General features: G+C 38.8%; 5 protein-coding genes across 11 annotated transcripts in view; 1 reads left to right on the top strand and 4 right to left on the bottom strand.

The window, feature by feature from the left end:
• Positions 1-1,309, bottom strand: part of LOC109236087 (PERQ amino acid-rich with GYF domain-containing protein 2-like) — a 5,053-nt gene extending 3,744 nt beyond the window's left edge. The window contains exons 1-3 of the mRNA XM_019402310.1: positions 944-1,309; positions 716-889; positions 316-616 (exon numbers count right to left, since the gene is read on the bottom strand). Coding sequence (XP_019257855.1) covers positions 316-616; positions 716-889; positions 944-1,309 — 841 coding nt within the window. The remainder of the gene's footprint in view (positions 1-315; positions 617-715; positions 890-943) is intronic.
• Positions 38,983-45,109, top strand: LOC109235646 (tropomyosin). Of its 4 annotated transcripts, XM_019401830.1 has the most exons (10): positions 38,983-39,108; positions 40,029-40,110; positions 41,178-41,237; positions 42,255-42,357; positions 42,857-43,433; positions 43,774-43,909; positions 44,007-44,174; positions 44,263-44,404; positions 44,489-44,537; positions 44,621-45,109. In XM_019401830.1, exons 2-8 carry the CDS (start codon positions 40,030-40,032, stop codon positions 44,344-44,346), a joined length of 1,209 nt encoding a protein of 402 aa, XP_019257375.1. In that variant the 5' UTR covers positions 38,983-39,108; position 40,029; the 3' UTR covers positions 44,347-44,404; positions 44,489-44,537; positions 44,621-45,109. The 4 variants fall into 4 exon arrangements, with proteins under 4 accessions (XP_019257375.1, XP_019257376.1, XP_019257374.1 ...); XM_019401831.1 differs by lacking the exon at positions 44,489-44,537; XM_019401829.1 differs by having other exon boundaries at positions 44,489-45,109.
• On the bottom strand, positions 54,271-59,592 carry LOC109235645 (pentatricopeptide repeat-containing protein At2g03880, mitochondrial). 3 transcript variants are annotated; one of them, XM_019401827.1, is made up of 6 exons: positions 59,355-59,591; positions 56,553-58,567; positions 56,272-56,437; positions 56,072-56,162; positions 54,875-54,942; positions 54,271-54,749 (listed from the first exon to the last, which is right to left on the bottom strand). In XM_019401827.1, exon 2 carries the CDS (start codon positions 58,546-58,548, stop codon positions 56,569-56,571), a length of 1,980 nt encoding a protein of 659 aa, XP_019257372.1. In that variant the 5' UTR covers positions 58,549-58,567; positions 59,355-59,591; the 3' UTR covers positions 54,271-54,749; positions 54,875-54,942; positions 56,072-56,162; positions 56,272-56,437; positions 56,553-56,568. The 3 variants fall into 3 exon arrangements, with proteins under 3 accessions (XP_019257372.1, XP_019257371.1, XP_019257370.1); XM_019401826.1 differs by having other exon boundaries at positions 54,271-54,942; positions 56,548-58,567; positions 59,355-59,592; XM_019401825.1 differs by having other exon boundaries at positions 54,272-54,942.
• Positions 60,459-63,724, bottom strand: LOC109235643 (cytosolic Fe-S cluster assembly factor NBP35). Of its 2 annotated transcripts, XM_019401824.1 has the most exons (4): positions 63,551-63,724; positions 63,402-63,486; positions 63,202-63,303; positions 60,459-61,597 (listed from the first exon to the last, which is right to left on the bottom strand). In XM_019401824.1, the coding sequence occupies exons 2-4, from the start codon at positions 63,448-63,450 to the stop codon at positions 60,675-60,677; spliced, it is 1,074 nt and encodes a 357-aa protein (XP_019257369.1). In that variant the 5' UTR covers positions 63,451-63,486; positions 63,551-63,724; the 3' UTR covers positions 60,459-60,674. The 2 variants fall into 2 exon arrangements, with proteins under 2 accessions (XP_019257369.1, XP_019257368.1); XM_019401823.1 differs by having other exon boundaries at positions 63,402-63,724.
• On the bottom strand, positions 65,324-65,785 carry LOC109236086 (uncharacterized mitochondrial protein AtMg00810-like). Its single transcript, XM_019402309.1, has one exon. The coding sequence runs from the start codon at positions 65,783-65,785 to the stop codon at positions 65,324-65,326; it is 462 nt and encodes a 153-aa protein (XP_019257854.1).

The following is a 71,773-nucleotide window of genomic DNA, read 5'->3' as shown; positions in this document are numbered from 1 at the left end:
ATGGGATGAATATGTACAATGTAACATAACTTTATATACAGACCCAAAGTAATATAAAAGTACGAGAAGTGTGACGAAATATTAAAATTATATACAAACCAAAGATGAAAAATCAAGAAAACATAAAAACTGTCAAATATATACAATCATCCAAATCCACAAAAAAGTAGGGCCTACCCCCTCAAATGAAAGTTGGCATTGTCCCCAATGCCAACTAAACCAAATAAGCACCAAAAAGAAAAAGGGAAAAGGATATAGAGACTCCCTATGGCCCGTCTGTCTGCATGGGCTCCTGAGTGGCCCCTAGGTCCTCACTGTGCTCGGGAACCTCAAACTGGTTCCCTATGGCATGCTGCTCTACTGCTGGGACCTCAAACTGGTTCCCTATGGCATGCTGCTCTACTGCTGGGACCTGGGCCTGGACCTGGACAAGCTCTTGAGATGCATCCTGCGGCTGACTGGAGGAGGCCTCCGGTGGGTCTGCCAACTTGATGACTGCATCGTCCGCTCGGGGAATCATCCTCTTCCTCTTGGGAGGCCTCTGAGACTGCTCCGGCTGGGGATAAGCTTCTGGTGCAGGGTCATGAAGCAATAAATCCAAAGGTAGCTTGTCTGCCTTCAACCTGTCAACATCAACCCTCAGCTCCTTCACGGACTCCTTGGAGGCCCGTGTCTTCCTCAACTTCTTGTGCTCCTTAGCAAGCTCCTTGAGAGCCTTGCTATGTGAATCAACAGCATCAGCGAGCACTTTCTGGTTGTCAATGATTTTCTTCTGGTTGACCAAAATCTCTTTGAGAGCATCCTCTATGGACTGTGGGACCTGCGGAGGTGGAGGAGCCAACTGAGCTTCCACTGTAGTAGTGAGGATAGACAACTTGGATGAAGTTGTCTGCATCCAATTGTTGATGCTGAGAAGAGCCTGGCTCAGTCGGTGAACAATAACTGGGTAAGCTCGGGAGGAGGGAATTTCCGGGTCTGCTGAGGTGGATGGGCCAGGAGGGATGTCTGTGGAAGTGGAGGCAGGCTGAGCAGGAGCCACTACGACAACTAGCTCTTCAGACTGGCCAGTTGAAGCAGTAGTTGTTCCCTTAAAGTTCTTGCTCTTTGGGTTGTCATCCCCGTGCATGCTGTACCAAAAGAATGGGGCCTTCGCTTTGACCGTTATGTCGAATGGCCTCTTTTCAAATTTTAGGTCCCTGAAGTACATAGTCAGAAAGTTGGGGAAAGGGTAGTTTCTATCATGCTCACTGCCCACAATTGTGATTATCCTAGACATTACATTTCCCACATTGATCGGGTACCCCGCCATGATCGAAGCCACCAACACTGCCCGGTGAAGAGGGAGGGAGTTGTCATGAGTGGTCGGGTCCTGTCTATTGCACACAAAAGTTTCCCACCCCTTTGCCTCGAAGTTCAAACTACGTCTCAGAATCTTGACGCCCGCATTCAACCAATCGGGGGTGGTACCTGGGATTGCCAGATACTGTGCCAACCAGGGACGGACCTCCTCGCCCAATTCCATCTTTGCCATATAAAGTGTCTCATCCTCCTCATCAAAGCCTAGGTAATCATTTATTGTCTTCCCATCAAACAACACTTTCAGGTTTCGCACCTTGGTCACCTTGGTGCCCTTTTTGATGTGGGCAACATTGGCGTAGAATTCCCTGACCAACTGCTCATTGGCATCTACACACTCACTCAAAAAGTACTCCCAGCCAATTCTCTCCCTAAACTGCCTCCTCACATTGCGGTTGTGAGGTAACAAATATCTATCAACAAAACTCCTCTCCGGGATTAACTTCCTCACCGGCCACCATTCCCTAAATTTGTGATAAGCTACCTCACTGACAAATCGGTCCTGCCACACCTTCGGGTTTCTTGTTCTAGCAATCCCGCCAACCTGAGGTTCACCCCCTTCTCCTACTTCTCCTTCTCCTCCTACTTCCTCAGTGTCTCCTACTGCACCCTCTCCAGATAATGAAGCTGTGGGAGAGGTGGAGTATTTCCCACTACCTTCAGCTGAGCCTTCAAACAACCCAGAAGATACATTCACTGACGCTTGGGCACTGGGGGAGGTGGAGGAGTGTCTGTTAGCCTGAACCTCTCCGGCCAGTCTTTAATGTACTCTGGCACGGAGTCTGAAGAAATCTCCCGGGAGGGCTCATACTCACTCCCCGAGGACTGGGAAGCAGCTCTATCAACGGCTTGAATCGCTTTCCTTGTTGCCTTAATTGCCTCTCGAACTTTGGGGATTAATTTTATCTTTCCACGTCCCCTCCCCCAGGAGGACTCTCCTCTGCCTGGTTGTTTAGCACCCTGGCCTTTTGATCTCACCATTGTCTACAAACAAATTCAGTCATGCTTTGTTAGTATCAGTAGAAGTTGTTAAGTCACAGTTGCAGGATAGAAAAAAAAGTTGCAGACAATTGCAGGTTTTACACAGTGCAGACTGCACAAAATAGAGTGCGGCCGCACAGAGGTCAATGCGGACCGCACAAAATGGCAATGTGGTCCGCACAGAGGTGGGGTTCAGACTACCCACTCTCTGTATCCATGCAATGCGGACCGCACAAAATGTAGTGCGGCCGCATTGGGACCAATGCGGACCGCACAAAATGTAGTGCGGTCGCAGTCCCCAAACTTCAGAAAACCAACACTCAGCAGTGCGGTTCGCACAAAATGCCATTGCGAACCGCACTAAAGCACCGCGGACCGCACAGAATCAACCGCGGTCCGCACTGAGTGCCCAGAATCAACGCTAACTTAGGGTTCCGTGTAATTTGATTTTAAGTTCAATTTTACACCTAAGAAAGGTTCCTATGTGTTTATCCAGTGTTTTTAACTACCTAATGCTACTTTAATCAAGAAATTAACTAACCTAATTCTACCAAATTGAAAGAAATACGAGAAGAACAGGATGAGAAACAAGGAAAACAAAAAGTAAAAGAAAAATAACAAAATTAAAACAATTAAAAAGAATGTGATGTTACCAGATGTAAGAAGCAATGAAGATGATCAAGTCCAAACAGTTAATTGCAAGTAAAAGAAATGATGAACAGTGTTTTTAGAGGTTCTGGGAGTCAAGGGTTCGAAAAGTGTAACGGGAGGGCCTCAGGCCCTATTTATAGAAAAGGACCTGGGACCCATCTTACCAACCCAGTGCGGACCGCACAAAATCGACTGTGGTTCGCACCACTCAGCATGTTTCAAAGCTTGAGAAGGAAACCACTGCGGTCCGCACAAAATGGAATGCGGCCACAGTGGTCTACCGCGGACCGCACAAATGGACTGCGGCCGTGGTGGCAAACTTCAGAGAGTTGTTATTTTTACCCTTTCTTCAGTGCGGTCCGTACTAAATGTAGTGCTGCTGCATTGAAAACTTCAGAGACCTGAATATTTTGTCCACTATGTCCTGCACTGCATCACACAAGCCTGTAACATCTCACAACTAGTTAGTCCAAAATAAAACCTATCCTACAATGAAAAACAACAAAAAACAAGAAGAAAAACACATGGGTTGCCTCCCAAGAAGCGCCTGATTTAACGTCGGCACGACGCATGTTACCATCTAATCATTTGAAATGAACAAGTACCACCACATGGCTATCATCAAACTTTCCCAAGTAGTGCTTGACCCTATGACCATTAACCCGGAAAATCTCCCCATTTTTGTTCTTCAAATCAAGGGCACCAAACGGGGTCACAAACACTACCTCAAAAGGTCCGCTCTACTTTGACTTTAGCTTTCCCGGAAACAACCGTAATCGAGAGTTGAACAAGAGCACCAAATCACCTACTCTAAACTCCTTTCCACGAGCATATTTGTCATGAAGGTACTTCGTTTTGTCCTTGTACAAGGAAGAACTGGAGTAGGCATGGAAACGCAATTCATCAAGTTCATTAAGTTGCTCAACCCGGAGATTTGCAGCCACATCCCAATCAAGGTTCAACTTTCTCAAGGCCCACATGGCCTTATGCTCTAACTCAACCGGTAAATGGCAAGCTTTCCCGAACACCAACCGATACGGAGACATACCAATCGGAGCTTTGTAAGCAGTCCTATACGCCCATAGAGCATCATCCAACTTCTTAGACCAATCAGTCCTATTTGCATTGACCGTTTTAGACAGAATATTCTTGATTTCCCTGTTTGAGACTTCAACTTGGCCACTCGCCTAAGGATGATAAGGAGTAGACACTTTGTGGTTGACACCATACTTGGCAAGCAAGGTGTCAAAAGCTCTATTGCAAAAATGCGATCCTCCATCACTTATAATTGCACGAGGAGTGCCACACCTTGTAAAAATGCTCTTCTTTAGAAATGCAACCACACTCCTAGCTTCATTGTTGGGCAAAGCCACGGCCTCGACCCATTTTGAGACATAATCAACCGCTACAAGAATGTAGGTGTTTCCGCACGAGCTTACAAATGGGCCCATGAAATCAATACCCCATACATCAAAGATATCCACTTCTAGAATGGTGTTTAGAGTCATCTCATCTTTCTTCGAAATACCACCGCTCTTTGTCATTGGTCACACCTTCTCACTAAATCACTTGCATCTTTGTACAAAGTTGGCCAATAAAATCCACAACTTAGAACTTTCGAAGCTGTCCTCGCCCCTCCATGATGGCCACCATAGGGGGAGGAATGACAAGCCTCTAGAATGCTAGATTGCTCCTCCTCAGGTACACACCTCCGGATCACTCCGTCGGTGCAAATCTTGAACAGGTATGGCTTATCCCAATAGAAGTCCAGACTGTCCCGTTTGAGCTTCTTCCTTTGGTTAGAAGAGAGCTCACACGGGATGATGCCAGTTACAAGGAAATTAGCAACATCCTTAAACCATGGCATATCACTCATCGACACAGAAAGTAGTTGCTCATCGGGAAATGTATCATTGATCTCTAGGCCATCACACGGCTTTCCTTCCTCCTCCAAGCGGGACAAATGATCCGCCACTTGGTTTTCACTACCTTTCCGGTCCACAATTTCCAAATCAAACTCTTGAAGTAATAAGACCCATCGCATCAGTCTAGCTTTGGAATCTTTCTTTGTCATCAAGTATCTAAGAGCTGCATGATCGGTGTGCACTATTACTTTGGCTCCCATAAGATATGGCCGAAACTTTTCCATTGCGAACACAATAGCCAACAACTCTTTCTCAGTTACCGTGTAGTTCCTTTGAGCCTCATTCATTGTCTTGCTAGCATAGTACACCGAATGAAACATTTATTTCACTCTTTGACCCAAAACTGCCCCAACCGCAACATCACTCGCGTCGCACATGAGCTCGAAAGGCAAGCTCCAATTGGGTACGGTAATGATCGGGGTGGTGGTAAACTTATTCTTAAGGAGTTCAAAGGCCTTCATACATCCCTCATCAAACACGAACTTGGCATCCTTTTCTAGCAGCTTGCACAAAGGATTTACTACCTTCGAAAAGTCCTTGATAAACCACTGGTAGAACACCGCATGCCCAAGAAAACTTCTAACCCCCTTGACAGAAGTAGGGGGAGGAAGTCTTGAAATCACCTCAATTTTAGCTTTATCAACCTCAATACCATTCTTTGAAATTTTATGACCCAAAACTATGCCCTCCACCACCATGAAGTGGCATTTTTCCCAATTTAGCACAAGGTTGGTGTCTTCACACCGGGCCAACACTCTATCCAGATTTTTCAGACACTCATCAAATGAATCACCCATAACATTGAAGTCGTCCATGAACACCTCCAAAATATCTTCCACCATGTCGGTGAAAATAGCCATCATACACCGTTGGAATGTTGCCGGTGCATTGCACAACCCAAAGGGCATCCGAGAAAAAGCAAAGGTGCCATATGGACAAGTAAAGGTTGTCTTCTCCTGATCCTCTGGAGCTATCAAAATTTGATTGTACCCTGAATAACCATCCAAGAAACAATAGAAGGCACGCCCAGCAAGATGATCAAGCATCTGGTCATGGAAAGGCAATGGGAAATGATCCTTGCAGGTCACCTTGTTCAGCTTGCGGTAGTCCATGCCCACCCTCCATCCGGTCATTGTCCGGGTTGGGATAAGTTCATTATTAGCATTGGTCACCACGGTCATACCACCCTTTTTCGGCACACACTACACCATTGAAGTCCACGAGCTGTCAGAGATAGGATACACCACTCCGGCATCTAACCACTTGATCACCTCCTTTTTCACAACTTCTTGCATTGCCTCGTTCAGCCTCCTTTGATGTTCCAAGGAGGGTTTTGCATCATCTTCCAGAATAATCTTGTGCATACAGAATGCGGGGCTTATTGCCCGAATATCAGCTAAAGTCCATCCAATTGCCTTTTTCTGCTTTTTGAACACCGCCAATGTGGCATCTACCTGCATGTTAGTAAGACAAGAGGAAAGAATAACTGGTAAAGTTGAATTAGGGCCTAAGAATTCATACCTGAGGTGTGGAGGCAATGGCTTCAACTCCAACACCGGATGTTCCTCAATTGAAGGCTTTGTTGGAGGGGTCTTTCTATTTTCAAGATCAAAAGAGAGTTTTCTAGGCTCATAAGAATAAGAGCCCATTCCATGTAAAGCATTCACGCACTCTACTCGGCCCTCATCATCATTGACATCAAGATTCAAATCCTCCACATTGATCATTGCACTAGTATCATCAATTATCACAGCCGTGACAAGATCCACAAATGAACAAACTTCTGTACAATTGGGTTGCTTCATTGACTTGCACACAAGAAAAACGACCTTTTCATCACCCACCCTGAAAGTGAGTTCCCCTGCTTCCACATCCACTAGAGCCTTCCCCGTAGCAAGGAAAGGTCTCCCCAATATGATTGGGACCTCATAATCTACCTCACAATCCAAGATCACAAAATTAGCTGGCAAGATAAATTTGTCCACCCGGACGAGCACATCATCAACAATACCCAATGGTCGCTTCATTGATCTATCTTCCATTTGTAATCTCATAGAAGTTGGCCTTGGTGGCCCAATACCCAAAGTCTTGAAAACTGAGTAGGGCATCAAGTTGATGATTGCCCCTAGATCACATAAAGCTTTAGCAAAGTCTGCACTCCTTATAGTGCAAGGGATAGTGAAAGCACCGGGATCCTCTAACTTCGGAGCCATTGAATGTACTATAGCACTAACTTGGTGGGTCATCTTGATAGTTTCACAGTCCATGGATCTTTTCCTTGTCACCAAATCTTTCATGAATTTAGCATAGCCAGGCATCTGCTCTAAAGCCTCCACCAAAGGCACATTAATGGATAAGCTCTTCATCATGTCAATGAACTTTTTGAATTGATTCTCATTTTTCTGCTTGGCAAGCCTCTGAGGATAAGGGGGAGGTGGCCTAGGAAAGGCTGCCTTGGCTTTTGGCACAACCGGCTCCGGCATGTCTATGACGTGTTCCCTAGACGGGTTCACATCATTTTTTGTTTCCACCTCAGCATCTTGAATATCAATCCTAACTTCTTGATTCACATTCTCATCAACCACGTTTTCAACCATCAAAGGAACTTCATCTTCTTGCAACTCAACTTCATCACCCAGAACTTGCTTTTGTTTGGAGGGATTCACATCACCGCCTCTTACACTCCGTGTAGTTACTGCCATAACATGATTGTTCCCACCCTTCGGGTTCACTACTGTATCACTTGGTAGAGCCCCCTTAGGGCGAGTATTCAAAGACTGTGAGATTTGGCCTAGCTGGACCTCCAAATTCCTAATTGAAGTGTTGTGAGAAGCCAATTGCGCATCGGAGTCAGCATTCTTTTTCATCATCTGTTCAAACATCATTTCAATTCTACCCATTTCGTTGTTGGAAGAACTAGGACCCTGGGATGGAAAAGGTGGTGGGTTGCTCGGTTGTTGGTACATTGGGGGCCTTTGAAAGCCTTGCCCCTGATTTCCTTGGTTATTGTTCCACCTGCCTTGGTCCATCCACCCTGGTTGTTGTTGTTTCCACCCCAATTGTTGTTGTTGCCCCAGTTTCCCTGATTGTTCCGATTGTTATTTTGATTTCCCCAATTGTTGTTCCCTTGTTGTTGATTGTTCCAATTATTGTTGCCTTGTTGTTGGTTACCCCAATTGCCCTGGGATCTCCACTGTTGTTGTTGGTTAGAAGAATTGCCTCTTTGGACTTGGTAATTATTCACATATTGCACCTCTTCGTTCTGCCCATCATAACAATCATCTTGGAATCCACCACAATCATTGTCAAATTGATCCGAATTCCCTTGGTTCTGTTGACCTCTCTGTCTTCTATTGTTCACAAGCATGTTAACACCCTCCATGGCATTTACTTGGCAAGGATTCTGAACTTGTTGCAACTGTGCCTTTGCTAATTGGTTCATTGTTGTTGTAAGTTCTGCTATAGCCTGTCCATGGTCATGTAGTTCTTTGTGCAAATGAGTGACCGTGGGGTCACCCTGTGGCACATTGGCTCTACTTTGCCAAGCGGAGGATGTGTCAGCCATTTCATCAAGAATAGCACAAGCTTCATCATAAGGCAGCTTCATGAAATTTCCCCCAGCCAATTGATTCACTATGCACTGATTCGTTGTATTGATGCCCCGATAGTGTGTTGTATCATAGCCTCGGTCATATCATTGTTGGGGCATTCCTTTACCATAGTTCTATATCGCTCCCAAATCTCGTGCAATGGTTCGGTGGGCTCCTGCTTGAAGGCTAAGATCTCATCCCGTAGTGCTGCCATGTGCCCCGGTGAGAAAAATTTGGCAATGAACTTATCCGCCAACTCATCCCAAGTTGTGATGGAATGGTTGGGAAGTCGCTCAACCCAATCCAATGCCTTCCCTCTAAGTGAGAATGGGAAAAGCCTCAATCGAAGTGCATCCTCGGACACATTGGTTTGCTTGCTCCCCCAACAGGTATCCACGAACCCCTTGAGATGTTTGTAAGCATTTTGAGTGGCAGCGCCCGTGAAGTACCCACGCTGCTCCAACAATGTCAGCATCACGTTGGTTATTTGAAAATTGCCCGCCCGGATCCGGGGCGGAACAATTGCACTTGCATAGCCTTGGCTGGGAAGAACTCTAGGAGCCACTCTTGGAGGTGGCAGAGGAGGGTCTGGGACGTTCTCATTTGCATTGGCCTGGCGGCCTCTACGTTGTCCTTGAGGTACAAGAGGCACCTCTTCATCTCCATTGTCATCAACCTCCTCCCCCGCATTCACGTTTTCAAGAGGGTCATTAGCATTTAATGCCATTTTGTACCTGAAGTATTGACACAAACAAATTAGTAACAAAGAAGGAAAGAAGAACAAAACACAAAACTACCTAGATAGATAGCCAAAATCGTTAGCTCCTCGGCAACGGCGCCAAAAAGTTGATCGCGGCCAACCCTGCACTACTATTAAGTAGTGAGAGAGGTCGAAGCAGCTTTTACCCGATTTAGGGTCGGGATCGAATTCCATAGAGAGCTAGATATTGGAGTTGGGTGTCTATCTAAAGTGGAGTTGTGTATTTGCTCCAAATTGCACTTCTACACATTTTGGGTTTTAATTATGATTCTAATTCTGTAAACTACAATGCTCAATTAAACTACTATAAGCTAGGATAAAACTATTGCAAGTTTTCAAATGATTAAAGGGCACTAGGGTAGTGACTTTCGCCAAGGTGGTCAATTGACGGATTCTTGAGTCTAACGCTAGATTGACACATTTTGGGAGTATGATATAACCATTGCTCGATTCTACTCACTCTATACCTCTCGGTAGTTCGAGTGATTTTGCCCGAATTGACTTTCTCAAGTCTAATTGGGTATGCAAATTTGCACAAGCAATTGAGGATCAAGTCGGGTATTACGATCTCTCGGTTTAACCCTTTAATTGGGGCTATCAATTCTGTTGAGTACGCCCCAATTCCTTGTTGAACTAATTCTAGAGACTTAGGCTCTCTTTCTCAAGAAGAGCAAAAGTCAACTAAACACAAACTAGTGTTTGCAACCACTAATTTAGCAATTAAACATGGAACTAGCCCAAATATCAAACACCCATAGTCAATCAAGCTCTAAAATACAAAACCCATCAATTACCCACACTAGGGTTGAGCCACAACCCTAGCTGATGAGTCTAGCTACTCATAATTAGAGAAAGAAACAAAGAAATAGATGAAGAAGACCTCATATTAATTAATTGCTAAATTAAACTTGAAGATTCAATGTTGAAATGAAGCTAAAATTACTCAAAACAACTAAAATATTCGAAACCACGAGCGCAGCCTTCAGTACTTACTATCTGCTTGACCTAAAAATGGAAAAGAAGCTATTTATACTAAGCTGAAATGTCCGGACAAAAAAACCCCTGCGGGATTAGTGCGGACCGCACAAAATGGTGTGCGGCCGCACTAGGGCTCTGAACATAAAATTCCAGCTCTTTGAACTCAAGCAATGCGGACAGCAAAGAATGGACTGCGGCCGCGAAGGCTTCTAGTGCGGTCCGCATGAAATGGAGCGCGGACCGCATTGGCTTCAATCTCCAAAAATAGCAACTCTCTAATTCTTGGTTGTGCGGACCGCACTAAATTGAGTGCGGCCGTAGTAACTTCAGTGCGGACCGCATTAACTCCCATGTGGCCGCATTGCCTGATTTGCCTGAGTTGCATACTCTCTGAACCTCACGTGTGCGGACCGCACAGAATGGTGTACGGCCGCACTTGCCTTGTTTTGCCTGAGCTTTGTCTTGCTTTGATACTTGTGCGAGTTGCACCCCTTTTTGTGCTGATCTTTGACATCTTGTCACCTTGTTGATCAAACCTGCAATCAAGCACAACTTGTGAGCCTTTTTGGGACTATTTTGTACAAATTTCTAATCAAAACATAAGCAAGGAGGAGTATAAAATGTATCAAAATCCCTAGTTATCACATCTCCCGACATCTGTTGCGATATCGACGATACTTCTCGGCCATTTTCAGAAAGATCTCGGCCTGTATCTCGACCCTACCAGCACTCTCAACCTCCAGCATGTAAGTCTAAAAAAGAAGCAAGAAAGAGTCAGTGTAAAATCAAAAAGGTCACAAAACTAAGAAAATAATGGGGAACTCACCCTTAGGCCCATCGCGGCCACACCACGTGATAGTTCGGAGTCGCTGACATCCTGAAGAGCTTCGCTTTCAGTGGAGGAACACAGAAGATCGAACTGCGGCACCAGATCCACCATGTCTTGCAGCAGATTGAGATTCGACGGAATTTCGAGTATTCGGGAAGGGCCTTCTGCTCTTACCACAGTTCGGGTAAAACCCTCCTCAAATATCATCATGTCCTCAGGGTCAATGTAGGATTCGGACTCATAATCCTCAACCATGACACCATTCCCCCTCTCATTGGCTGAAGAAGGGGCGCAGTTCTGCCGAGATGTCGAAGGGCCATCCGAAATAGCAACGGTAGCCTCGGAATCCGCCTCTCCGTCGCACCAACCCCTTGAACGCTCACAATGGGCGTTACCTCCGCGGCTGGGTTGGTACCACCGCCAGTTTCGGGCGTCGCCGAGGCAAGGTCGCCCCTCAAAGATATTTCGACTGGAGAAGCCTCTTCCAACACTACCCATCGTCTCTTCGACGGGGCCTCTTCACTACCAGCGCGGGAAGATTCGCCCGTTGAACGGACTGCGGGAATCGGAGTCTCCGCCTGAGGAGTAACCTCCACACGCATGGCTTCGGCCGCGGGCGCAGGCCGGGTAGTAGCTCTTGGTGCAGCCCGGGCAGCAGCCCTCGACGTAGGCTGGGTAGGGTGCGCAGGTTGACGGAATGCAAGTGGAGGAGCCCTCGTCCTTTGCACTCTCCGACCTATCAACAAGGCGGGATTAGATCATACAACGACAAGGTTAAACTATGAAGCAAAGAATAAAGCGAAACTACAACAGGTCGACTCACCAGTAAGAGGCTTGCGCCCAAACTTCTCATGAAAGGACGCCCACTCACGAATCCTCACCGTGTGGGAGAGAATTGCGCTCACCCACTCGCGGATATCGCCAACTAGCGGGGGAGGTAGTCTCTTGGCTACAAAAGCAAAAACAAGTCCTCTACAATGTCGCCTAAAGGGAGACGATCGGCGACCGTCTTATGAAAAATCATAGAGTAAACAAAGAAAAACTCACGAGCAAAGTTCCACGTCTATGGAAACCCTGTCGGGTTCGCCACGAGGTGCTCTGTCGGCACATAGAAGTAGCTTTCTATGAAATGGTGCCTTATTGTCCATCTTCACCACCAAACTCTTGGTTCCTCGATGGCGCATATGGATCATCGTACCCCGAAGAAAATGAGGGGCAAAGATGTGAAGCATGTGCCCCAGGGAAATTCCTCGGCCGGCCAGTTCCACGTACTTGATGAGCATAAGAAAGAGTTTGTACACATACAGAGAGAGTTGAGTCGGGCACACTTCATAGAAGCGGAAGAAGTCCACCACCAGAGAAGGAAGGGGAAACGTGTCCCAACAATAAAGGGATACGCGTAGAACGTAGAGTATCCCGGGCGGTGCAAATGCACAATATTCTTCCCCGCTGGCACCATGTCGATATGAGCAGGGATTCCCCACTTAGCTTTGAGTATCATGATCGTCGCCTCATCCATAGTAGAAGGAACGGGCTTCAGTTCATCCCCAGCAGGGCTGTTAAAATCGGTCCTCATCTTCCCCGGACGAGGAACTACCTCATCCACCGTCGAAAATCCTTCGTCTTCCACCACCTCCGCTCTCTCATACGTCACTTTTCGGCACTGGAGCACCGACAACTCTATCAAATTGAGAAGGAGTACTAGCCATTTGTCTTTTTTGATCGAAATAAACGAGAACGGTGAAGGAAAAAAGGTAATGGTCACAGCGAACTCTAGCGAAAGCAGAAGTATGGACGATTAGAGAAGAAGGAGGAAGTTTGCAGAATTTCTTTCTTAGACAAATTGAAAAGTGCAACAGTCTAATAAGAGGCTCCCCTATTTATAGAAACATAAATGTTCTGAGCGGGAAATCTGAGACCTGCCAATCAGGATACGGAAAGGGGACGGGAAACGATACGGCGCACATACATACAATCATGAGGAGTTATTGTCTATTGTTTCCATATTTATTTTGCACATACATAGGAATCAATTCTGAAATACTAAATTCTGTCTAACCAGCGAACCCATGATTGAACTCTGCACTGTTTGTGGGAGAGTGGGGTGGGGTTCATTAATGTATTTACTATAACTATAAGGCAAGCATATCTTCCACTAGCTTATAATATTCACAATTTCCCTTATCTAAACCATCTAGGACCAATATTTGTATCTTTCCTTCTCCATTCTTATTTCACCATTTAGAACTTCAGTTCAGCTCTCATTTCTTCTTTGTCTATTCTTTGTAGAAACATATGCCAAGCCTGCAGCTTTGTAACATGACTACTATGGAGTGTAACTAAATCCAAAACTGCAATCCCCTATTTCAAATGGATGTTGTTATTAAGTGTAGTTCCACTAGACGTAGTAATTGAAGTGTATAGAGAAAGTACAATCAGTTTGTGGCAATCCAGTTTGTGGTTTTGGGGGTTAAATTGGGGTAGCTTACCCTTTTAGGATTTCTACTAGTTGGGTTTCTTCTTCCACTAATATATAAAAAAAAGTTAATTTATTTTTATTAATTAGATATTATTACTCTCGTATCATATCCCTCAAGTCTAAGCAAGATATACCGAGCACTTAGCAGCACAAGTGAAATTGCAGCTTTAACTGCTCCACTGTGTTTGCATATGACTCTCTTATAGAGGTAAATTCAGATTCTAAAGTCAGTCGATTTAAAATAAGTAAACTTATTATGAATAAATTGTTCGAGTCAAAAGCAATGTTTTCTTTAATCGGTACAATCCTCTTTACTGCTCCACTGACTTTTTAGTTGATAGGATTCCCATGATCGAAGATTTTGTAATATAAGAAACGAATCACTAATAGTAATTATGTAAAGCTTCAACTGATGCCATAAACGACTATTTTTCTTATATAGTCAGACATCTCTATAACAACATCCCTATATAACAACACTTCACTATAAAAGTCAAATTTTTTCAGGAACTAATTTTCATGTTGTGAGCACGTGATTTTTGCCCGACCCAAAATACTCCTACAGAATCTCACAATAGATTTTTGTAAGTCATTTTAATTTTATAGAATTTCTAGGAATATTTGTTCAAGTGTTTGCATTTTTATTTGCATTTTTTGCATGCATTAAAGCATAGAAAATACCCCAAAAATATCAAAATTCCATGCATTGCATATTAGGTTGTGTGTTCGCATTTTAGAATTAACTTGGTTAATTAATTGTTATTAAAATAAAAATCGCAAAAAATATCATTCATTTTTACATTTTAGCCTTTAATGTTAAATTAGTAGTTGTTTTTCCTCTTTAATCTAGAATTAGCTAATTTTGTAAATATTATAATTAGATAATTAGTTTAATTTTGCAAAATAGATTAATTTAGGATTTAATTTAGAATTTTTATTAATTAAAGAAAAAAAAAGAAAAGAGAAAACAAAGAGAAAAGAAGTTGGAAAAAGGTTTAAATTGGTCTTGAAATTTGGCAAAATGTGTACCCAAATACCGTCCAAACCCAAGCCCAAAACCCGGTCCAGTGCCCCAGCTCCAAAACGATCCCGTTTCGCGCCCTTTCATCACAGCCGTTGGATTCATTTGATCCAACGGCTCGGAACTGATTACCCCTCCCCTTAAAACTGTCCTAACCAGACCCCCAAACCCTAGAGACGGACGTCACTTCCCCCCCTATCTTTCATCTCTATCATCTCTCAAGACCCCACCGTCAGCCGCCGACCGGAAATCGTCTCACGGCAGCGGGGATTCTCCAAACCACCCCAAACTTATACCAGATGATCTTTAGCCTCCCCTCTACACTATCCCACTACTAATTTCCCCAAAATCACCACCCAAATACGCCAATTTCATATTTGAAATCTGAACCTAAAAACCCTAAATCACCCAAACGTCCCCAAACTCACACCACAGGACCCTCGACCTTCCTTCACCACTGTCCTACTTTTGATTTCTCGAAAATCCCCGCCGAATACTTCGAATCTTAAATCTAAGATCCACAAAACCGTAACCTCTCCCCTTTTTGATTTTTCCGGTCAGCTTCTGGTGTGTTTGAACCCAAAACATCCATTAGTCGACTGTTCTTGTTGATAACAGTCAATTAATGGTAGTTCAAGATCATTTTACCTCGTTGAAGCTTGGTCAAATTCATAGCTGGTCCAGTGTTAAAACGAGCTTAGGTATCTCTTTCATTTTTCTGTTATTTTATCTTTTGTTGTTCTTCTTCATTGTTTCTTCTAGCCGCATGCTTTAGGTATTCTTTGCTTTTGTTTAAGTTGTTTCTGTTAATAAAAGCATGTTGGAATTTCATTATTTGAAGTTATTTCAATTGCATGAATTTAGTTAATTAGGGCTCACTTTTAGGTTTGAAAACATAAACAATTCTTTTCGTGTTTCTATCTTATGCCTATGATTCAGTGCTTATTTTTGGTTAATTACAATAGCTTTGCTCGAGATGTTTAGTTTGTTTTGGTTAGCTGTCAAAAATTGGTTGTTTAAGTGTTTAATTTGCAAACTGAGTAAGTTAATTTCTATGTTGTCTCTGCAGTTTCATTATTATTCTGTTTTGATTTGCTTAGGGTTAATCAGATAAACACTTTTAGGTCAATCTTAGAGCGTAAATTGCATCGTTTCAATTTTATTTGTCATTGGATTTGGACTCTGACTCCTTTTTGGGTCTGGTCTCTGTTTGCCAAAGTTTGTTAAGTAATTAAGAAATTGTAAGGGTTAAATGAACAAAAGAAAACTTAAGGGGTCATGTGAAGGGTGGGTAAGTATGAAATAGGATAAAACCATGTGGGAAGGTTCTAGAATAGGGGCAGCTGGCCTCATTTGGTTAGCACAAAATGCTTAAACCAATGAGGGACAGCCAGCTGTCTAAGTTTGTTAAAAGATGCTTTTGTGGCTGAAGGGAATAATTCCCTGATTTCTGTTTCAGCACATGGCATTTTAGATGCTTATAAATATAGAGCCTTCCTTCACTGATCAATCAGAGATTTTCGAACCCAAAAAGACCCAAAAAGTTCTGCACTGTTCCATTGAGAGCTGATTTTTATTTTCTTCTGAATTTCTTTAGCAAGACTTTAGAAAAAAAAGAGAAAAAAACATTCTCTGGATTTCTGGTTTTCTGGGCTTGAGTATGGATTAAATTGAAGTTGCTGCTGATGTTGACTAACTGCTGAACCTTACTCATTTCTAGCTTGAAGTTCTTATTTCATTCTCTTTTGCTGTATCCAGGTATGTTCATGAGCTTGCAGTGATAAAAATGAAATTGTAACATGTTGATTTGGGATTTGACTCCACATTTTACTTAGCTAGATGTTTTATATTGTTCTTCTTCATTTGAATTTGTAACTTCTTTTCAATTTTAATTAAATACTGCTGATACTGATGCTAGTGTATTCAGGATTGTTTAGATGTCAAGTTAGCTTAATTCATCCATGTGTGGTTTAACAGTTTACTATACCTAGTAGTTGTAATTATTTGAAACTTTGCTAAAGGTTATTGAGCATACATTGTACTATGTGTTTGAATTGTTGAGTGTAATGGCATGTGTAGATCTAAGTCAGTCCATGAACGAGTTCAGGAGTCCATCTCTTGTTGATTGATGTTAGCAGCATGTTTAAACAAATTTTATAATAGCTGACTAATGTTCTGTGTTTTTAGTAATTGGGTAATTAATTTCTATGCACAAAAAATGAAATCAGGCCTAACCAAGGCCTGGACACTAAATGTCCTTTGTTTAGGATAACTAGGCCTGGTGTTTGGCCCAGATGAGGAAGCCGGCTTTGAACTAAGCCCCGTGTGAATGATTTCTGCTTTCTTTCACTTTTAGGGCTCAATTTCGGCCCAAGTATCTTCAGCACATTTTTTTTCTTAAATTTTCTGTTAATATAATAAATGTTTTGCAACGTTGAAAGCCTGTCTTTAAAGGTTGGTCCTAGTACTGGCCCAATGGAATCCGCCGGAATAAACCAGGCCGGTCTTGTCCCTTTTGTCCTCACTTTTGGGCTCCACTTCGAGCCCAATGCCTACCAGCCATTGTTTTCCTCTTAAAGACTTTTGTATATAACAAATTGGGCCTGTTGCTAGCCCAATCCTCCCAAAATAATTAACAGCCTAGGGTATTATCCAAAGCGTGATTACAATCAATAGTTTTAGATTGAACTTTGACTTAGTCTAAAACATGGACATCGTAGTTTGCTTTAGGCGCGGTTAATATATTATCGTTGTTGCGTACACGTTTGCGTGAAGTCACTATGATCTTAAAAACAAAATCGGAGTATGCGTTGGCACAACTTCGGCTAAACTTTCTTAATAATAATAAAGCGTTATTGATTGTGGACACGTACGCCTGACATGATTTTGACGCGCCAAACAAACGGGTACACATATGCGTGACCTGTTTTAAGATAATTTCCTAATTAAAAGAGGTGAATGCACATAAGTTATAAAATAAGTAATTAGACAATTTAATCAAGCCAAGTATGATTAAAGTGATCATGTTAAAACCACGGAACCTGAGAATGCCTAACACCTTCTCCCGGGTTAACAGAATTCCTTACCCGGATTTTTGTGTTTCGCGGACTGTAAAACAGAGTCAAACTTCCTCGATTCAGGATTTTAAACCGGTGACTTGGGACACCATAAATTATTCCAAGTGGCGACTCTGAATAAAATAAATAATCTCGTTTCGGTTTTGTCACTTTAATTGAAAAAACTCCCTTATACCCCTTTTCGGGTAGAAAAATGAGGTGTGATAGCTCTGGCGACTTTGCTGGGGAACAGAATCCAGAATCTCTAGTTCAGAATTCAAGAATTCGAGCTTTTAATATGACTTTACTTGGCTTTATTTATTGTTAATATTACTGTATTTGGTGAACCTAATGTGCTAATTGCTGTTTATTTACCATTTCGATATTGTTTGAATTTTATTAAAATGCCTTATTACGCCACCCTTCTGAGTCTTATAAAATATGGTGCACACGTACGCGTGGCCCACTTTCTGTTAGAAGTCATACCAATTAGAACGGGGCTTGGGTCAGCAACAAGGTCGGGTAGACTTTCGTGCTCCCGGTACGTTGTCCCCACCTCGGCTCGAGCTGTCCGCTCGGATAAGCCAGGTCTAGAACACAACCCCAGGTATAAACCTAGAATGACATAACCTCATGCCGGATCCCTAGGGGACTCAACACAGGGGTTGGGTCCGTCTAGGACAAGTGTACCCAAAATAACAGACCATCCTGATGCATCTTACGTGCTATGTGAATATTTATTTGTTTCGGCCTGCATGCTCACCGGCTAGGAAAAGAAAATTAGGGGAAAAACCAAGAGTGATGTAGGAAGGAAATAAAACCTGGTTCTAAAAATCCTGGTATTTGAAAACGCCCCGAAACTCTGCTGAAATTTATTCAAACAAAATAGGGGTTTGAAAAACAAAAAGAGAAGAAAAAGAAAAAAAAGAGTCATTTCAAAATGGGTCATTCATATTTTTTTTAAATTATGTTAAAACTGACCGAACTACGCAGGTCTGATTCTCACCGGATGTAGGATACGTTGGCAACCTACATAGGGTTCGGCCTCTTTTTTTTTTTGCAAATTAACCAAATAAAATGAAGTGTGGTTAGGGCTCTAGTCAAAAGAATAAGCCGACCCAGCTTCGGTTATGTCTTAAGCTGTTCTTGACGAGATAGTCTTAGGATATTTTTCAATTGTCGAATGGCTATTTTTGTAGAGAACGAACAAGTCTGTCAGTGAGGGGTCATTTTTCTAAAGTGTCTTCCCCCGATCTCAAAATTTACTTGGAATTGTGAAGGGGCCACATCTACAAAAACAACCACTTTTGTGTAAAGGGGAAAGGGCCATTTTTCCTTTGATTTTTATTATTTATTCCTTTGGGAGTTAAGAATTGTTTTCGCAAAAAGGGTCCACCAGAGTCAACCCTAACCTTAACCATCCACAGGTACCAAGATGAACACTGTCCAGAACCCGGAACTATTGGTCATAGAACAAGCTCAGTTGCAGTTACGTATGTGGTGGTATGATTTGGATGAAGATGGTCAGGATTGGGTGAAAGAGCAGTTGGGTGCCCTTACGGACATTTTGGAAATCAAACGCGGGAGGATTTAATCAAGGCCTTGGTAACCTTTTGGGATCCTGTGCACAATGTTTTTCGTTTCTCGGATTTTGAGCTCACCCCTACTCTGGAGGAAATAGCTGGATACATTCACTTTGGCCGGGACTTGAGAAAACAATAGCTTATATTCCCGAGGGTTCCCTCTGTGCACAAAGTCTTTGATCTTCTTAATATCAGCAAACAAATGAAGAAGGCTCATGTGAACAAAGGGTGTCGTTCCTTTCAATTGTTGTATTCCAGATTTAGGCATTCAGTCCGGTTCGAAACACACGAAAAGGGATTGAACAACAAACAGGACAAGAGCATTTGGCAAATTCATCGAAGGTTCGCTTTCATAGTGGCGTTCTTGGGAATCATAGTCTTTTCGAATGCAGAGGGGACGATAGATACCCGCATGGCCAGAGTTACACAAATCCTCACTACAAAGAAAGATCACACACTTGCTCCTTTAGTGTTGGCAGACATTTATCGGGCATGGACATTGTGTAGATCCGGGGCTCAATTCTTTGAAGGCTGTAATGTTCTTCTACAAATGTGGTTAATCGAGTGGACTATAGGATGGCTCCCGGTGATGGAAATCATACATATGACGGCTATAAAGGGTTACCTAATGTTGATGGGTTTAAGGAGTGTCCAGCCATACGCACCACAGAGGGTCTTAAGGCAGTTGGGGAGATATCAGGTGGTGCCCGAAGATGAAGATCTAACCACCCAGGTCATTGAGCTACATCCAGAAGCCACATTGCCCAAAGCTTTAGTCCAGCAGGATTGGAATGGTTGCCGAAATCTGAAAAATGGCACCCAGGTACTAGATGTTGCAAAGAGGGAAGTGGATTCAGATTATGCAGTGTGGTTTTAGAGAAAGTATTGTGCAAGTGATGAGCCAAAGCCCGAACCAGAGCCCGAGAGACCCGAAAAGAGACCGCATGGGGAAGGACAGAAGGAGAAAAAGTATCAAGCCGCCATTCACACTCTGGAAGAGAAATTGAGAAATGTTGAGTTCAATAATGATCTACAAATGCAAAAAGTCGAAGGAGAAAGGAGAAGGTTGGTCCAGGAAAATGAAGCCCCCCGAGCTCAAATTCAGAGGATGAAGATCGCCGCTGAAAATCCAGCCAGAAGCAGACAAAATGAGAAACTCATAAACAGTCTTAGACGGAAGGTGTGTGATTACGGGGCTGACTTGGAAAAAGCCAAAGAGGAATTGGCTAAGACTCGAGCAAGGTTGGCACAGAATGCAGAAGGGCGGGCAAAGTCTGTTCAACGGCTAAAGGAAAGATATGACAAAGAGGTCACTGTGCTAAAGAAGAAGCTGACTACCCTAGAAAATGAGATGGCCCAGCAAGCGATGAATTTCAAGTCAGAAAGGGAGCATTGCTATGCACTGATTAGCCAACTGGAGGAAAGCATGCAACAGTTACAGGATCACAACAATGCGGATACCCAAGTGTTGGAAGCTCGGGCATAGCAAATAGGGCGTTTGCTTCAAGTGAAAGGTGTCATCAGAATGAGGGTTAAAGAAATAGCCGACTATGTCGTGATGAAGTGTCACGAATGTGAGGACATGACTAGGTCGATGTTTTTTGCTTCTGTGATGACATTCGTTTGCCAGGTAATGGCCGACTTGGACCCTCTTCAGCAGGATATTGCACATAGGTCCGTGCAAAGATCGGATGATGTTCCACAGGCTCCCAGGGCACCGGTGGAAGCTCTTATGTACTCCTGACTTTCTGTTGGTTTCAAGTCTGTAGTTCATTAGTTGAGTCTGTTAGTTTTTAATGTCTAGTTTGTTTTTCTTATTAAGAGTATGTATGTCAGAATCATTGTAACAGAAAATCCAAAAAGATTTTATTGTAATGAAATATAAACCCCAAAATTTTTCTTTCATTTTACTTCACGCTCATCCCCTAAACTACGTAATGATCTGATTCATGCGACGTCATGATACGTAGGCGATCCCCATAGCATTCGATCATAACCCTAAAATGGAAGAGAGGAAAGAAACTGAGTGAGAAGTGAGAGTGGCAAAACAAGAGAGGAACTAAAATGCAAGAATAAAAAGAGGAGCAACAAGAACCAAGCAAAGAAAGGTAGGAATGAAAAGGAAAGAGAGAAGAAAAAGTGCAAAGTGAAAAGAGTTAGTTAAGGCCGGGATGAAGCATGCAACCGTTCAAATGCATAATAGAAGCGCTTAACTATTTAGGTGCATTGCATCCCAAACGTGCGGTTGCCTAGCTGTTAACTCTTAAACACTAACAAGTTTGCTGTTGTTATTGAGAACAGGAAGGTGATTAGTTTGTTTGGCATTCTGGAAAGTCACCTGTATAACACCAGGTCTAAACACAAGGCGATTATGGCTAGAAAAGAATTGGATGCAAGTGTTATTGACCCGCTAAAAGAGATGCAGGAATCTGAGTCTGGTTTGAAAGAAGAGGTATATAAGTTAAAGCACCAAATGGCCGAAATGTACCAGGTATGGATGAAGGGGAATCCTCCACCGTCATACCCCGCCAACCCTGCTTTCATCCCACCACTAGCTCAATCCCAAGAGCCCACCATTGTTGATCTGTCCCCACAACATGCATCGAGCTTCACCCCTTACCATCACTATCCGGACACCTCTTCCCAAGCCATCCAAGCTCCACCAGCCAAAGCAACCACCCACTCTACTCCACCGGCTGCCCCTATCTTCGTAACACCCCCACCAGCCACCCTCCATCGATCTTCCAGTGAGCCGGCATTCCAAGCCCAAGATAACCAATACTATGCCCCAGAGCCTACCTTCAAAGTCCCAGATCATTACACTTACACTCCTCACTTTGAACTTCCTGCCGAAACTGAGAAGCCACCCAAAAACACAGAGCAAGAGGAGATATCTATGAAGGTAAAGAGTTTGGAGCAGTCACTGAGAAATATGTAAGGGTTGGGTGGCCAGGTGAGTGTGGCATATAAAGATTTGTGTCTGTTTCCTGATGTCCAGCTACCTGTCGGATTCAAAATGCCCAAGTTTGACTTGTACGACGGGCATGGAGACCCCATGGCCCACTTAAGAGGATTTTGCAGCAAAATGAGGGGTGTTGGCGGGAAGGATGAACTGTTAATGGCATATTTTAGTCAAAGTTTGAGTTGCAGCATTGGAGTGGTACAATCGCCAGGACAACAGCAGATGGTACACCTAGGATGACTTGGCTCAGGTTTTCGCTCGGCATTTCTAGTACAACGTAGAGATTGTCCCAGATCGCCTATCCTTGACTAAGATAGAGAAAAAGCCCAGTGAAAGTTTCAGGGAGTATGGTTTCCGTTGGAGAGAACAGGCAGCACGAGTCAACCCTCCAATGGAGGAAGCTGAAATGGTGGAGTATTTTCTTCAGGCCTTGGAGCCTACTTATTATGGTCATCTGATCTCGGCCATAGGTAAGTCTTTCAACGAAGTGGTGAAAATGGGAGGAATGGTAGAGGAAGGACTCAAATCCAACAAGATCATGAGTTACTCTGCCATCAAAGCAACTACACAAGCAATCTAGAATGGTATCGGGGGTGTGTTAGGGAAGAAGAAGAAAGAAGATGTTGCTATGGTCGCCTCAGGATCGTGGCATGGCCCAAGGGGTTCACCACACCATTATACCCAGCCTCGACCCCAACCTCAAACCTACACCCAAACCCCATATAATCCATACCAACACTACTACCCACCACAAAACCCTCAATATTCCGTTAGATCACCCCAATATCACGTCCATCATGCACAATCATATGCTCAACCCCCTCCTTACCCGCAATGGCGCGCACCAACTCCACAAAATCCTTACCCCCCTCCATAAACATACCGAAACCCTACTGGTCCAAGCTTCCGACCCAGGCCAGAGTATAGAAATGAAAGGCTGCAGAGGAAGAAAACCTTCATGCCGCTTGGGGAGTCTTATACCAGCTTGTTTCAGAGGTTGAGGCAGTTGGATGTTCTGAGGAAAATTGAGTCAAAATTACCAAACCCCCCTCCAAAGAACTTGGATTTAAACCCTCAGATGTGCATATTATTCTGATGCTCCAGGGCACGGCACAGAAAAATGTTGGCATTTGAAGATCGCCATCTAGGAGCTCATCGATACAAACCAAATTGTGGTCCAGAGTCCGGAAACTCCGAACATCAATCAAAATCCCTTGCCAGCCCATGCTGAAACACACATGATTGAGATAGTGTATAAAGATGGGGAGCCCGAGAAACCTTCAAAGTCTATCATGATGATCCGTGCCAGTGAAAGTAGTTCAGTCAAAACTCCAGTTGTTACAAATGAAACATCTCCAATAGTTGACGGGCTGACAGACAAGTTGAGCCCATCCAGTGTTAAGCCGCCTGCATAGGTTGTGAAAGGGCCCCCAAATGATATGGAAGCAAAGCAAGGAAAGCCAAAGGTAGGGGTGTCGGGGGCAGCAGGTAAGCCTGTCATAATCGTAGAGGGGGGCCGCACTGACTCCATTATTATTAAGCCTGTGACTTAGCTGCCGATAAGTAACACCAAGGCTGTTCCATGGAATTACAAGCAAGTGATAGTAACCTATAAAGGGAAAGAAGTNAGGCGCCCACCTGGAGAACAAGGGAATTCATTTCAAGTTTCAGCAGCAGGCGCCCACCTAGAGAACAAGGGAAATCATTTCAAGTTTCGGCAGCAGGCGCCCACCTAGAGAACAAGGGAATTCATTTCAAGTTTCGGCAGCAGGCACACACCTGGAAAACAAGGGAATTCACTTCAAGTTTCGACAGCAGGCGCCCACCTGGAGAACAAGGGTATTCATTTCAAGTTCAAGCATCAGGCACCGACCTGGAGAACAAGGGAACTCATTTCAAGTTTCGGCGGCAGGCGCCCACTTGGAGATTTCAAGTTTCTGCAGCAAGCGCCCACCTGGAGAACAAGGGAATTCATTTCAAGTTTTGGCAGCAGGCGCCCACCTGGAGAACAAGGGAATTCATTTCAAGTTTCAGCAGCAGGCGCCCACCTGGAGAACAAGGGAATTCATTTCAAGTTCCGGCGGCAGGCGCCCACCTGGAGAAGAAGGGAATTCATTTCAAGTTTCAACATCAGGCGCCCACCTGGAGAACAAGGGAATTCATTCCAAGTTCAAGCATCAGGCGCCCACCTGGAGAACAAGGGAATTGGTTTCAACTTTAAGGCGCCCGCTTGGGGAAACGAGGGAACACATTTCAGAGTTAATTCCAAGACAACAGCAGGAACCCGCCTAAAGAATGGGGTCAATGCAAGTTAGAAGTAACAAAAGCTCGCCTCGAGAACGCGAATCAACAGTTCAAGATGCGCGGCAGAACTACAGAAGTTCCAAGAGCAAGATTGAAGACACAAAGATAGGAATTTTGTAACTCATAGATCATAGATTAGTCTAGCTTCTTTTCATTTTTGTTTCGGTGTAATAAGGAGTTCAGCAAGCAGTAGCAGCAGTGAAATCACAGCTTCTCGGTAGTCCTAGCTACCAAAACTTCTCGAACTACACTGACCTGATTCCTTTATAGCCAAGGATATGTAGGCAACCTCGGAAGCAAGGTTCGGCCAGACTTTTCAAAAATGCTTCCTACGGAGTATCCACACGGGCAAAAATCGCTCGTATTTGCCCACTTTATCTTTGCCCGAAAATTGTGCGTGTTTTCGAGCAAAGAAGGGGAGATGTGAGCACGTGATTTTTGCCCGACCCAAATACTCCTACAGAATCTCACAATAGATTTTTGTAGGTCATTTTAATTTTATAGAATTTTTAGGAATATTTGTTCAAGTGTTTGCATTTTTTGCATGCATTAAAGCATAGAAAATACCCCAAAAATATCGAAATTCCATGCATCTCATATTAGGTTGTGTGTTCACATTTTATGATTAATTTGGTTAATTAATTGTTATTAAAATGAAAATCACAAAAAATATCATTCATTTTTACATTTTAGCCTTTAATGTTAAATTAGTAGGGTTTGTTTTTTTCCTCTTTAATTTAGGATTAGCAAATTTTGTAAATATTATAATTAGATAATTAGTTTAATTTTGCAAAATAGATTAATTTAGGATTTAATTTAGGATTTTTATTAATTAAAGAAAAAAGAAAAAAAAGAAAAGAGAAAAGAAGTTGGAAAAAGGTTTAAATTGGTCTTGAAATTGGGCCAAATCTGTACCCAAATACCGTCGAAACCCAAGCCCAAAACCCCCCAAAACCCGGTCCAGTACCCCAGCTCCAAAAACGACCCCGTTTCGCACCCTTTCATCACAGCCGTTGGATTTATTTGATCCAACCGCTCGGAACTGATTACCCCCTCCCCTTAAAACTGTCCTAACCAGACCCCCAAACCTAGAGACGGACCTCACTTCCCCCCTATCTCTCATCTCTATCATCTCACAAGACCCCACCGTCGGCCGCCGACTGAAAATCGCCCCACGGCGGCGGCGATGCTCCAAACCACCCCAAACTTATACCAGATGATCTTCAGCCTCCCCTCTACACTATCCCACTACTAATTTCCCAAAAATCACCACCCAAATACGCCAATTTCAGATCTGAAATGTAAACCTAAAAACCCTAAATCACCCAAACGTCCCCAAACTCACACCATATGACCCTCGAACTTCCCTCACCACTGTCCTACTTTTGATTTCCCAAAAATCCCTGCCGAATTCTTCTAATCTTAAATCTAAGATCCACAAAACCCTAACCTCTCCCCTTTATGATTTTTCTGGTCAGCTTCTGGTGTGTTTGAACCCAAAACATCCATTAATCGACTGTTCTTGTTGAGAACAGTCGATTAATGGTAGTTCAAGTTCATTTTACCTCGTTGAAGCTTGGTCAAATTCATAGCTGGTCCAGTGTTAAAACGAGCTTAGGTATTCTNTTCATTTTCTGTTATTTTATCTTTTGTTGTTCTTCTTCATTGTTTCTTCTAGCCGCATGCTTTAGGTATTCTTTGCTTTTGTTTAAGTTGTTTCTGTTAATTAAAGCATGTTGGAATTTCATTATTTGAAGTTATTTTCAATTGCATGAATTTAGTTAATTAGGGCTCACTTTTAGGTTTGAAAACATAAACAATTCTTTTCGTGTTTCTATCTTATGCCTATGATTCAGTGCTTGTTTTGGGTTAATGATCACGCCCAACTATGTCTTCTAAAAGACAAAGTGGTTGTTGCAAATATAATCCGGTTTTAAGTCGGGAGTCGAATCCTCAAGGAACTAACCTATCTATTACAACTCTTTAGCAATGCTATTATCAAGTCAACCAATTTCCCGATGCTAGATTTTTATCAATCAATCTTGGGTTTTGTTTAACTACTTCAAATGATATTAAAAATAACAATATGCTAAACTGAAGATACTCCAATGGTAAAAAGGTCTAGGGCAGTGATTTCCCCAATTGCTAGTTTAGGTCTTGACTCCTTCGCTATAATCTCGCCGTAATACTCTATGAGGATTAAGAGTTATGGGTTATCGTAATTATCTCTCGATCAACTAGGCTAATTTACTAGAGCATTCTCTCGAACTATTCTAGCTGACAATATGTGCAGCTCTAAATTATCCCACCAAAGTTTTGTTATCTCTAAACCCACTTTTAAGTTCAAGTAATGAATCTCTTCAATTACCCAAAAGTGGTGTTGTTCAACAGCAGTCTAACCTAATATTCTTTCTCAAGAAATATAAGGCAATTAGACACGATTAATCAAGGTCCCATTCAATTAATCACCATACAAAACGTAGTTGAACAATAATATAATAATTCCGGCTCGATTATAACAAGTTGAGTGAAAACTTCAACCAACAATTGGTTCCATCAACCCTAGATCAATTTTTTAGCTACTCATAACAAAACAAGACAAAACTACAAAGTTGTTCATAATGTGTAATTGCAAGAACTAAAAGGAGATAGAAAAACTCTAATGTTTAGTTGATCTTCTCACACTTGTTCTTGCCTCCAAAGTAGTCTAAAAACAAGCTTAATAATATCTTGGGCAAGCTTCTAGAGTTTATAAGGCTTTGGAATAAGTTTTCCCCGAGTTACACTTTGGTCCCCAAATTTTCTGGCAACTGAACAGTTCACAACCGCGGTGAAGGCTAAACATTCTGCCTCGCGTTAGTTGTCTGCCGCGGTCGTGGTGGATTTCACCTCAGTCCATTTTTGCTTCTTTATGCTCGGGTGCTTCTTGATTGGACGTTTTCTTCATATTATTGACTCCAAAACACTTTGTGGTGCTTCCTAACTTAGATTATTTCCTGCGAAGCAAAAGAACACCAATTAGAGCATTTTGTTATCAATTCGCCTATAAAACAACAATAAAGCATGGTAATATTAAGGTGTAAATATCATCTATATAGCCTAATATCAATACCCCCACACTTAAATCATTGCTAGTCCTCGAGCAATCCACCACACTCTTTCAAAGTTCCTTCCCTAAGCTTTTCCCTTAACGCATCACACCTTGAACAATTTACCAAAGTTGCACCTAGTAGTGAACAACCTTTGCCTCAGAAGTCGAATCTCTCGTACCATGCCATATTCACACTTACTCAAACTACTCTATACAGAAGTCAAGACTTACCTTTCCTTCGTGAATCACATGCCCTCACATCACACAAGAGAGTAGTTCCACAATTAATATGATTAAGAACAATTAGGAACTCAGATGGACAAAATTCGCTCACTCTCCAAAAGAACATTCACATGCCACAAAGATGCACCATAGGCTTGCCCGTAGTGTAATACTCTACTAATCGAACCTATCCAATCTAAGATCAATTAGGACTTCACTTGGTTGTAATGCAGGCTAAGGGATGGGTAGAATATATTTGGATATAGTGACTAACCTCCCTAAGCACTTTTAATACAAAACAAATTAACATTCCATATCATTCTTATGTCAACCAGACATTCCACCACAATTTATTTATAACATCCCATTGCTTTAGGTGCATTTGTATCAAGCTACCACTTATCAACTACTATATTTATTCACAATTTTTTTTTCGTGGCGCTTCTTCTTTTATTCTTCAAAGCTGCACCTTTCCTCTATTTCATTGGCTCCACTCAAAACCAAACCACCACCCCACACTTTAACTTTTGCATATGTCAAGGCTATTCAAGTGCTCATGGGAGGTAAAAGGGGTTCAAACAGAAGGCTATTCAAACAATTAGGTAAGGTTCGCAATGTGGTTGCCAAAGGAACAGGCTTATAGGCTCAACGGGGTTAACTACGATGTATTACATTCAGGTGGGTTTACGTTATATATCTGGCTTACAAAGAAATGCCTATATCACTTCTAAGACTGAATGAAGCTACTATTTCGCTTTGCAAACACACAGGGCAAGTTCTAGGCATCAAATGTAAAGCATAGAATACAGCATAGCTCACACACACATGGCATATGACTCACTCTAGATTGATTTATCAAGACATTCTCTTTTGAGTGTTCAAGTCAGTTACAAACATACAACTTTAAGGCACTTTAGCATGAGTCAACCATTGAGACTAGGCGTTACACTCTAGTGTCGATTGTGTTCAGGTGTATTAACACCAAGGGATTCTCTTTCTATTTCAGCACGTAGCCCATCAATGCTAACTAAAACTAAAAACAAAATAAACAAAAACTACCTACACCCGGTTCAAGATAAAACCTTGGAAAAGAACCGTGGCCCAAAGAAAAACCAAGGGAGAGTTACTACACTACCTAAAAATAAAGAATAAAAAATATTTTTGGTATTTTCTCTAGACTAACTTCCCTCAAGAAAATTGTCTAAAGGATCCGTCATCAGGAAGAGTCTATATATTCCCTTTTTTTTTGAATTTTTACATCGACTTAGTCCCTCAAGAACCCCGTCGAAAGAGATCCGTCTTCGGGACAAGTCAACTTTCCTATTTTAAGCTTACCTACTTTAACTATCAATCAAACCACAAAACAAAACAATTAAGAATTACATGTACATACATACATTGAAGTAGCCCCCACTCCACACTTAAAAGGTAGCCATGCCCTCATGGCATAAAAACTTAAGGAACAGTGAGGTAAAAGAACTTCCCTATAGGATCACTCCTGATCGGAGACAGTGTCTGGGTTCACATTGCAAGCACGACCCAGAGCTCTCAGCCAGCCTAAGATTTTCTTCTCCGACTTGGTCTGATGAGTGGCCAGAGTGTCAACTCTGGTGCCTAGGTCAGTGACCGAAGTGCGGAGACCAGCCATTTCCTGCTCTAGGGCTGTCAGGCGGGTGCTTCGGCGGGGCTGTGACGGGCCTGCCTCCTCAACTCGCGTAGGTGGTGGGACAGCAGCTTCCTCAGCATCATCATCAGATTCATCATCATCCTCAACTATCACCACCGGCTATCTCCCTACTGTTATCTTGCTAGCCCGGAAAGGGGCTTTCAACGGCAATTTCCCATAAACCCTGAGGTTTTCAGGGATTCTAGCAGCACGGCACAACTTGGTGACCAGAGAAGGGAAGTAAAAACCTTTGAGTAACTCAGGTGAGTGGATGAACATTTCATCATGAATGAGTTGGGCAACATCAAAATCCTCGTGGGTCATGAAACAGTAGATAGTTGCTACTCGTGGTTGGTTGACATCAGTAATATTGTTGGAGGGCAACAGCCGACTATTGATGATTGTGAGCCAACACTTAGCCTCCCAATTGAGAGACTGGGAGTTAAGTGTGATCCCGAGCTTTATCCATATGTATTCTCTGTCTGTCACACATATTGTCTCAAGAAGAGTTGCCCACAAGGCACTTGATCGGCGGTAAGTACGATAATTATCGGCTTCCCCCATGAACACTAGCAGCTGGTACACCCTGCGTATGGCCTCGAGGGATGCATTTACCCAGGTATTGCGTACTGTGACAACCCCATTCTCATGTTCCGGGCAGTTAGCATAGAATTCCCTTACTACCTGTACATTCGCCTCCTCCGGTTCCTCAAAGAAGATGTCCAGCTGACACATCCTCATCTCAGCAAAGATATTCGGGCACTCCACTTCTAAGGCTTCCCGGTCAATATGCACCTCATGTAACAATTTCTTCGATGCCTTTGCATTGTACCTGTCCTCCGCCGGTTTGGAGACAAACCTAGTGCGGTCAAACTGTGCTGCACTAGCTTGACCCCTAGCTCTTGAGGAGTTGCCCGGTCCACTAGCGGAAGACCCTGTTGTGCGTCTCTTTCTAGATGGTTGCATTTTACCTGTCAAACATAGAAACGCGTATCAGTGAGGGTGTGAGATGTGTGAACTATGGGTGGTTACTCAGACTTCACCACAACCATGGTCACATTAGCCCTTATAACTCCATTGGGGCAATTCCCCAAACACCTTGTGAGCAAGACAATTCTTCACACCTATAGCCCATATGGATACATCAATGCTTCCCCCAAATCACAAGTTGTACTACACCAATACACCACACAACAATTAGTTCAACACCCACAAATATACACCTCTCCACCACATTATACACATAACCCCTTCACAAGTGACTACAAAAACGAAATTCAAAAGAAAAAAATAACAAAAAGCTACTAACATTACTACACAATTAAAAACATGAACTAACATACAACTAAAATAAAATACAAAAGAAAAGGTAGGGGGATGGGGAGTGTCATACCTTGATGGGGAAGAGAGTGAGAGGAATAGAGATGGAGGATGTGAGAGAAGTGAAGAAGAAGAAGAAGAAGAAGAAGAAGAAGAAGAAGAAGAAGAAGAAGAAGAAGAAGAAGAAGAAGAAGAAAAGATGAGGGATTTGAGAGGTTAGGGTTTAGAGAGAGGGAGGAATTGGGGGAGTGATGGGGGTGGGCGGATGTTTTGTGAAATAAAAGGGGGGGTGGGATTTGTGAAAAGAAAATAAAAAAAATTAATTAGAAATACTTACCTGGGCGACGATTTTTAACGCCTCACCGCGGTCGAGCCGCGGTCCCAGCGCTCGCGGTGGGTTAACCAAGCGAGGCAGAATACCTCTGTCTCACCGCGGTCAAGCCGCGATCCCACCGCGGTCGCGGCGGGTTGGACAATTTTGAGGCAGAATACATGCCTCTCACCGCGGTCGCGCCGCGGTCGCGCCGCGGTCGCGCCGCGGTCGTGGTGCGATTGCCATTTTTTTTTTTAGATCATGGTTACATACAAGACTGAAACAACAATAATCGTGGGTTGCCTCCCACGCATCGCCTGATTTAACGTCGCGGCACGACGCAGGCTCGGAGCACCACTCCTCATTCATGTACTAGGGCTCTTCCAACATTATTATCTCTCTATCCCCTTTCTCATTTGCCATTCCAAGGTAGTGTTTCAACCTTTGACCATTCACTGTGAACTTATTCGTCCCATCCTCTGATTCAATCTCAACAGCTCCACTTGGGAACATTTGCACCACTCTGAAGGGTCCTGACCATCGGGACTTCANGGAGGTGTAGCTCTTTTTTCTAACTCAGGGGACTCGAACTGAGGTTCCCTTTTCCAGAATCCTTGGCCTTCAAGTGCCATGACCCACTCAGCCAACCCTTCACCATCCATCTCCTCTAAATTTGTTAGGCAAGCCTCCAATTGATCTTTAGTAGTCAGGGTCGCATCATCTTCGTGAAGGATCACATCCACTGCCTCCACTAGGGAGCAATTAGCGTAATCACTAGGTCTCCTCATGGATTGCTGAACGTTGAATATGACTTCTTCATCGTTCAGCCTCATTTTTAATTCCCCAGTTTCACAATCGATCAGTGCTCTCCCAGTGGCTAAGAATGGCCTCCCTAAAATGATAGGTATCTCCTCATCTACCTGAAAATCCAGAATGACAAAATCTGCAGGGGACACAAACTTCCCCACTTGTACCAACACATCATCAAGAATCCCAGTTGGCCTTTTAACTGTGCGGTCAGCCAGTTGCAACAGCATCGAAGTCGGTCTAGCTGCCAATGCCCAGTTCGGTGTATATAGCTAGAGGCATCAAATTTATGCTGGCTCCTAAGTCACATAATGCCTTTGCAAATGCATAACTCCCAATAGTGCATGGAATAGTAAAGCTACCTGGGTCAGACATCTTTTGAGCCATGGGTCTTGTCACTACCGCAGTGCATGTCTGAGTCAGAGTTACTGTGGATAGGTCCTGAAAATCAAACTTTCGTGACATTAGGTCCTTCATCATCTTCCCATAGCCTGGCATCTCTCTCAAGGCATCCATCGGAGGAATATTCAACTGAATTTGACGCAGCATGTCCATAAATTTCTTGTATTGATCTTCCTTCTTTTGTTTTACCAGTCTCTGAGGGAAGGGTGCAGGTATCACCCTTTGTGCACTCTTTGCTGGCTTCTTTGCGTTGGGGTTTTGTGGCACAAGAGGTACCACCTGTTCTGCAACTTGTTCACTCTCGTTAGCTTTACCCTTATCGTCTTGAACCTGTTCAACCACCACTTCAGTGAGTTCTGCTGGTTCATCTACCTCTAATGGAACTGGAGTGGCTGGCGTAGTCTCTTTGCTGGCTTGTGCAATCTCCTGCTCTCTGTCTAAATCTCTCCCAATCCGGAGACTTACTGCCATCAACTGATTCGGGTTTTGCTCCTTGGGGTTAATGTTCGTGTCCGCTGGCAATGTTCCCTGGGGGCGGTTGTTTAAGGCCATAGACAGCTGCCCCAACTGAGTTTCAATGTTCTTTATTGCTGAGTCATGCACTACCAACTTTTCCTGCATCTTACCATTTGTTCCAATGAGTTGTTGAAGCATACCCTTGATCTCCACCATGTTGTTATCTTGTTGCTGAAGAGGTGGCTGATATGTCAACTGTTGCTGATTTTGCTGTGGATAGCCCTGTTATCTCTGATATGGTACTGGCACCATTTGGCCTTGGGGTTGCATACCTCCTGGCTGTGGCTTGTTTGGTCTGTATTGCTGATTTGGTGCCGGTCTTCACTGTTGTCCTCCTTGTCTCTGACCCCCAAAGTTGTTGACATAATTCATATCTTCTCTTACCCCTTGATTGTCACCTTCTCCACTCCATGAACACACATAAGACTGATTAACACAGGGTGTACACAGTCCTCCATTTGTTGTCTCAACAATATACACCTGCTTTGTACCCATCTCATCAATCTTCTTTGTCAATATACTCATCTGAGTCATGAGTGTGGCTATGTTTTCTGCATGCGAATTATTTGGGTCAAGAGGAACTGAATGCACTATGGGTGCCAGTGTTGTACCTCTATTCATCCACCCCGAATTCTGGGACATCTTGTCAAGAAGGACTTTGCACTCGATGAATGTCTTACTCAAAAATGCACCTCCAGCTGAAGCATCCACATTGGCTTTTAGATTATTAGCTAACCCCATGTAGAACCTCTGGCCGAGCATCTGGTCTAGAATACCATGGTGAGGACACTTCACTAGCATCCCTTTGAACCTTTCCCAAGTTTCCTGCAAGGTCTCAGTCGGTTGCTGCTTGTACTGCAATATCTCATCAATCTGCCTTGCAGTCTTATTGGGCGGGTAGAACTTATTCAGGAACTGCTTGACTAATTCCTCCCAGGTGACAATGGAATTTATAGGGAGCGAATTCAACCAAGTCTGAGCTTCCCCAGTCACAGAGAATGGGAACAGTAATAGCTTGATAGCTTCCGGGGTCACATTAGGCTGCCTTTGAGTCACACAAATCGACAGAAAATTTTTCAAGTGCTGCTGAGGGTCTTCAATGTGTGACCCGGAGAACAATCCCTTATTCTGCAGAAGATGCAGCATGTTGTTGGTGATCTGGAATGTCTCCGCTTGAATTGGGGGCACAGCTATGGCAGTAGCCAGGTTGTCAGCTATTGGCTATGCCCAATCATAAAGTGCGGCTTCTGGCGCAAGAGGTGCCACTACTCTGACGTTTGGGGCAGCTGGCTCATCCCCGATGTTTCCGTTGACGTTCTCTACGTCACCCATGTCAATTTCAAGCTGGTGTGGTTGTTGTGATTGTTGGATCCTCTTGTTAGCATGGTTCAATGCCCTGAATGTTTTCTCGGGGTCTGAGAGTCCTTCAAGCAGTTCTCCAGTCCTCGAAGAATTTCTAAGCATACACCTGAATTCCACAAGAGTTCAAACGTGAGAATTTCAATGAAAATATTGTTTAACACCTTCGAAAATTTATCTAAACTAATAATTCTAACACTACTTCTAAGTTGCAATAAATAACACTGTTAATTCCCCGGCAACGGCGCCAAAATTTGATCACACCCAACTATGTCTTCTAAAAGACAAAGCGGTCGTTGCAAATATAATCCAGTTTAGTCCAGAGTCGAATCCTCAGGGAACTAACCTATCTATTACAACTCTTTAGCAATGCTATTATCAACTCAACCAATTTCCCGATGCAAGATTTTTATCAATCAATCTTGGGTTTTGTTTAACTACTTCAAATGATATTAAAAATAACAATATGCTAAACTAAAGATAATCCAATGGTAAAAAGGTCTAGGGCAGTGATTTCCCCAATTGCTAGTTTAGGTCTTGACTCCTTCGCTATAATCTCGCCGTAATACTCTATGAGGATTATGAGTTATGGGTTATCGTAATTATCTCTCGATCAACGATAATTTACTAGAGCATTCTCTCGAACTACTCTAGCTGACAATATGTACAGCTCTAAATTATCCCACCAAAGTTTCATTATCTCTAAACCCATTTTAAGTTCAAGAATGAATCTCTTCAATTAACCAAAAGTGGTGTTGTTCAACAGCAGTCTAACCTAATATTCTTTCTCAAGCAATATAAGGCAATTACACACGATTAATCAAGGGCCCATTCAATTAATCACCATACAAAACGTAGTTGAACAATCATATAATAATTCCAGCTCGATTTTAACAAGTTGAGTCAAAACTTCAACCAACAATTGATTCCATCAACCATAGATCAATTGTTTAGCTACTCATAACAAAACAAGACAAAACTACAAAGTTGTTCATATTGTGTAATTGCAAGAATTAAAAGGAGATAGAAAAACTCTAATATTTGGTTAATATTCTCACACTTGTTCTTGCCTCCAAAGTAGTCTAAAAACAAGCTTAATAATATCTTGGGCGAGCTTCTAGAGTTTATAAGGCTTTGGAATAAGTTTTCCCCGAGTTACACTTTGGTCCCCAAATTTTCTGGCAACTAAACAGTTCACCGCGGTCGCGGTGGATTTCACCTCTGTCCATTTTTGCTTCTTTATGCTCGGGTGCTTCTTGATTGGACATTTTCTTCACATTATTGACTCCAAAACACTCTGTGGTGCTTCCTAACTTAGATTATTCCCTGCGAAGCAAAAGAACACCAATTAGAGTAATTTGTTATCAATTTGCCTATAAAACAACAAAAGCATGGTAATATTAAGGTGTAAATATCATCTATATAGCCTAATATCAGTTAATTACAATAGCTTTACTCGAGACGTTTAGTCTGTTTTGCTTAGCTGTCAAAAATTGGTTGTTTAAGTGTTTAATTTTCAAACTGAGTAAGTTAATTTCTAAGTTGTCTCTGCAGTTTCATTTTAATTCTGTTTTGATTTGCTTAGGGTTAATCAGATAAACACTTTTAGGTCAATCTTAGGGCTTAAATTGCATCGTTTCAATTTTATTTGTCATTGGATTTGGACTCTGACTCCTTTTTGGGCCTGGTCTCTGTTTGCCACAGTTTTTTAAGTCATTAAGAATTTGTAGGGGTTAAATGAACAAAAGAAAACTTAAGGGGTCATGTGAAGGGTGGGTAAGTATGAAATAGGATAAAACCATGTGGGAAGGTTCTAGAATAGGGGCAGATGGCCTCATTTGGTTAGCACGAAATGCTGAAACCAATGAGGGACAGCCAGCTGTCCAAGTTTGTTAAAAGATGCTTTTGTGGCTGAAGGGAATAATTCCCTGATTTCTGTTTCAGCACATGGTATTTTAGATGCTTATAAATATAGAGCCTTCCTTCACTGATCAATCAAAGATTTTCGAACCCAAAAAGATCAAAAAGTTCTGCACTGTTCCATTGAGAGCTGATTTTTATTTTCTTCTGATTTTCTTTAGCAAGACTTTAGAAAAAAAAAAGAAAAAAAACATTCTCTGGATTTCTGGTTTTCTGGGCTTGAGTATGGATTAAATTGAAGTTGCTGCTGCTGTTAACTAACTGCTGATCCTTACTCATTTCTAGCTTGAAGTTCTTATTTCATTCTCTTTTGTTGTATCCAGGTATGTTCACGAGCTTGCAGTGATAAAAACGGAATTGTAACATGTTGATTTGGGATTTGACTTCAGATTTTACTTAGCTAGATGTTTCTATTGTTCTTCTTCATTGAATTTGTAACTTCTTTTCAGTTTTAATTAAATAATGTTGATACTGATGCTAGTGTATTCAAGATTGTTTAGATGTCAAGTTAGTTTAATTCATCCATGTGTGGTTTAAGAGTTTACTATACCTAGTAGTTGTAATTTTTTAGGACTTTGCTAAAGGTTATTGAACATACATTGTACTATGTGTTTGAATTGTTGAGTGTAATGGCATGTGTAGATCTAAGTCAGTCCATGAACGAGTTTAGGAGTCGATCTCTTGTTGATTGATATTAATAGCATGTTTAAACAAATTAATTTATAATAGCTGACTAATTTTCTGCATTTTTAGTAATTGGATAATTAATTTCTATGCACAAAAAATGAACTCAGGCCTAATCAAGGCATGGACACTAAATGTCCTTTGTTTAGGATAACTGGGCCTGGTGTTTGGCCCAGATGAGGCAGCCGGCTTTGAACTAAGCCCCATGTGAATGTTTCTGCTTTCTTTCACTTTTTGGGCTCAATTTCGGCCTAAGTATCTTCAGCACTTTTTTTTCTTAAATTTTCTGTTAATATAATAAATGTTTTGCAACGTTGAAAGCCTGTCTTTAAAGGTTGGGCCTAGTACTGGCCCAGTGGAATCCTCCGGAATAAACCAGGCCGGTCTTGTCCCTTTTGTCCTCACTTTTGGGCTCCACTTCGAGCCCAATGCCTACCAGCCATTGTTTTCCTCTTAAAGGCTTTTGTATATAACAAATTGGGCATGTTGTTGGCCTAATCCTCCCAAAATAATTAACAGCCTAGGGTATTATCCAAAGCATGCTTACAATCAGTAGTTTTAAATTGAACTTCGACTTAGTTTAAAACATGGACATCGTAGTTTGTTTTAGGCGCGATTTAATATATTATCGTTGTTACGTACACGTTCGCGTGCGTCACTACGATCTTAAAAACAAAATCGGAGTATGCGTTCGCGCAACTTCGACTAAACTTTCTTAATAATAATAGAGCGTTATTTATTGTGGACACGTACGCGTGACATGATTTTGACGCGCCAAACGAACGGGTACACGTACGCGTGACTTGTTTTAAGATAATTTCCTAATTAAAAGAGGTGAATGCACATAAGTTCTAAAATAAGTAATTAGACAATTTAATCAAGCCAAGTATGATTAAAGCGACCGTGCTAAAACCACGGAACCCGGGAATGCCTAACACCTTCTCCCGGATTAACAGAATTCCTTACCCGGATTTCTGTGTTTCGCTGGATTGTAAAACAGAGTCATACTTCCTCGATTCGGGATTTTAAACCGGTGACTTGGGACACCATAAATTATCCCAAGTGGCGACTCTGAATAAATATAAATAATCCCGCTTCGGTTTTGCCACTTTAATTGAAAAAACTCCCTTATACCCTTTTTCGGGTAGAAAAAGGAGGTGTGACACATGTTATGTTATAATATATGTTCTTTATAACAACATTTCGCTATAACATCTAAAAATATTCAGAACAAACGAGGTTGTTATAGAGAAGTTTGAGCTAAAATTTCACGGTATAGCCAGTTTTTGGACTGGTCAATCAAAAATAGCCAGCGTTTACCAAGTCAATGAAAAATAGCCACCGTTTTGCTGCAATAAAGACCGGTCCAGCATAATATACTAGAATTCGGTGCATTTGTGTATGAACTCCAGCATATTATGCTGGACTGGTATACTTTGCTGGCTCCAGTATAATATACTGGAGACTGGAGCACTGGTGCTCCAAACTCCAGTATATTATACTGGACCATTATACTTGCTGGAACTCCAGTATATTATGCTGGAGTTCTAGTGTATTTATGCTGGAACTCCATCATATTATGCTGGAGTTCCAGCATACTATCCTGGAACTCCAGTATAATATGCTGGAGTTCAAGTATACTTATGCTGGAACTCCACCATAATATACTGGAGTATTTTCCGGGTTTTGAACAGTATTTTCGCTCAGATTTATCTTTACATAAAAAGTGGCTAAATTTCGATACTTTTGAAATTTGGTTATTTTTGAACGACCAGTTATAAATCTGGCTATTTTTAAAAATCACCCGAAGTTTGACTGTATTTAATCCAACTTTCCTTCCACGTGCCATATTTGATATTTTATAAGATAATCTCTAATAATTACAGTAATAATCTTGGTCAGAACAAAATTTATGCGCATTTTGGATAATTGACATTTCTGGTATACTAAACAATAATTTTCTATTAATATATACTAGATAAATATTTTTAACATAATCTAATATCATAGTAAACTCTTCAAAGAAAAAACTTACTATAATTAATATAAAGGAGGATGATTTAAGGCTTTCTATGAGTCTAAAAATAATGCCAATTAATGGCACTTAAGAGGAAAAATCCCCTTATTGCCCCTGAACCGGGTTAGACCCGATACCCATCCCTTAAGTGAAACCCGGTCATAACTCTCTTGTATTTTTTTGAAATTTCCCCGTTAAATTTAGTACTCAATAATTTATGAATAAATCAGGTTTTTGCTAATCCAGCTCAAATTTTGGAAATTTCAGGATATTCTGGGGACCTTTTGGATTTTGATATCGTAATTCCTAGGAATCGGTATTTATTTTTATTTTCTTTTTCTATTTGAGTTTCAGTTTTTGATACTTTTTGTTTAATCATGTAAATTTGGAATGACAGTAAATGCTTACGAAATTATATTCATTTGCCTGTGTATGTCGTAAAATTTGTGCAACTATATATCTGTTATGAAGCAGCAGAAAGAAATTTGAATTATCAAACAAGATTTATAATCAGTTTCGTCAATCTTTAGGTATTGTTTTTTTATTTGAAAATAGGAAATGGGGTGCAGGGAATTTTTATCATTCATAGTTTTTTTTTTGTGTGTGTTTTTTCCTTCAGATGTTGCTGCTACTATTTATGAAATGAGTGTCACAAAGAGCATAGCCGTTAGTCTACGATAGTTTTTTAGGCAGGCCGTGTTTAGTTTTATTCTTTTTCTGTGAATCTTTTATTGTTAATATCTGACCTTGTGATATAATCTGGAAAACATTTTACTGGTTTATGTGATTTTCAAGAAGCAGAAAAAATTTTGAATTATCCCGATATCTGGTAATCAATTTCTTAAATCTCTTTGTTGAAGGGACACTTTTATTAATCAAGAATGTGAAATGGGTTGTCGTGCTTTTTATCCGTATTCTTTTCAGAATTCAGGTATTTTGGCATTAGTTAGGAACTGAATCTCGCGAATGGATAATCCATTAATCTCATCTTGTTTTCTTGCACATATGGTTCTCTAAATTTTTTCTGCTTTATGTATGATCTAATTGTTGTTCATATCTGATCAATGTGGGTTTAAGCAGTTAAGCAGTGAGGTATAAGAATGACTTATGATATGGTGCTTAATAAGCTAATTCTTTAGATTGTGAGGCCTGTATCCTGGCGCTGTCCTGATAAATTAAGTTGGACATACTATTTTTCTTCCGAGCATGCTAATTTTTTCTCTCTCGTGTTTTTAGAATGTCTAGTCGATCAACTAGTAGTAGTGACCACTCTGTTGATGTAAAAGAACTATTGGAGATTGGGGCAAGATGTAAAGAGGTAAAATCTGCTCTTCAATTGTTCATAATATCTGTTATAGTGCATCCATGGAAATAATGCGAAACTGAATTCAGGAATTCAGTCATGGCTCTTAGGAGTTGTATGATCCGCCAAACAAGTTAATTGCAGATTATATTTCATGTGTCGTCATATGGTGAATAACAATCACCAAAGTATTTGCATTTGTTACTGGATGTTTGGTTAATCTCTTTAGAATCTGGATACATAGTGTATAATCTAGAACATGGTTTGGTTTTCAATTGGATACCAATAATACTCTTGGATTATAAACATTATCTTATCCAACTTATTATTTTGTTCAGTTATCATATGTGATTAAAAATTATTAATGTACTATACCTAAATATCGAAACTAAATAATAATTATTAAGTTTTATATATCTCAAGTAATGAACAATTTTTCATATAAAATCTAGAGTAAGATATACTAAAATATGAGAATAACCACTTTCTTATGGGGGTTTTTTTTTTGGGAGCTGCAAGCTGTTATGACTAAAATGAATGCTATAAACATTATCAGATATTTACGGGATAATAACAAGAGATGGACTAAACTAGTAATAAAGGGACGTGCTTGTTGTTTACATGCTTTTATGTAGGCATTAGTACTAACTGTAGCGTTAGTCTACCACGAATACATAGCACAGTATTATATAGGAATTACCGTATAACTAATGCATGTATTATTAACATGGAAACTGAAACGAAAACCAAGCATCTGACTAACACTGCAGAATTTAATACTGGAATTAATTGACGAATAATTTTAAGCTAGAGATCTGTGTGCAATACTTTATTTAAACTGCTATTTACTTTGCTTGATTCAATAACTTTTGGAGCCCATTTTTTGTAAGTCAGAAACTTTAGTAATTAACACCAAGTCGGTATCAATTTTCGGAAACTATTAACTTCTAATTTTAGTTTGCCCTGCTCGTATGCTTATAGCTGTTATACAAATTATCTTTCCTGATAAAGAATGGATATGTGGTAGTTTTCTTGCTAGTTAGCTTTCTGTATTTTCTTTTGTTAACTTCTCTTTTTGGCAGCTTAGGAAAGAAAAAGATATGCTGAGGGGTTCACAAGGCCAGAGCTTTGAACTGATCCGGGTAATTTCTGATATCTTTATCTTTATTCGTCTTTTGATCTGATAATTGACCATTATCAAGGCATCTTCAGATGTGCTAGACAAATAAAGTTGTTTGACGGCAAATATTACCTTTACTAAAGGGATAGTCATTGTGTTATCTGGCTGTGGATTTGCATGCTTTCTAAAGCTGGTTATGTTCTGCATTCTTGTTAGTAAAAACTGATGTTACATTACACTACAATCTGACAATATTGATGACACAGCTCTAAAAATCAGAGGAGCACAAAATATGATCTTTGCAATTGATCTTGGAACATACAAATGTAAAAGCATACATAAAAGGTCTTTTGGATGTGTAAATATGCTGAATAGGCTGGTGTCTTTAACTTTTTCCTTTTTGTGTAAAGTATTATTTGTATCTGACCTCCATAGTCAATCTGGGTCCTTTGTTTTTTCTCTTCAGATAACTATTAGGTTTGCTACCAAATAAATCTGGATATGATTTGCAAACTTGTGTCTTGTTTCCTTTTGGCCAGCGAAAGACAAAACAAATAAAAAGGACTTGCATTTCAATATTTACCTTTACCCACGTCAATCCACTGCTTTTAGTTTCATGTAATGTTTCAGTAGTTGCGCCTTATCTATGTACGATCATTTTTCTAGCGATCAGTAGCATGAGGAGCTGGTACATTTTTAGCTAACCATAAAGTCTTATGTTGACTCTTATAGTCCATAAACTAATGTAAAGAAGACGGCAAACTTTTCCAGACGTTCTACTGCATGGCAAGTGGCAATCTTAGGGTATACTGGTTCTAGGAGATAGAATAGAGTAGGCTCTTGAGACAACAATCAAATTATGAGAATTATTAGCTTATAAAGATATAATGTGCATGTTTAGCACAATTTGTCACCACATATATTTTAAATAATTGAGTTTGAAAATAACCAGTATGATTGTATAGCCGACTTGTATTGTGAATCTTGGAGACTAAGGTGAAAATTTGACTATCCATATTAAAGAATAAAATGTTTTCAGAGACTAGAACAGCATGTGCAGACATTATCTGAGGCCCGTGCAGAAGACAAAAATCACATCCAGAAGCTGGAAAGCGAGTTGGAGAACTGTTCCCAAGAGATAGGTATACATTCCAAAATAGGTTTGCTGCATTATATATGTCTTATATGTTGTTTTCCTTGGTAAGCATTTCTTAGTTTCTTATCCGAAGTATACTCCTCCCAGACTCCTGGTGCCTGGAACCCCAGTCCATAAAAAGATTCAAAATAGAAGAAAAAGGGTGAAGTTTGTGCTACTGATGGGACTCAAATGACAGTTGACTGTTGATTCTCCATGTCAGATTCATCTTTTTCCATCGCATAGACGTTTAACCTTTTCTTTGGTGGAATATCATCTTTGGATGGGACTTGTATGGTCTTTTCTTTGGTTTATATATTTTGTGGATTTGCACCTTTATTGGGTCAACTGTTGCCTAGTAATTTTCAATAGGTCATACACTTTATATTTATGTAGCTAGTCACTTCACATTTATTCCCCTTCAACAGTAAAATATCTCGTCTACTTTATTATATTGACTTGACTTGCCCATTTTAGGCTCACTGTTTAAAATATATTTGTTGCAGATTACCTGCAGGATCAGCTGCATTTAAGAAATGAAGAGATGAATTCTCTAAGTGAGTGTGTGTGCAGCCTTCAGTTGAAACTTGCAAACCTTGAAAATATATACGAAGAGGTTGCAAGGTTAAGGGAAGAATTGGAAATTTCAAATGCTGAACGCTTATATTTGTTGCAGCAATTGGAAAACAAAGAGTTAGAGATAGAGGGCTCAGCTTTGTGCATAGAGAGACTAGAGGAGTCAATAGCATCTGTAGGATTAGAGCATCAATTTGAAATAGAGGGTATGAAGCTTGATTTGATGGCTGTGGAGCAGAATTATTTTGAAGCTAAGAAATACCAGGAAGAAACAACTCAAGAGAATGTTAAGTTGAATGAGTTTATTCATGACCTCGAACTTCGGATGGATGACGCAGAGAAGGCTGTTGAAAGTCTAGAGAAGGAAAATGAAAGTTTAAGGGAACAACTCCAGGCATCTGAATTGAATGCCAAAACATTTTCTGAAAAAGTAGAGGAGCAATTTCGTGGTTGGCTAGCAAATATTGATGAGAGCTCCTCAAGTAAAGAAGAGGAAAATGCTACTAGGTATGCACCTATATATGCTTCTCTTAATCTACCATAAGCTGGTTGGCTTAGGATGGTGCTTGATTACGTTAAGTAATTTAGGATCTTACAATGAGATGTTTGAGACAAGTTGGTATGATGTGAAAGAGCCGTACTGATTCCATAGTCCAAATTCTTAATATACTTCATCTAACAAAGCAATGTGTCATTCATGTTTTCACATTTGTTACATGCATATTGTAGTGATTGCATATTGTCTTAAAGTTGACCATGCTTGTACAAGGATCTGTAATTATACTAAAGCTATTCTCATCTTTGCTACTATGTTTACGTCGTCTCTGACACTGTCCTTTCGTTGAAGCTGCTGTGGTGACATTTTGGGTCCACTCTTTATCAAACTGGCTTCTATAGGGCCATCGGATGTTGACTTGTTGGACAAGATGGAGAAATTGGCTCGTCAAGTAAAGAACTATGAGTCACTTGTAAAGCAGCTTAAGGTACTATTTGTAGTTAACAACTTAACATTCATGAAAACATTCACATCCAAGTCCCAACATGATCTAATGCTATTGGTCCATTAATTTGGATGTGTAGGTAGAGCTGAGAACGGAAAAACTAAAAGCCAAAGAAGAAGCGGAGGATTTAGCTCAAGAAATGGCTGAACTGCGATATCAGATGACTGGGTTGCTTGAAGAAGAACGGAAACGCCGTGCTTGTGTTGAACAATTATCTTTACAGAGAATAGCAGAGTTAGAGGCGCAGGTATCAAACTTTACATTTGTGACTCACTATGTTCCTTGAGGTGGAGCCTTTTTATGAGGTTTCTGATAGATTATCTTGTGTTTACAAGGTTGAAAAAGAAAGGATGAAATCCTTCGATGAAGAAGATCAAAGTAAATCTATCACCATTTACAAACATGTTAGTGAAGCATAAAGACGGATCAAATGTTGCAATTTCAAGCATGTCTTTTGCAGTCGAGCGTGTGTTTAAGGTCTGTTATCCAACTTCACTTTTATTTATTTCAAGGTGTTTACTGAAGGGAACTTAATATTGACTAAGAGGATGAACTGTGCAGCAACTGGCAAAGGATTCTGATCAATAGCTGTATTATAACCTTATCAAATGTGAGATGGTGGAGAAGTTCAGTTTGCTTCGTTGTTTTCGGAATGAGTAATACATGCATAAATATTGAGCTTTCTGTTTGCAGATGAAAGACTGTTAACTCTTAAATGGAATCAATGTTGGCTTTGATGTGCTTAATGATTTGCTGGTTTCATTAGCTGATATCCTGCCTTAGGGAAGATGATTCCAGTCCCAGATGAAATGCTGGGTTATCATCATTGCACAGTTTAGTTGGATTATGATGCTTTTACATACCGACGACTCGTGCTTTTACAGATTTATTTTTTTCTTGGTGAACCATGGAAATGTAATTTATGTGAGCCTAGACTTAGTTGGAATTATTGGGTGTCCCAGTGTGGACACAATTTGTAATTGGTCTCCTGGAATGTGCTTGGCAAACTGCAAAGCCTTTTCCTAAAGGGTGCCGTCTGAATTATAATTTTTTTTAATCAGATCTTTGTACTGCTAGTGTTCCCTATTTGTTCTACATTAAATATATTTATCTATTTGTTTCTAGTCAATGAACTTTGTAAAAGATTTTGCTCTTTTTCCTCAATGTAATGGTGATTCATCACCCGGCAACGCATTACACATTAGTAGATGGATGTAAAAGCAGTAGCCTTTGATGACTGTCTAGTTCAATATTCTGTATGTACTACATTTGATATACAACAATCATATTCCCACTTCAGAATAGCAAGAACTTTTGCTCATGAAGACAGTCAGAGCATCAAGGAGTGAAACTGAATGATTTTCCCTCCCCCCCTCTCGCTGGTTTCAGGAATTTGACATCAGGAAGAGTTTTCGTACCATTTATCACCTTCGACTCATCCCAATCTTTAAGGAAGAGATCGACCCTCCGTTAACTTGTTCACAGAGAGTCAGCCCTCGCCAAGCTACTGGCGCCTTTCTCGAATACGACAGATGTGGAAGTGGCTAAAGAAGTTAAGAGGCAAAACTATTGGACATTCAGTTTCCTGTGAGGTTAAGAGTTGTTCTTATTGAAACAAATTTATTAGACATGGGGGCAAGGAAGGGAAAATGGGGGAAGGGATTACAAGGAAAAGAAAATTTAACTTCCACTACAACTACAGATCAGAACAGGACAAAAGTATCTAATCCTCATTTGTAGTTTGTAAGCTAGTAAAAGGCACTAATTAGTTGCTTATTTTCCTGTTTGCTTGTGTTACTCCAGCTTGGTTGAACTTAATTGTTACAGTTTCTGAATAGGATAGTCACTCAAGTGTATCTCCTTTCAGTTTTCAATACCATCAGTTGGAATGATGAAAGTCAGATTATCTATCTATAATTAAAAGGAGATGAAAAAGCATTCTCATTTTGCCAAGTGGCATCATCGGAATATGCCACATGGCATTTTAGGACAATCCTCCAAAAAAATAGGAGCAATAAAATTATTTGAAAAAAAAACTACATAATTTCAGATTTCTTTATTTTAAAAAAATTAAATATTCTTTATTTATAAAAAATTAATTGATTTTAAAACATATGTTTTTTAATCTTTAACTTTAAAAAATAAATTTGATTTAGATTATTATTTAAAAATTAAAAAATAAAACATACGTTTTTTACTCTTAACTTTGAACCATAAAGACCAAACTTTATTTTTAAAAAAGAGTTTTATTTAATTCAATTTCAGATTTTCTTTTATAAGAAAATTAACTGATTTAAAACATTCGTTGTTTACTCTTTACCATTAAAAAAGAAAACTGATTTACATTATTATTTAAAAACTGCACAATTAGAACCCCACTTTCCCTAAACTTCCTATGCCAAACATACACTAAGGATAGTGGACAGTCACGAAATCGCTCAACCATACGATTAAAACTCACTCACGACTGAAACTCACGAAACCATATGAAACTGCTCCAAACAGACGGTTAACTTCTATTTCTCCCAACTGATAGTCGGTACTTAAATACAAATCTTTACTACTGCTATCAAAAATTCAAGAAAACTTATAGTTCCTGCAAAATATGGCTACTCACAATCATATAATCAAGGATATAATAATTTCGAAAATGCAATGGAAGTTGAAAGTTCGGATTGTTTGTCCGTGGGCAGTACCAGATCGTTAGAATTCATACGCTACTTTCTCGATTGAATTGGTTCTACAAGATGAAAAGGTATTAAAACTTTGTTATTGTCTTATAATTCGTTTTGCTAACTCTGTTTTTTAATTTGAATATATGCGGATTCATGGGATCATCAGTAGAAAAAACCCCGATTGAAGCATCTGTGCACCACACATATGTATCCTCAAATATGTTTCTCACTGATATACTATCATGTTTTACTTCTCTATTTTTTAATTTGCAAATCTGGATTTTTTGCTCTACTCTTCGAATATTTTTTAATTTCTATGTGTATATTCATGGGATAATCAGTAGCAAAAATTCGATTGAAACATTTATGTACCAAACATATGTATCCTCAAATATGTTTCTCAGTGATATACTAAAACATGTATCACTGCTTTTGTTTTTTTTTTAATTTACAAATCTGGATTAATTTTTTTAATTTCTATGTGTGTATTCATGGAGTAGTTCCTCTGCTCAAACCATCTGTCAACGAAGTTTCTCTGTCTCTGATGAGTTAGCTAAGGGTGTTGTTCAAGTTCAAATAATTGGCGAATTAGTGGAGTCCATGCAAGCGAATGAACTATTTTGTGTTATATTAATTCAAGCGTTCTTTAAAGTTAGTAGTTGTTCTATGCACATCTGTTACAATAAATAGCACATACATCTAAGTCGTTGTGCGATAAAATCAAGCTAATTGAACTTAGTTTGTCATATTGATACATATGTTGTAGAGTCCTAAATATCATGAATATTTTTGTTGTACCAAAAACTGTTTAACAATAATTCCCTTTAGGTTGTGTACTTTTATTAGTCCAATAACTTATNAGTGTACCTTCTCTGTTGTTGCAATTTTATTGTCGTTGAAAGTTGGATTTTCTTTGATTGGACTGTTTGATAGGGAATGTGTCATGGAGATTCTATTTGATAGTGTGGTTTTTTCACCATAGAAAATGCATTTCTTTTATTTTTTATGGTGAAGGTTAGTGCTTTCATAATGTTTACTTGCTTACTCTTTTCTTTTTTGTAGCTGAATGCCAAATATGTGCTAAAATGCAATTTGTTAAAATGTAGTGCTATCACAATAGGGACTGAAACAATCTATTGAAAAATCAGAAAAGCTCAAACCTTTTTCTCATTTACTAACATGGTGCTGCCAAGTTCGACCGGCGATGATACACATATTTTTCACACAGCCTCTGCTTGATGCCATTGTATTTTACAAGCCTAGAAATTATTTGTTCACCTTTATAGCACCCTAAAATTAATATCTCAACGTTGAGAATCCATAACCAGAAGGCAGCATAAATATAGAAGTAGGAACTTATGAACCTTTATTCGGAGAAACATCATTCCACAAATTAGCCTCCACAACATTAACCCACCAGTGAGCTCTTTCCCAGGAGCTGATCTTCTTGCACTCAGCTACTCTTTTAATTCTTACATAGCTATGGCACCATATTTGTGTGTTATTGAAAAGCATGTCGATAGCTTTGTTGATTCTGAGAACAACTTATATTTTTGTCATGGAACAACTAATATGCACTTTACATTCAGATTTTTTTAGTCATCGACTTATGATATATCTGACAAAGGAAAACTGGTAATTTATAGTTGAATCAATAAGCAAGATTTCTTAGTGGCAAATCTTTTATGCTGAATTTTTCTCTATCGCAATTGAAAGTAAACTGTCTCATGGCCCTCGAATGCTTACTAATCGGCTTCTTCTTTGGAATGAAGTGAATACCAATATCATCTCACATTTAAGGTATAACGTTTGTCATATTTGGTTCAACCATTTTTCTCGAGTCATAAATGTAGCATTCACTTCCGAGTAAAAGATTATTTACTCTCATGGTTTGTCAAATGTTTAAATATGTTTGAACTTTTACATAGAAATCTAAAGTTAATCTGAACCGGTGATTTGCAATTGTCATTTTAAAGTTTTATGTGAACCACTGATTGGCTTGAGGATATGAGGTGACAGTCAAATAAAAGCAGCTAAGGCTCAGAAAAGAGTTGCAACACCAGGCGTAACACCACAAGTGATCAAATCTCTGCGGTAACAGTCATTTATGGATTACTTCAGGTACTTCTAAGTTAGTTGTAATACTTGCAAAAGCCACACTGACCAAGCAAGTTTGCTATGCAAGCCCCACGCTGAACTTTAGGAGAACTATTCAACTATATGTTCATATATCTAAAGGAGTTTTCATTGTGTTTAGACTTCTTAATTTAGCTGATGTTTCTATTTTCAAAGGTTCGCATAAAATAGGTACATACCTATTCTCTATTCTTTACATTTCCTTTTCCCTGATCCTTCTTTTCTAAAGTAATTCAGTCTACAAACTCATGAATCATAAACTTTAATTGGAACAGTTAAATAATAATATATTTCTGCATACACGTCGATACCACGATCAGTCGGGGTTGTTGGAAAGAGAACTTCTGGAATCACAATATATACAAAGAAGGTCCAGATTTTGTGTAGATTTATACATATTTGCTTTTGAATTTAATTATGGTATTCTGATATTATACTTTTCACAGCTTTGCGCGTCCTGGCTAAAAAAATTAAATCTCTCTACAGACACATCAAAATCACGATCCACTTGTGCCGTTGGAAACAAGACTTCTAGAACTACAATATATAAAAAATTTAGTTCTAGATTATTTGTATATTTATACAAATATCCTTTTGAACTCAGTTCTGAATTTCTGCCATTATGCTTTTTCCAGCTTTGCACGACCATACTAAAAAAAATTATATCTCTCTGCAGGGACGTCCAAACCATGATCCGCTTGTGCCATTAGAAAGAGGGCTTATGAAACTAAAGTGTATAAAAAGTTAAGGTCCAGATTCTTTGTCAACTAATACAAATATGCTTTTGAATTCACTTATGAATTTATGGTATTCTACTTTTCAGTTTTCACATCTTTGAGCATTATGACTAAAAGAAAAATCACATCTATGTGCATACACGTCGAATAGACAATACGCTTGTGCTGTTAGATAGAGGACTTCTACAACTACAATATATATAATAATCAAGTCCAAATTATTTGTATATTTATAAACATATTCTTTTTAACTCAGTCATAAATTTATGTTATTATGTTTTTCACAGCTTTGCGCGCATCGACTAAATAATTATATCTCTCTACAGGCACATCAAAACAATAATCCGCTTGTGCCATTGGAAAGAGATTTCTGGAACTACAATATATACAAAAATTATGTCCAGATCCTTTGTAGATTTGTCTCCTTTCTTCGTTAATATCCATTTTTCTTTATGTGAAATATTTTGTGGTTGTTATGTATTCACTATGATTGAACTATATTTTGTACTTTAGTTGTATTACGATGGTTCACATATCATGGTCTTTTAATTACTTTCATCAGCACTTTTGACCATCGTTGTTGATGTACTATTTTTCTTGGTTGAGTCCAACACAATAATTATGAAGGTGAATTTTGTACCTTTTTCTTAAATAGCCAAAGTACCTCAATCGGGTTCACAAGTAGGAAATATAATTTTGTATTTTTTTTGTGTGCAGGCTACTCATAAATGTAAAGATATTGTCAGTTAATACCATTCCTCAGTATGAGTCATGGAGAAAGAGTTTGGGTGCCAATTCAAGTGGTTGGTCAATTAAGTACTATTAGGTTTGTGTACCAAACATTTCATAAAACTATCAAACTTGCCTTTCTACCAATTATTCTTTTTATTGCTTTGATAGGATTTTGTGCAAGTTGCCGATGCACTACTGCTTCTTGAGGAGGTTCAAATACATTCTATTTTCGTGTATCAAAACTCATAAATTAATTGTTCATCTCTAAATTCGTCAGGTCCACTATATTCCTTGCCTCAAAGGCGGATGTAACCTTATATAATCAGGTAATGAGTCTGAACCTCTAATTTTAAAATATAATAGGTTTCAAGCTAAAACTATGCACTCATAAAGTTTAAATTCAGGTTCCGTCCCTGCCTTATCGAAGGCTTATCTTGCTCGAACATATGTCAAGATGGTTGGATACAAGTGCATATTCAATGGGCATGCTTTGATCTAGCTGTTGCTACTTGGTAATTCTTTTTGTGACTGATTCTTTCTCAAATTACATAGACCTATGGCCTGGAATATTAAACCATAACATGCTTCACCGCCAAGAAAACCGTGATGGTTGATGAAGTGCACCATAAATATCGTCAAAGTCAAAAGTACATAAGAAACAATAGGTACTCCAGATCAAAACTATGAAACAATTTTTACATAGCAATTTTGAAGTAGTTATTGGCAATTTTAATTTTGAAGTTTATTTGAACCACTGATTGGCTTCAGGATATGAAGCGACACTAAAATGAGAGCAGTTGAGGCTCGGAAAACAGCTGCAACACCAGCCACATCACCACAATTGATCAAATCTCTACCGCCACGATAATTATTGAATTGCTTCAGCCACTTCCAAGTCAGATGATACTTGTGGAAGTCACCCTAATCAAGCAACTCTGCTATGCAAACAACAAACAGAGAAACCAAAAATAAAAAAATAAATTCAATGCAATCATGGAGAATTTATCAATTCAAGCAGCAATTTGATTGATGAATACAAAGAAATGGCATGTAATCGATTTAAGCCTGCCAAATTTTTTTTAGAAACAACTCAAAGAAATTCATCTATTTTTTTTTTTCAGTTTAATTCTTTTGAGTGCGGTTGTTAAATTTTGTTTGCAATACACATCTTTTTCTATTATCACTTTCTGCTTTTTTTCCCTTTGAATTAATCCGCGCATCGTGGGGGTACGACTACTAGTTACATAATATAAGCAAAAGTTAAATCGATCATTGCCAGTAAATCTAAGGGCAAAAAGGGCAGCCCGGTGCACAAGGCATTCCGTGTTCACACAGGGTCGGGGAAGAGCGGCACCCTAAGGAGTGTGATCATAGGCGGACCTATCCTATACCGAAAGGGGACATCGGCACCCGTAAAGTTCGGCAAATATTCCACATATACATGTAAATGTCTTTAGAAAATAGTGATATATTGGTACTAGGCACCCTATATACAAAGCAGATTATGGTTGAATCTGAAACTGCACCCACGACCTTCAAATCCTGGGTCTGCCTCTGAGTGAGATATAGACAGTCTGCCCTAATGCAAGCATTTCTAGTTGCTACCACGGCTCGAACCCCTGATCTATAGGTCACACGAAGACAATTTTACCGTTGCTCCAAGAATCCCCTTCATTGGTAGTAAATCCAACTCCACAAATACATAGAACATATACCAAAATTATTTGCTCTTAAGACTTCGACCATGCATAGTCCTTTTCACATAAAATGCCTCAATTTTGAAACTAACAAACTTCTGCAAAGCCACTGCTAATCTCTACAATGCTGGCTACAACATACAGTTCAATATCATCTATTTAATCTTAATCTATATATTCACGGTCTTGAATCCAATGAACTTATCTGAATCTGTACACGTTTTTTGTATTGCAGTAGTGTCCTAGCCAACTTGCTCGCAACAATTTCACCTAGAACTCTCAATCTTCTATTACTAAAGGTACCGAGTAACCCTGTCCATCAAAACTTAGGTAATTGAGAAGAAATCACCTAACTTTTTTCGCCTCTACTATGATTGGTGTCCTATGATCTTCCATACCTTTGGGTACAAAGCTTGAAACAGAAGATAACTGGCAACAACTATTCTAAAGGACAAATTAAGTTCTTAATTTAGCCATTCACGAGACAAGTGCACAAATAGCCATTCTCAGAAATGCTATTTAGGGATTACCCCGTACTTATTGTTGTCCTGAAATTTTAAACCAAAAATCTTAACTTCAGGACGACTCAGGCCATTTTAATCATGAAAATTAAACTGAAAAGCTCAAATCCAGGATGCACTGGCTAATTCTTCAATAACGGTTCTTTAGAGTGGCTACCTTCTACGCCATTCACCTAATCTGAGAAAACCTGATTCCGTAAAATATCTCTATTAATGATTGTATCAAATAAAGGAAAACTAACGAAAGCCATCTAAACCTTTAAAAAAAAAAAAAAAAAAAATAGACCTAAAATTTAACGCCTTTATATGCAAAACCTAGTACTACCTGCAAAAAAATCATTCAAATGTTTATATCATTCATGGGTTGGATTGAAATGGCTAGCATTGCCACTATAACTGATGCACTTTAACATCATTGATTGTATGTTCCAATTTATGGATCTTAGCTGCAATTTTTGTGTGTTTGATTTCAGACTCCTGCAGTCTCTTTTTGTCTTCTTGAGACGAGGGTTGTTGTTGTTGTTGTTATTGATTTCAGACTCTCGCAATAAGTAGTCTCTATGATTTCCTAACAGGATTTCAGAAGCAATCTCTCCCTCCAACAACCTTCGCCAACCAACTTCAATTTCTTCTTCTATATCTTGACGTTTAATTCTTCTTCAACTTGTCTAGATTTAGTATTTCGAACGACTAAGAGAGAGGGGAAACCAAAAATATTGAACTACACTCTGTTTGGATCATTGTTCCCCATCGTTTCATAATGCATTGTATTGTATCCTATCGTTTTATGAATATAATGTTTAGATAGATTGTACTGTTTGTTATTGTTAAATCATATTTTGCTGTTTGGTTTGACGTATCGTACTGTAACTGGTTAATTTACTAAAATACCCTCAATTGTTTAAATATTAAATTTATCAAAAAAATATGCATAAAATAATTTTAAAAAACAAAACAGAAGAAGACAAAACACCTTAAGAAAGCAGAACAAAGGAGTGAGACAGAAGAAGGCAAAACAAAGGAGCACAGCTAATTAGAATTGAGTTAAAAGTAAATTAGGAGAAAAAATAAAACAGAAGGCGGTAAAACACCTTTAACGTTGGCGGCAGAAGTTCTGGAAAAAAAATAAAGTAGGTTATAGGTTGGAGATTTGGAGTTAAAATAACAAAAAAACTAAAAGATAAAATAAAATTGTGGAATAATAAGTTACGGCATAATTGGAAAGAAAAATAGGAAACAATCCCACCACACCAAATCAGTTATTTAAAAAAAGGGAACTTTTCATTGTTCCAGAATAATGGATTTAACAATACAATACAACCAATTTTCATGAAACAATCAAACAAACATTATTTTGGGATAACAATACAATACGATACAATGGGGAAACAATCATCAAAACAAGCTGCAACTCTTTTGCTATTTTGTTTGGGATAAAAAAAAACGAGAAGAGTTTGGATGTTAGTACTGACCTCCGCAAAGAATTTTATATTTTGAAAACCACAAGTCTTATGGATACCGTCAAACCTATCTATAACAACATCCCTATATAACAACATTTCGTTATACGGTTTCACTTCACTATACTGTTTGACTGTAAAGTAAAGACGGAAGTCCTAATCCAACACAAAAACCAAAAATTAATCGAAGCCTATTCCCTCCATATATAGTACTGCTACTGAAGTCCTAATCCAACACACAAACAAATTTCGAATTTAATTTTTGAAAATAATAAATAATTGATTTCAATCTTATGTATTTTCACAAGATATGGACGGTGTCCAATGCCAAGTTTCATTATTCAGAAGATTTTGATTCAAAACGTGAGTCCTCTTATGTCGTACTTGGATTATATTAGACATGTGAAGCACGTTATATAAATGTCAGAACTAAATAGATTATGTAATAGGAATTATAAGTTCAGAATTTATGTTTTTTTATTTTAAATTTTGCCTACAATAATTTTGTAACAACATATCAAAAGTCCATCCATTACTCATCAGTCAAAACACATTTTTCACGTAATTCTACATTCTTTATTAACGGCTATAAAATATAGACAACCAATTGGTTACCAAATACCAACCTTACCCATCAAGATTAGCTTTAAATATCACAGTAGCAGCAATAATAAGATTTTGTATTCTCATAGCCTAGAAATCGCCGATGGCTAGCAGAGCACGAATCAAAACTTGGTGGATAATGAGGTCGTCCTTCTACCATTCTTCACTTAAATACCAAGTTTTTGTTAGCAGCAGAATTTGAACTAGTGACATGTGCCAACCACAAATCATGCATTGCATTCTAACCACTGAACCCAAGCCCTGGGCCAACAATCACAGGACCTTTTACGAGTTATGTTCACATTTTGTTGAATAACTAAGGAGACCTAAATGGAAAACCTTAGCTGCCAATGCAAATGCCAGTTACATAGAGAATGCACTCTTACCAATCCTTTCCTTGACAGATTACCAGTTCATGTTTCACAGTTTGCTATTTCAAAAATTGCCCCTAAATCTGCATGGAAACCATAAGAAACAATCATGTGGAAAATGAGTACGAAGTTTCCTATATAGACAGACTAATGAAGCCTATGACCCACATACAAATTAAACCACGAAGTAAGTAAATTGATCGCTATAGGACATATTAGCAAAGCATTTTCCTACAAGAAAAAAAATGTTTATAACATGTTAATGAAGCATCTAATGAACCAAAATTATGTGTACATAATTCTTTTGTAGGTAAAGAAACAGTTGGAAGTATGTTGTATATGCCGGTCCTCAAAATGTCACAGCTGGGTAATTATCCAATATAATCGGCGTTGAACTAAAATACCACCTTTGTCATCCCACCTTTTGACAACCTTTAGGTAAGCGGGCTGGTTTTTGAAGTACAAATAACCCAAAGCAAAAGCTAGTTGAAAAAATTTCAGCTTTCCCAGTTTTACATCCTTAGTGTGTATAGATTAAGTGGGTTATCTATCAAGGTAAGAAATATATTAGACAGAAACTTGTGATGTTTGACAAAAGTATCATTAATGAAGATGTTACAAGAAACCATGTTATGATAGAATCTTCAAAGAATAGATGCTTTTTCCGTTTTGTAAAAATGGATCAAAACTTTTTGAGCCTGTCTACGGAAGAAAGTGGGTCCCACAAATCAATATGAAGGGATGCTTACTTTCCATCGGTTGGAATGTGGAGGTTGATAATAAAATCTGGCAACATTACATGGGTTTAAGCATTTGCATAATTTATTGACAAGTATTCTCTGTGATTTGAAGGTCATAATGCTACAGTTTTGTGTAATCAATAACAACATTGCGTTGTTCAACCAGTGACTTTATCTAATGCCAAGGACAGATCCAGTTTCATAGATACTAAAAGTGAACAAGAAGTCTAGTTCACAATATGAAGAAGTGACTTCATCGCCAATTAGTTCATTTGATCAGGGAAAGCATAAAAAGGAAGGAAAAGAAGCAAGGGCAGACTTAAGACTAGCAGTAGCACACAAAAGTTTCAACCAAGATCCACACAATTAATATCTTAATAATGGAAGAAAGTAAAAGCACCAACTAGTATTTAAATACATATACTTGACAAGAGAGAGTAACGGCTGGGGAAAGATTTGAATAAGAGAGGACCTGGATCAGGGATTTTTGATGTAGTTGCACAAAGCTCTTGACTTGGACAAGCATCATCTTCTAGCAGATTACAAATAGGGGATCTTGCAATCTGAAAATTGAAGATGGATGAAATTTTCAAAAGATCAAATAGGCTTGAACAGTCCAACTAAAAGATGTATTTGCTTAAACTTGGGACTTTTGCTCAGCAGCTGCTATACCTTCAGGGGCCTCCTCAGTAATTTTGCTTGCCAACCTAGAAACTCATAGCTGCCAATGCAAATGCAAGTTGAGCAGAGAGTGGATTCTTGTCAACATAACCATTGCTACATGAAACCAGTACTTTGAGCTCCATAGTTGCCACTATTTCTGCAAGTGTTACTACATCTGCCAGCAAAACATATAAACATGGGGGACAAGTGACTATGATGTGTTTAATGTAGACAGTGAAGCTTATAAGTCTATCGAAAGCAAATTAACTAGGTATTTTATCATACTCAACTGAAGTCCATTCCCTTCTACCAATAATCTCCACATGAACAAATACCATCCTGGAAATGATGGTAACGGATAGGATCTCTTATGACAATGCTCCGACGCTCTATCTGTGCTAAAAGTTTCGCAAATAAATGGCAATCTCCACAGATCCTGAGATTCTTCCTGATTCTAATGGTCTTCTCTCTAGACAGGCTCATTACACCAAAGGAAACAGCTATTTTCTCACTGTGGTACAGAAGTGAGTCTTCCATCTGTTCACCTTCAAGATCTTGCAAGACAAAGTTTGTGTCTGGAACATATCCCACCTCTTTTAATCTCCAAATAATCTGATTTAGCTCTTTTTTAATTTCCTCTATTTGTGGATGGGAGTTGTCTCCCATAATAAAAGCATGGATCTGTTTGTTCACTTCAACCCAGCTGCATCCTGGTTCCTTCTTCACTCCTCTTTCCCTCATGGACTTTCTCAAGTCAACAACGTCTTCCCATTTGTGAGTGTGCGCATAAATATTAGATAGTAATATGTAAGTTCCTGCATCACTTGGATCCAGCTTAATAATTTGTTTGGCAGCATATTCAGCTAAATCCATTTTTCGATGTACTCTGCAGGCACCAAGCAATGTTCTCCATGTCACTGCGTCTGGTTCACATTCCATTTCATGGATTAATTTCACCGCCTCATCTAGCTTCCCAGATCTTCCAAGAAGATCAACCATGCAACCGTAGTGTTCTCTTCCTGGATCAATACCAAAGAGTTTCTTCATTGAGCGGAAGTAATATTGCCCATCTGCTACCAGGCCTGCATGGCTGCAAGCAAATAAAACTCCAAGAACAGTGATGTAGTTTGGTTTGATCCCTGAGACTTTCATCTCCTTGAATAATTCCAGTGCTTTTCTGCTGAAACCATTCTGGGCGCAGCCTATGATCATGGTGCTCCAGGAGATCACGTCTTTCTCTATCATCCGAGTAAATATTTGGTGGGAATCTTCCAAATTGCCACACTTGCAATACATGTCCAAAAGTGCATTGTTAAGGATTAGGTCCCGCTGGAACTTGAGTACATGAACATGGACTTGACTTCCCACTTCTAAAAGTGCCAAACTAGTACAAGCTCTAAGAACACTTGTCAAGGTCGACTGATCAGATGAGAATCCAGCTCTCTTCATTCTTTTGAAGAGAGTCAAAGCTTCATCCCCATCACTGTTTTGAGCAAATCCACCAATAATGGAGTTCCAGACAACAAGATCCCCTGTCACCATCTCATTAAAGGTGCACAATGCACACTCGAGTTGACCCATTTTGGAGTAAACATCAATAAGAGCACTTCGGACAAATACGTCAGACTCCAGACCAACTTTGAGTATGCTGCAGTGGAGCTGCCTAAGATTGGACAGGTCATCACAAGCTCTCAGAACAGAGGAGTAAGTAAACATATTAGGTCTCACACCATCTCTCAGCATGAGGATCAAAAACTCCAAAGCCTTGTTGTTGATCTTAGCGCTAGAGTAGGCAGCTATCATTGTAGTCCAGGAGACAACATTTCTGTCAGACATTTGATCAAATAAAGCTTGTGCTTGGTCTAGCATGTTAAACTTCACATACATGTTAATAAGTGTGTTAACGAGGAACGTTTTGGGCTCATAACCATTGGAGAACACATGTTGGTGGACCCGTTTGCCTTGCTCGACTGCGCCACGAGCCAAGCAGCACTTAATGAGTTCAGAGTAGGTGACGGCATCAGCCCATATCTTGTGAGTTTGCAAGGAATTTAATGCTTTCATAGCCCTGGGAAGATCCCTTTGATAGCAGTAAGTTGTGAACTCATTGAGCATATCATTACATTTTATTGATCCTGTCTCATTCTGCCACTGAGTTGCTACACCAGAGTAACAGCACAGATGTTGAAGCAGATGTCCAAGTGCAAAGAGTGGAGGAGATGGACCAATAAAAACCAGACCATATACTGGTGCGAGTTTGGCTTTGAATCTCAGTAAGGATTTCATCTCATTTTATGTTGTAGGACTGTGAAGATTTTCAGAAAAGCAATACAGTATGAGCGACAATAGTAATTACCAATCAAGTGCCTTACACAAATTTTCTTTCAACATAATTAAAAGGCAGCTCGGTGCACTAAGCTCCCGCAATGTGCAGGGTCCGGGGAAGGTATGGACCACGTTAGGTCTTGTGTACGCAGCTATATCTTGCACTTTTGCAAGAGGTTGTTACTGCGGCATGAACCCGTGACCTCCCGAAAACATAACTGAAATGTAAAATTTGCAACTCATACGGTTTTAGATGTAGTTTCTACTTCTCTAGTAATTCAGAAAGTTTTATCCACGTTTAACCTCCAAAAGAAGGTCAATCTAAAATCATGAATTGAAATGTGACAACACTAGGAAGGAGAGAGCATAAACATTCAGTAGAAATTTTTGGACACTAGTATTCAAAAAAAGGGACCAGCTTGTTCCGCAATTAACAGCTTCTCGTTAAAGAACAGAGCTAAAACGTGATTCTATATTAAGAAGAATCATATCCTTGTTTTAGCAACTCATATAAGGTCAATAAAATCTCCAAGTTCAGACCTTTTTTCCTCGTGTGTTTTTCCCCCCTCTAACAATCAATTTAAGTTTAACTTTAGTGAATAAAGAGATATGAATTTGCTAATCTAATTAATTTTGGGTATGAACCTGCTCGCATAAAGTTATGTTCAAAGTATTCCAGGTTAATATAGAAAGTAAGATACGCATATAATCAAATAGGTTGTAGGCATTGCATAAGAGTAACAAGTACTAACAGAACTTGTACTCACACTTTACAGAAATGAGACCCTGACACGAAGATTCAGCGTAGGAAATTGCAAGAATTTGGATGTTGAAACTAAGGATTTGTCTGATTTAAAGCAATTTCCAGCTGCCGCTATTCGTAAGAGCTCGGCCCGCCCAATCTGGGAGATATTGAGGAACAGCTTTTGGACAACGTACGACTACTGCATAGTACATCTTAGTAACTTGGAGAAAATGACAAAAATGGTCTCATATGTTTACAACAATAGGTTTAAAATAGTCCCTTAAATATACTTATAAACAGTTTAATCCTTTACGTTTGTCATAAGTTAGCATTTTTGGTCTCCATCAAACTTTTTCCATGGTTCCCATTAAATTTAACAACCAATGTTTGTTAAACATTTGACAAAGACCAAAAGTTTTCCCTTTTGACAAACCTAAGGAATCAAAACTGCTTACAAAACTGGAATATATTTAAAGGACTATTTTAATGAGTACTATGATGGATCAACTGGTGTCACTATTTTGTTAATCTATATTGAATTTCATAAGATACAAAGTTTTATAACATCTTATTTTCAAGTGAAATGGTAGGTATATGAAAATTTACTGAGCGAGGAGACTATGAATCAACTGATGGTTCAGCCAGTAAATGATGCAGTAATTTGCACCAAGCAACCTTGTTCTTGGCTAGGTGTGACATGACCTCTTCGCTACAAGATCACATGCTTTTTTGCCTTTCACATAACGATGGTGTCCGAACTAACTTGCACCTATTGCAACAACACAGCATCTACAGAGTATCTATTACCTCCCACTAACATAAATACCGAGTAAATTATGCACAAGGTCACATGTTGCTACTTGAGTTTGGCTAATTGACTGTGAAGTACCACCTATAGGTCCCAAATAGAAACTGCATAGCAACCACATATAACACTAGTACTATATAGTAGTAATAATAACATAATACATCAAAAGCACCTCTGCCGGGGACGGAATTTTTGAAAGAAAAAAAAAAAAAAAAAAAAAAAAAACTTTCTTCCCCCCTGTGCAGTATATCAGATTGACGGCAAAGGGAACGGGAAGTAACGGGATTCAAGTGAACTCATCTCGCAGGAGATAACATCTTTCGTCCATTATTCAATCAGAGTCCATTCGACTTTCATAGGGAAAAAACGTGTGTTTAACAAATCATCGTTTTAAAAAGCACTAGAAACTTTATAATATATCCATTAATCCATATCAAGACTGACAAAAGCTACCTTACGAACAAAATGTTGGTTACAAGTATCCCAGAACTTAAGCAGAGAAAAGGTACAGAAAGCCTTAAAACCCAATAAATACTATGCTCCATTCTCTGTTGAGATCATTTTCTGAGCCAACATCTTTTCGATTATCATCTTGAGCGCAGAGGCACTTGCCCGACATTTATCATCTGAAAAGCAAGATCTTCCTTCTTCAGCTGCTTTACATAGCTGAGGATCCAGTGGCACTTCCCCAAGAAAAGGGACACCCATATCACCACACATCTTTGCAGCACCTCCACCACTGCTATCAAAAACTTCACTAAAAGCAACTAAGTTTAGCATTTCAGGGGCTTTTTCTCTCATATAAGCCATGGCCCACTCGGTCATGTCTTTTCGCTCACCGGTCTCTGTCATTCTCATGAATTTGAATTCTGAGAGTGGCTGGGAAAGACCGCTCATGTTCTCAACAACACCAAGAACCTCCACCCCGACTTTCTTGCAAAAACTAACTTCTTTCCTCACATCTATCAGAGATACCTGTTGAGGGGTTGTGACGATAACTGCACCATCTATTCCAGTTGCTTGTAGGAATTGAACAATTGAAATATGCTCATCCGAGGTCCCAGGTGGAGCATCAACCACAAGAAAATCAAGCTCTCCCCAATAAACTTCTTTGAGGAATTGCTTAATTAGACCATTCTTGCGGGGGCCTCTCCATATGACAGCTTCATCAGGGTTGGGAAGCATGAAACCAATTGACATAACCCCAAGGTTAGACTCAACATAAACAGGGGACCATCCAATGTTACTCTGGTGAATCTCTTGCCCTTCTAGACCAAGCATCTTCGGGATGCTGGGGCCACATATATCAATGTCAAGAAGACCTACTTGAAAATCCATAGCCGCCAATGCAAAAGCAAGTTGAGCTGAGAACGTACTCTTACCAACACCACCCTTGCCAGACAAAACCAGTATTTTGTGCTTCACAGTTGCCATTCTTTCTACTATTGCAACCAAGTCTGCACGAAACCATAAATACAAACACTTGGAAAATGAGTACGAGATGTTTAACCTTTGATAAATAAAGCCTGTTATACTACTGTGCGCAATCGTTGACAGGTAGTATATAAGTAATTGGGAAAAGCAACGGCTGACATATACAGCATGCATTTGACCCCAGAAATGTCCCAACTTGGCAAATAAACAATCTAGTCAGTATTACACTATCAACCACTTTATCATTCAACTTTCGAGAACCTAGGGTGTCCGCATACTAGCTTTCAATAGCAAACAAATTATTCATTAGAAAGCGTGAGTCAACAATATTCAAATTTCCTTTGTTACTTACTGCAACATATAAGAGCTACTTGAGTTACACTATCTATATGAGAACATAAATTCAAAATTAATGTACCAAGGCATTAGTTCTAAAATTAAAAAAGGTAACATCTGAATGAGAACTAGATGCCTATGCCGGAGAGGTGCTTATTAATGTGATTTAGGCATTCTATAGTGTGAATGCTTGCACGTTTTTGTGTGGAGAAAATCCTTTCTTTCGTTGCTCATTCCACAACAATGAATCTTCAGAAATATAAAATTCCTTCAACTTCTTCTAAGTTCCCTTCTTGCTGCACAGACTAAAAAACCCTCTCCGACCAATCATTGCAGAGTACACTTTGATGCTCGGTATTTCTCTTTCTTTTTTCTGCATATGACATGCACAGTCAAGTCGTTCTTTTTTTGATTGGTAAAGTTTATGTCTTTCAGTGAAGTTCAGTTAAAAGTTTATCCTTTCTTAAACTCATTCCCAAGTTAAGGATTTAAAATTTTGAACTAATTCCTGAGTTGATGATCTTAATAAGATTCAAACAAATTGAATTAAGCATCCTTCCTTTATGACTTCAGCTACTGTATGAACATGGGTATATAGCCAAGGACATCAAAAAGACATAATGCAATAAATAACAAACATGACTGAAATTACTGGGAAAAACTTTAGTTTCTAAGACAGCAAGCAACCAACGATAATATATTGTACGCATATGTATCCTGTACTTCAGCAACAAGTGCACTCTAACTGCTGATAGTGCTTCATATGTAATGAAATTGCCGATAGTAACTTAATAATAGCCCCTCCATTGTGTTTCACTAACATAGTTTAACCACCCTGACTATTAAAAAAGAAAGACGAAGATATTATGCTGAGGTTACTTTGAACTATGTATATACACAATCTTGTAATAGTACTATAAGTGTTACCAAATGATTACATTCCGAATTCTAGAAGAAAGAAGCTTTTGCCATTTTTATAATATCAAACTAATTGGGACGGGATGTCTTTCTCTTAACATTTGGAATAAAGCAATTGAATTTTTCCCATCCCCATAAGCTTTGGCGCGCAGAGTTAACCCGATAAGATGCATAATCCAATCCAAGTGCGCACAAGCTAGCACGACAGTAGGATATTAAAAAATAAAAGGGATAACATTCCAAGTCGCAAAAATTGACACCTAACATTTCAAGGCAAGAAAAACAAGTTCAAACAAAGTATTTTACAGAATCATATTATGCACAATTAAAGAGTAAAATAGTGATGGAAAAAATATTGGAAAAAAGAAAAGACCTGGGTCAGGGCCTTTAGGAGCAGTAGCACAAATTTCCTGATTGGGACATCCTTGGCAAGCATCCGATTTTCCTGCTGTTTCTGATTGTGGACCTGGGCAATCTGAAAAACCAAAAAAAAAAAAAAACAAATATAGCGCTAATAAACAATTAAATACAAGAAAATAAATACTTAAGCTTTAAATCAAAGAATATACATACGTTCAGGAGCATTTTCTGGGATTTCATTGGACCCTCCTCCGTTTTCCATCTTTTGTCCCTTAGCTTTATCAAGGTGCAGGAGCAGCTAGAATACAGCACAAAGATTTAAACTTTATTACTGCTAAATCAGTAATTGCAAATTCGAGTACCTTTTTCTGCTGCAACAAGTCGATAGTTGTCGGTGTAAGGTTTTACAGAATTTAGCGATATTTTTGTAGGCTCTTTTATGCCGCCTTTTAGAGAAATGGCCGTAAATTGTAGTAATTCCTTTTGTATATTAGGGCTATTGAGTTTATATCACAGGACTACAGGAGAGAGATAAAGAAGGAAATGTTTGACTTTTACTTTACTTGTTCCATTACTCTAGATTAAAAGTAATCCCTTGAGTATGCATTGCATAGTTTGCACCCCTCAAATTTAGACAAAAATACTCGTTTGGCCATGAGTTTTGCCAAAATAAATTTGGGATTTATTTTCAAAACTCATGTTTGACCATAAATTTTGCCCACATTTTGGCAAAATCCCAAATCCCAAACCCCAAATCTCAAAATCACCCCAATTGCTGATTTTGGGCCAGAATCCTAAAACTTGGGAATTATATACATGTTTTTCCAAAATAAAGTTGGGAAATATATTTTGAAAACGTATGTCCAAACACATTTTCATCTTCAAACCAAAGTTCATCCAAATCAGATTTTTCAAAATAAATTTGGGATCTATGACCAAACGCTAGCTTAGCAGTTTGGATCTTTATCAAATATTTAATAAATTTTAAAAAAATATGAAAAAAGTATTAGTAGAAACCTACATTAGAGGTGCAATTTGTAGTTTTTGCTATTTTTGGTCAATTGCTTAGAGTTTGATGCAACTTTTGGATGTGTAATTACTAATTTCTGCTATTTTTGGTATCTAGTGCACCTTTAAGGATTTGATTGGACTTTTATGGTGTTTAAATTTAATTTTTTCCCCTAGATTTTAGGTCAATTAATGTACGTATATTGTTAAATATTTGGTGGAGACCAAAAGTGTTAATTTTTGGCGAACTTAAAGGTCCAAAATAGCTCAATGTAATACTTAAGGGACTACTTTGAACCTACTCTCAAACATAAGAAACTGCTTTCATTATTTTCTTTGTGTCTTGACATGAGTTTTTGTAATTATTCACACAATGGTGATGAGATTTAACAGAATTTAAGAAAGATAGAATGAAGAAGAAATGAAGAAATGATGAAGAAGAAGATGCATCAGAAGAGAGAGAGAGTTAGTGGAGAGTGTATTTCATTATTCAAAAGTGTATCTATTACAATGTAAAGTCTTATTTATATATCAATGTTTATCCCTCACATTAGCACTCTAACTGACTACTAATCCTGACATTAGCTAATTCTTCTAACAACCATTAACAACTTAACTAACTTCCTAACAACTTTAACATACAAAGACTATTATACCCTTACATTATTTAATACTCCCCCTCAATCTAGGTGGTGGAAAGATATTAAATATTCCTAGCTTGGACTTTAGATATTCATGTTGAACTCTGGTCAATCCTTTTGTAAGAACATCTCCAGTTTGATCAGTTGTTGATATGTATTTTGTAGTAATAAGTCCTTGTTGAATTCTTTCTCTCACAAAGTGACAATCTATTTCAATATGTTTAGTCCTTTAGGATTTGCAACTATTAGTATGGCTGCTTTGCTATCACTGTAAATATCAATAGGTAACTTAATATGAATATCAACTTCCTTTAGCATTCCATGTAGCTAGATTAGCTCAGCTACTATTGTTGCTAAGCCTCTATATTCAGCTTCTGCAGAACTTCGAGACACAGTGGTTTGTTTCTTTGATTTCTAAGACACCAACGAATCACCTATTTTGATTTAGAAACCTGTGACTGATTTTCTTGTCAATGGACATGTAGCCTAGTCTGTATCACAAAATGCAGTAATAGTATTAATCTGACTGCTAGACAATAACACTCCTTGACCTGGTTGATTCTTAATATACTTGACAATTCTCAAGGCAGCTTTTATATGAGATTTTTTAGGCTGTTGAAGGAACTGACTTAGAGTTTGAACCCCAAATGCAATGTCAGGTCTAGTTACAGTCAAATAGAGAAGTTTTCCTATCAGCCTTTGCAATGAGGTTTGATCAACCAATGGATCACTGCTTCCTGAGTTTTCTGTTTGTCCGGCATGCTCATCATACTGTTTTGAAGTAAGCTTGATATTGTTATCAATAGGAGTTACTGTTGGTTTTGTTGAAGTAAGTCCATCCTCTGAAATTAATTCCAGTGCATATTTCCTTTGATGCATGACAATTCCTTTCTGTGATCTAGCAAACTCAATTCCTAGAAAATATTTTAGTTCCCCCAGGTCTTTCATCTTGAAGGCATTTTGTAATGATGTTTTTGTTTCTTCAATAAATGTTAGACTGTCTCCTGTGATTAGTAGATCATCTACATATACTAAGACAATGATGATTCCTTCAGCAGTCTTCTTGATAAATAATGAATGATTAAATTGACTTTGTTTAAAATTGTACTTCTGAAGAGCCTCACATAATTTTGTATTCCACTGCCTAGGAGCTTGTTTGAGCCTATATAAGGATTTAATAAGCCTGCATACTCCGTTCTCCCCCTGCTTCTAAATCCCTGAGGTAATTCCATATATATTTCATCAAGTAAATCTCCTTGAAGAAAAGCATTGTATACATCTATTTGGTGTATATGCCATTTCTTTGAAGCTGCAATACTTAATACAGTTCTCACTGTAACCATTTTCACTACTGGTGAGAATGTTTCTTGATAATCAATCCCTTCAGTTTGACATATCCTTTAGCTACTAGTCTAGCTTTAAATCTTTCAATATCACCTGAGGCTTTGTACTTGATTTTATAAATCCACTTGCAGCCAATTGGCCTCTTACCTTCTGGTAGTGTTACAATATCCCATGTATGATTGTTTTCAAGTGCTTTTACCTCCTCATTCATAGCTTCTATCCATTTGGGATCTAGTATAGCTTCAGAATAACTGATAGGTTCAGTGATTGAAGAAGTTAAAGCTACATATGCTTGATACTTAGAAGATATCTTGTCATAGCTTATGTATTGATCTAAAGCATAAGGAACATTCTGATGAATGTTTAAGGATACAAAATCTTTCCAGACATGAGGATGTTTACCTCTGCAGGACTTTCTAAGCTGAGGTTGTTGTTGATTTTGAATTTCTGTAGACACCTGAGATATTTCAGGTAGTTGCTGAATTTCTGTAGATATTTGAGTGTGCTCTCCTTGAGTATTAGGACTATGTGGTTCTGAGTAGCCATAGTCTGTTGGTATGTCTAAATCATTTTCCTCTCCCATGTTTTGATTAGTGTTGAACTCTTCTCTTCCAACTCTATTTAAGGAATCATTGCTTGTTGTATCTGCTGATCTTATCTCAAATAATGTTTCACAGTTGTCATACAATGCTCCTGGTTTAGTTGTATTATCAACAAACACACGTTTTGAAGTACATGCTTTATTTATAAATGGAAATATGTATTCTCTAAATATGACATCTCTGCCAACAAAGAAAGACTAGTTAGTCAAATCATAAAATATATAACCTTTTTGAACTTCTGAATAGCCCATATGAGCGGATGGTTTTGTTCTAGACATTAATTTGTCTTTCTCCTGAATAACTTTAGCACAACATAAACAGCCTAGCACTTTAAGATGTTGAATGGAAGGGTTTTTTTATACAGTTTTTCAAATGGAGACAGATTTCTAATAACTGAACTAGGCATTCTATTTATTAGATAAAGTGCAGCTAAAACACAACATCCCTAGAATTTGATAGGAATTTGAGCTTGAAACCTAACAGCTCTTGTGACTTCCAATATATGCATGTGTTTCCTCTTAGCAACTCTATTTTGCTGAGGGGTATAAATACAAGTCCTTTAATGATAACACCCAAATTTTTGAATAGGATTTCACATACATAGTTTACAAGCTCTGTTCCATTATCTGTTCTGATAATTTTTATTATCTTTTCAAATTAATTTTTGACATATTTAAAGAAGTTTTGAATTGATACACACACATCAGAATTTGTTTTAGTAAAAATAACCATGTCATTCTTGAATAGTCATCTACAATAGTCAAGAAATATCTATTTCCATCCCAAGTAGGTATTTTATATGGTCCCCACAAATCTACATGTATTAGATCAAAACAACTTTTACTTTGAATACTACTTATAGGAAATGGCAGTCTAGTTTGTTTGGCACATGGACAAATTGTGCACTTATTTATTCTATTCTTGATGGTTTCTAAATCTACTTGAATCAGTCTTTTTAACACTTGTGTAGATACATGCCCAAATCTTCTATGCCACAACACTACATCTATGTTTCCAGCTTCAATTGTCTCATTACTTCTTGCAGTTAATGCCTCCAATTTCTCTTTTTCTCTTGACTCAGTGTATAGAAGATAAAGTCCAACATCTTCTTTACCAATTCCCTTCACCTTCCCAATGAAGAGTTCCCGAAACACACAGAAGTCAGGAAAGAATGTAGCTGAGCACTGCAATTCTTTGGTTAGTTTAGAGACTGATAGAAGATTATACTTAAATTGTGGAACATAAAATACATTTGTTATTATATTATCTTCTAAAATTGAGCTGGATCATGTATGTGTGACTACTATAATATCCCCATTTGGTAACAGAATTTTCTTTGAATTTCCTGTTTCAATAATTGTGTCTTTCTTTAGTAGACTTATGTTTGAAACCATGTGGTTTGTGGCACCTGTATCTATAATCCACTGTTTAATACAATCATTAACAAGTAAAGCTGTATCCATACCTGCTGCATTTGCAGATGAAGCAGTGTTATTAGACACAGTAGTTTTGTTCAATAGTTGAAGAATTTGTTCATACTGATTTTTGGTGAGTGCATAGTTTGCCAGCTGACTCATAGAACTTTCAGTGCTTGAGTTGTTTGAACCAACTCCAGTAATTTGATCACTCACATTTGTATTTTTTTTCATAGTTGAATGTAGATCCTTGCTGATATTCTTGATCAACTGAATTGTACTCAAAATTACTTTTTTCTGTTAGAACATTGGCATTATAAGTTGCATTTGTATTTGAGTTTCCATTTCCCCTTATTTTATTTTTGAAGTCTGTTGGATAACCAACTATCTTGTAGCAGTTTTCTTTGTTGTGCCCCTTCATCATCCAGAAATCACAATAGGCACTAAAATTCCTCCTAAACCTCTGATTATGATTCTGAGTTCCTCCAGTCTTAGAATGCATTGCAGCTTCAAAACTTCCCATTTGAACTGTTGGATTGGCACCCAGAATTCCTGTTGTAGCAACCACAAATTTCTGCGCTTCATCACTCACAATTAAGGCATATGCCTGATTAACAGTAGGAGAAGGATTTCTCATCAGAATTTGACTCCTAGCTTGTGAATATGAGTCGTTTAACCCCCATCAAAAATTGATATAGCTTTAATTTCTACAGATAGGCTACAAATTCCCTTGATTTTGAGCAATCACAGCCAGGTGATGGCACCAAAGCTTCAAATCCTTCCCATAGGTCTTTCAATTTTTAGAAGTACACAGATACTGAAGTTGTGCCTTGAGGCAGAGTAGCTATTTCCTTATGTAGATTAAAGGTTCTTGAGCCATCCACTTTGTTGAATCTTTTAGCAAGATCTTCCCAGACAACTTGTGCACTAGACGCATACATGATTCCTCCAAGAAGACCTTTTGCAATTGAATTCATAATCCAAGAAAGTACTTGCGTTTAATCTTTCCCAATGATTCCACATCATTTCTGGGAATCTTTCCTTCTTGCATATGCCATCTACCATACCCAGTTTGTTCCTCCCTAGCAATGCAAAACTCATAGATCTGAACCAAATTGAGTAATTCTCAATTCCAGTTAATTGAAAAGAGATGATCTGAATCACACTCACATCCGCATGAGACAAGAATAGAGGATGATTACAATTAATCTCATTGACTTGATTCACTTGATTTCCTGCAGATTGAGTTGCATACTTAGTAGGAAACTTATTTCCTGGAGTTTGAACCAATGTTTCACCATTTACTGTCATTTTTCTTATTTTACTCAAGATTCAGACATATTTGAACCAGATGCTAGCAAGATCAAAGAGAATTTCTGAATGAAATTTTGGATCGTTATGTGAGCTACAATTCTGTAGCGTGAGGGCTCTGATACCATATAATTATTCACACAATGGTGATGAGATTTAACAGAATATCAAGAAAGATAGAATGAAGAAGAAATGAAGAAGAAGAAGAAGAACAAGATGCATCAGAGAGAGAGAGAGAGAGAGAGAGAGAGAGAGAGAGAGAGAGTTAGTGGAGAGTGTATTTCATTATTCAAAAGTCTATCTATTACAATGTAAAGTCTTATTTATATATCAATGTTTATCCCTCTCATTAGCACTCTAACTGACTACTAATCCTGACATTAACTAACTCTTCTAACAACCATTAACAACTTAACTAACTTCCTAACAACTTTAACATACAAAGACTATTATACCCTTACATTATTCAATAGTTTTTAAGTTTTTTCTTTCAAAAAATTGAAGTTAATTTGAAAAAAAAAAAGATATTTAAAAATTAAAATTGTGTTTGGACATGCATGTCACTTGAAAAAGTAGTAGAGTTTTATGAGGAAAAAAATATGACTTTTTCAAACTTAAAACTCGGTATCTTATTTCATTTTCACTAGTTATACTAGTACTAGTTGTATACCACCGAGAAAATAACATTCAAATTGGAAACTGGCTAAACATGTTTTTAACATCATTATTTAATTTTTGTATTTCGATATATCTAGTTCACAAAACAAACAAATACCAAAACTGTATTGAATCTGTCATAAAATATAGATTTTAATTGTAGTATAAGAATAAAGTAATTAAAATGTTGCGGGCTAAAATTAGGTTAGAGAAATTTTTATTTCATACTGACATTATTTTGTGCTGGTATTTCTATTTTCACGTGATTTGTGTAATTTCGCTTTTAAAAAAATATATTATTTACATTTGTCCCTTTTAAATTTGTATTTCTTTTTGGCAAAATGGAAATATTTTATTCAACCAAGTAAGCATATACCCAGAGCTAGCTCAATTGGACTTATAGAGTTAGTTCTTACAAAATAACCAAATTTAAACCTATATAGCTAGTTGAAATTGGAAACCTATCAAGATGTCTCAAAGTACTTTTCCATTTACAATTGCCCTGCGCAACTATATGTAAATAGAGATTTTTTCCTTCCTATACCATATATGAAATTTTATTACTAAAAATGTGCACAGTTTCTAATTTACCCGCCCTGTCCACATTTTTCCTACAATTATTATACCATTCATTAAATACTAATTATTAGTAGCTGAATCGTCCTAATTAGGCGTGCTAAAATTCAGGAACGGAATCTTCTAATTGATTTAGCCACAAATCAAATCTGTTCAAAAGCTCAATTCGTCGAAATCAAATCTGTTCAAAAGCTCAGATCTGTTCTTCGATATTTTCACTTAAGACACAAATCAAAAGCTCAGTTCGACGAAATCAGAAGCTTAATTTCAAATTGTAGAAATCAGTTCTGCAAAAGCTCTGTTCGTCGACATTCTCTCTACATCTCTCTCTATTTCTCAATCGCAAATTTCAGTAATACAAAGCAAGTGAAAAGAGAGCAGCAATTCCACCATTGACAGCCATTAAAAAGCTTGAAAGCTTTGAATTCAAATTTGGGTTTTCAAAAATCATTGTTTGTTTGGATTGGGTGTTGTTGAAAATAATCGGGAATATGGTTTGGAGTTTATATCTCAATTTTGAGGGGTTTTGGTGAAGATTAGACTTGGTTTTGACTGAATTAAACTCGAAGAAGAAGAAGAAGAAAACATATTGCATAAATTGTAGATAAATTGTAGATTGTTTGTATTCTGATTGTAGATGCTTTATTTTCTGTTTTCACAAATAAAAAACGGCTAAAACTTCTACAAATCTTCTGAAAAAACGCAATTATGTCAAAAATCCCAATTATGCTACAATTGAATGGGAATTGGGGTATAAAAATTCAATGTACCCAGTTTGTAGATATTTTGTAGATAAATTGTAGATTATTTCTAATCTAATTCTAGATGCTTTGTTTTCTGTTTTCACAAATCAAAAACGACTAAAACTTCTACAAATCTTCTGCAAAAAACGCAATTATGTAGAAAATCCCAATTAAACTACAATAGAATGGGAATTGGGATATTAAAATTCAATATACCCAGTTTGTAGATATTTTGTAGATGAATTGTAGATTATTTGTATTCTGATTGTAGATGCATTATTTTCTGTT

Source organism: Nicotiana attenuata, chromosome 12 (genome assembly GCF_001879085.1).
Source record: "Nicotiana attenuata strain UT chromosome 12, NIATTr2, whole genome shotgun sequence".
NCBI lineage: Eukaryota > Viridiplantae > Streptophyta > Magnoliopsida > Solanales > Solanaceae > Nicotiana > Nicotiana attenuata.
This window is presented reverse-complemented; position numbering and strand designations above follow the sequence as displayed.

What these genes read in the sequence shown, in the direction of transcription:
- LOC109236086 (XM_019402309.1), bottom strand. Translation starts at nt 65,785, where the DNA reads ATGAAAGACCTGGGGGAACTAAAATATTTTCTAGGAATTGAGTTTGCT.
- LOC109235645 (XM_019401826.1), bottom strand. Translation starts at nt 58,548, where the DNA reads ATGAAATCCTTACTGAGATTCAAAGCCAAACTCGCACCAGTATATGGT.
- LOC109235643 (XM_019401823.1), bottom strand. Translation starts at nt 63,450, where the DNA reads ATGGAAAACGGAGGAGGGTCCAATGAAATCCCAGAAAATGCTCCTGAA. An exon ending in CCCAGAAAATGCTCCTGAAC is followed by an intron (nt 63,304 to 63,401) that starts GTATGTATATTC and finishes TTGGTTTTTCAG; the next exon opens with ATTGCCCAGGTCCACAATCA. An exon ending in TCCTAAAGGCCCTGACCCAG is followed by an intron (nt 61,598 to 63,201) that starts GTCTTTTCTTTT and finishes GGTTTCGTGCAG; the next exon opens with ACTTGGTTGCAATAGTAGAA.
- LOC109235646 (XM_019401831.1), top strand. Translation starts at nt 40,030, where the DNA reads ATGTCTAGTCGATCAACTAGTAGTAGTGACCACTCTGTTGATGTAAAA. An exon ending in AGAGCTTTGAACTGATCCGG is followed by an intron (nt 41,238 to 42,254) that starts GTAATTTCTGAT and finishes AAATGTTTTCAG; the next exon opens with AGACTAGAACAGCATGTGCA. An exon ending in GAACTGTTCCCAAGAGATAG is followed by an intron (nt 42,358 to 42,856) that starts GTATACATTCCA and finishes TATTTGTTGCAG; the next exon opens with ATTACCTGCAGGATCAGCTG.